We start from the raw sequence: 69,400 nt of genomic DNA, 5'->3' as shown, positions 1-69,400 counted from the left end.
CTTTCTCTTTTTATAATTTTTTTTCAACTATTAGTTTGAAATTTAATTTCTATTAAATTTAGACATTAGGTTATGTTTGTGTTATCAAAAATTAGTAAAAATAAGTTTTCGTTTTCGAATCGTGTCAAATCTCTTTTGAGAGTTTCTGAGGCTCCCTAAAATGTGTATTATATTTTTTTAATGAGCAGTACATAATAAAACACTGTTATTGGTTCAATTTGAGGGAATGAACTTTTCTACCAAATGTTCTTCTCTTTTCTGGAGATTCTGTTGAATATACCAGAGACAAACAAAGATATATTTTCATTTCATTGGATGGGGGATGTGGTTTATGCCTCATCGCTTTTCCAATGAAGATGTAAACAGATAACGTGAAAAAGTGTGTGTCTTATTCGCAATTCCTAAACACCTAAGACGTTTTACGGTTTCCTATTGATCGAGAGCCCATCCGGTTTTAAACGGTTGATAAGGCCAAAAAAAGTCTCCGGTTTCTGGTATGGAGCTTGCCAAAAAAGTGATGCGGCGACGCGGCCTTTTTTTTTTTAACCCGACTTTTTTGCTTCAAATGTGTGCTGATGACTGCAAATGGTGCCCGACTAAACTTAGTGCAAATATATGGGAGTCCAGAGAGGCCACACAAAGCTTATTCTCGACCATAACCCAATCTAAAAACACGTTAAAATTGTGCAGCAGCAGTATTCCAGTGAAACCAGTGAGTTTGGCGGTTTTGGGACATCATCTTTCATTGAAAAAAAAACTTTTTCATTTTGCCGACGCGCATGGCTACGGCGACGCGCGCGCATACCAGAAACCGGAGACTTTTTTTGTTGGCCTAAAGAACGGCTGGATGATCTAAAACACTTTCCAGTGTCACATAAAATCTGGACTCCTATGAAATCCGGGCCAGTACCATTTTTATTGGCTGAATGTTCACAATCCTCACGTAGGCATGCGCAACAACTCCAATGAGTCCGTACCGTGTTTGATAGTCCGAAATTCACACTACGCCAGCACAGCGTTCTGCGCCACACCGCGCAGTACGCACGACATGCGGGCCAGTCTCCATAAAAGGAGCTGTTTTTGACATACACACGAGAAGAAAATAAATTTACAATAAAAATAGCTAGAGGGGTGTTTCGAGAAACATGAAGTACAATTGTTTAAGAAAATCTTTGGAAATTTATTTTTGACTTGGTTTTACTTTTGGACGGAAAAGTTACGATTTTTTTGATCATCTAGATTCCAACCGGCCGGTCTAAAACATAGTTTTTAAAACCGGCCAAGCAAACATGTAGTCACTAATTAGAAAACATGCAGACATTTTGGAAAGTTACATTAATACCTTGATTTTGTGCAAAAGAAAATCAGGAAAAAATTTCACGTGCTTTTCAGGAAATAGTTTGAAGAAAAGAGGGAAGATGTTCGTGCGAGGAAATATAATGGAGGTTGGGATGGGATGGTCAGTAAGATGAAATCACTAATGCTTTTGCTCTCTTGAGACGGATGTTTACTGCACAAGACAGCAAGTGGGATATGCTTTGATATTTTGACAGTTTTATGTTTTATATGTTTGCAAATGGTGTCCATTACGTTTAAACACATGTTGTCGATAGCGCCCTCCACCATGTGACTTTGCTGCATAGCGTGAAATTAGGTTTTATGAAATATGGACTCTTTGGTGGTATTGCGCATGTTCATAGATAACTAGGAGAGGAACCAGTCACGTGAGAGGGTTTTACCAATATATGGAAAAATGAGTCCAGTTTTCATAAGAGTCTGATTTTCACATGACGCCGGCTGTGCATTAGGGTATCGTAATCCAAATCCAGTCTTTGGACCAAGACTACAGTCGAGGCAATGGTTTTTGAAAAGAAAAGGCCTTTTGAAAAAAAGAGGCCATGTCGTGAATATCGGCGTCAATATTGGCGTCAACATTTGCGACTTGGGTCCATGTCATGAATATTGGCGTCAATATTGGCGCAAATATTTGCGACATGGAGGCCATGTCGTGAATATTGGCGTGAATATTGGCGTCAATATATATATGTGTGATGTCCCTTAAAAGCCACCATACCTTTGTTATGCGCAATGGCGTCATGCAGTGGGAAATTCCCTCGTTGACGCAAGTGTGTCTTGCAACATCGTACATGTGTAACCGTGAATTTTTCGCTGCGCGGCAACCTGTTGTCCGATTTTTATGTTTTTGGTATCACAAGATGCGGCCCGGCCCTTTCAGGGTTAAGCGGAAAAGCCAAACAACCAGAGGAATGCAGAAGTCATGAAAAAGAGAGACAAAATAATAAAAAAAACCACAAACACCAGGTGTTGTGCTCGGAGAAAAACATGTCGAGTTGAAATGTATCAATAAAAAAAATCGAATGGTTAGCACAACGAACACAATTTTATATTTCCCTGACCCCTTTTCTCTGGCGCAAGGATGAAAGTCGTGTGTACGTGTGGATTTGAATAGTACGGTTTTCAATCTCTGCTCACAAATACGTGTAGTTCCAATACGTCTCGGAACCATCTGTAAAGATATACGAGGCAATCGTAAAGACATCGTTGTCGAAACCGTAAGTATCTGATATACACTTATGGCTGGTCAGTTTCTCAGGGCTTAGTATGACAGAGTAGCTGTTCAATAACATCGCCCGTGACACGATCACTGTTGAGCGATACGAACAGCAGGTTTACATTTGTCTTTGTTACAAAATGCATGGGGTGCGTTCCACAGTGTTGCGCCAATGATGTTGGCAAACGTTAGTGAAAACGGCGAACGACGTCAAGGGGCTGTTGGCTGGTGATGTATTTCTAAAGATGGCAGAAGGTAAGCAGACAACAGTTTTGTTGTCAGTAACATTTAGGGCCTACTTTTCGTAGAGAAAGCTTAATCACGGGCAATTTGTTTTCAAAAAAGCGATGAGTTGGACAATAATGAAAAAAGGAAGCACGTACCGAGTGTCGTCAATTTTAGTTATTATGAGAGAGAATTAAGGAAACTGTGTGAGCTGTCGTGACTGTCGACATCACCATGATCACTGTCATTCGTGTTACTGACTGTCACTTTCACAGTGTCCTGTGCTTTCCCTCAAAACTATGTGAAAGACTGACCTTCTGAGGTTATTTCTGTCGTACTCAACATATTGCATGAAATATGTTTTTCATTTGGCAGTGGATATTTAGTTGGCAATTTTGCATGCGGGCAAAATGTTCTGAAATTAATGAAGTATTTTTATTTTCTTTGGGGGGTGTTTTTGTGGTTTTTACTTTTTTTTTAAATGTTTGTTAGTGGTCCACAAACGCTTATTTTTTCCCGAGGCAAAACAATATTAGGGATAGAAAAAAGAAAACGCAGCACTGGCTATCGTTACGGCAGCCGTAACGCGACTTGATGCTATCCCATCGTTACGGAACCGTCTGGTTCCCTGAAAATAGTATTCAATGTCACGATGTTCGGCTTTTGAATAACCTTTGAATTTCTCAAAGAGAACCCTCGGCATTAACTGGCGGATCATTCTTTAGACATGGCGGTGACCTTACGTTGCTTTTTAGGGATCCCCATCCACATATTTTGTATACATTTAACTCTGTTGTGTCTTTTTTTATGTGGAAAATAAAGTGAATTGAATTGAAACATTGAATTGTAGGCAATTTGGTAAAATGTGGACGTACGGCATGAAATACATCTTTGAAACTGATCTTTGCCAGAAATTGGAAATGCGACGCCGAAAAATGCGACGCCGATGACACATTATGGAACACCATACTTTTGGTCAGTTTTCGGGACAGACAGACCAACCAACCGACCACCAAGTGACACGTAGAAGCTCCTGCCCCCCCCCCCCGAGCTTAAAAATCCACTACGGGTTATTTAGTTACGTAATTTTTTCGTCCCAAAATTACAATTATTGTTTGGCAGACGGCCAGACAATAGTTGGTCCAGCGTAGGGTGGGCTAATCTAAGCGCAAAATGAAAACATTTTTTTTTTCTGCAGAGTGCTGCAAACACCTAAAATCAGATGTAATAGTTGTTTTGTCGGGAGCACGGGGTATTCAACTTTCTATAAATGAAGAGAAAACAAAATCATGGTCTTTGGAACTTTGATGAACATACTCAGTGAAACAAAACCAGGTTATTATGTAAAGATTTGTTCGAAGAGTTTATACAAGACCAAAATGGGAGATTTTCCCAAACTGTTTGTTTGTGAGTCACATCCTGGATAATCCCCCAAAAACATGTTTACAAAGAAGTGCATCAAAGCAATCTGGAAAATCCCAGGCTATAAAAGAAACCTGAATGCTCGGGCCACAGGTCGTTGGTTTTCATGAAAAGGTGTTCTGGCAAACAACAATAATGACGTGTTTCGATATAACATTGCTAGTACATTCGCACGTAGGGTGATGTAGGATAACTGGAGACTCAGACATTTAATTTAATAGGTTGCATTATAGGTTTCCTGGCCAATTTCGAACAGTGTTCATACACTTCTAGGTCGTTCATTCATTTTCGTCTGAATTGATCGATTGTCTTCAATCCCGTTTTAATTCAACGAAAATTCAGTCTTTTTTTTTATTATGGATGCCTTCGAATCTGAACAAGTGCGAGTGCAAAATTAGTCTGAGTATCACCCGTTCTCCACGGAGCCCCATCTATCTCCGGTCGAACATCTGCCATCTCCTGGCATTCAAATTTATGCAAGCCGCGCGCCAGCCAATCGGAGTTGACTTTGCTAAATCGTGACGTCATTTCATTCAAAATCAGGACTAACGCTTTGATTAGTCAATTCGAATGCAGTGTTTTGTAATGCAACAACAGCCGGGAGTGCATTCGCGTATAACATGATACCGATCGTTTCGCCATGTCTATGACGCGCAACGCATCGGGTGAATGACCGAAGACCCGATAAGCCTATAGAAAGCGCCTGCTGATTTGTCAAAATCTAGGAAGTCAAGAGGCGGGGTCTTGCCTAATTAATCAGCGAATCTGTTCGCGCATAATATACCATTTTACTAGTGTATTGTAACGGGCCGAGCAGGCCGGGGCGTGGCGGGGTTACTAATTAAAACAACAACCAAAGAAAACACACAGTGAGCACGACAGAATTCGGGGGCGCCTCCCAGATTTTAGTTTGATAATATACGCAATAACTATTTACAAAGATAAACCAAGAGTAAATTAATAAAAGCAGATAAATATAATATCGGGTGAAACTTACAACTATAAGACCAGTGCAGTGGCGTGGCTGGAGGAGAGCGCACAGCAAACGGAACCTCAACGTAACAGTGTGATAACAAAAAGAAAAGAATGACCAACGCCCAATTGCGCGCACCGGTCTTATATACCCGTAAGGTGCACCCGACCAGAAAAGGTATTAAAGGAATGCAAGATATGTTTGGAGCTTAACCGCTGTGTTGCACGTGGCGAACAGAGTCTTTGTTACACCACCTCCTGCTCCAAAAAGACACGTCCCGTGTCTGTGCAACAAAAATTTAGTAATTATTACAAAAAGTGGGACCTAAAGAACTTGTATTAATTTTATAATTTCAAATATATAATTCTTCAATAATCATTAAACATCTTTGATTATCAAGTAAAAGTCCATAAACTGCTTTTAAAGTTTCTTTGTTTATAAATGAAACTCAATTTTCCAATTCTTAACTTTTAGCAATGTCATAAAAACGTCGTAAATCTTTCATCAATTCCATAATTAAATTACCTATAAACGTTAAAATATTTTTTAGGAACTTTATAGTTTTCCCCTAAAATTCCATTATCAAACGTTTTATGGGTTTTTTTTTTCTTCTTCAATTAAATCTTTCACGTAAAAAAAACCTATCAATATCGGCATATTTTGAAAACATTTGTTCAACTTGTTTTTTTTTTTTCCAAAAGTTTAACGAAAATATACTAGAAAACAATTACATGGGTCAACTAAAATTTACTCAGTAATAACACAAAAATCTCATGGTGTGCTCTACAGATGTTAACATTCCAAATTCACCGTAATGTTGCTTTTTTTTCTTTTTTTTTTTTTAAACACAATGATTACTGGTACGGTTTTACACAGAATCTCTAATGACTTGGGACAGTTAAACAAGATTTATCACAATAAAAGATACAGAGAACAGGGAATTTAAGTTACAAAGTCTCTCATCCAGTTGGGAGGTCGCGTTACTCGTCCAGCTCGGGTCCGACGATGACAGAAGGTGTTGTCCTCTTGAGTTGGATCCCCGGTTGTAATGTCCCCAACGACTTGGCCAAAATCGTCAGAGTCAGTCCAGCTTGCGAATTCTCCATCGGTAGTTGCGGACCAACCGGTTGGCTGTCTGTCAGCCCGACTTTCGCCCTGGATCACGGGATTGTCGCCTTCCCTCAGAGTACACGGCTTCAGTCTGTCAAAGTGGACGACTTGACGCTGGCGAGTAGTACTCGGTACTTGGACTAGGTAGTTCGCATCAGAAAACTTCTTGAGAACTTTGCAAGGTCCCTTCCACTGACTTCTGAGCTTTGGAGAGAGTCCGATGTATCTCGCCGGGCAGAACAGCCACACGCTATCTCCAGGCTTGTATGGACTTCCATACAAACGACTGTCATACAGTTTCTTGTGTCGTTTCTGCTGCCCGTCAACATGCTGTCTCGCCACCTCAAAGGCCTCCTCTAACCTTGTCTTGACCTCCATAGCGTAGGACTCGGGTCGCTGTACTTTTGCGTCTGGTACTGGACCTGCAAGTATATCTACAGGCAAATTAATCTCCCTCCCAAATACTAAACTATTCGGGGTAGCTCCTGTGGTTTCTTGTTGAGATGCCCTGTATGCCATTAATACATATGGTAAATGCTGATCCCAGTCACTTTGATCCTTGCTACAATACATGCTAAGCATTATTTGTAATGTTCGATTAAAACGTTCCACTAGACCATCTGACTGAGGGTGGTAAGCAATGGTTCGAGTTTTATCAATTTCCAGTAACTGGCATAGTGTACTGAATAATTTCGACTCAAAGTTTGTACCTTGATCGCTATGAATTTGATTTGGTACGCCATATCTACAAATAAACTGTGTAACCAACACAATCGCTACAGTTTCAGCTTGTTGGTTTGGTAACGCATAGGCCTCAGCCCATTTGGTGAAGTAATCCATTATTACGAGTACATATGTATTACCCTCTCTAGTAGCAGGAAAAGGACCCATGATATCTAGGGCTATGCGCTCGAATGGCGCGCCAGCTGGTGCTAACTGCAGAGGTGCTTTGTACTTTTGTTTGGGAGTTTTCCGCGCTTGACATGCAAGACAACTTCTGACCCACATTTCGACTGACTGGCGATAACCTACCCAATAGTAATTCTTCTGAACCTTTATTATGGTGCGTTTTTGACCAAGATGACCACCTGTACGGGTGTCATGACTTTGTTTCAAGACCTCTTTTTGCAGACTTGACGGAACAACCAACTGAACATTGACTGACCTGTCTTTGAACTGACCTCGACGATAGAGAAGACCATCTTTCAACAGAAGTTGGTCCCACTGGAACCACAAAGACTTTGTTTCTCGTGACAGACCTGTGACTTCTTTACCAGAGGGTCGTTGCCTGTTGTCATCGCTAAGCCAACGCATTACTGGTGCCAGGATGGGGTCCTCACACTGTGCTTTACGGACAGTCGTATGGTTCCAACCTGTAGTAAGAAAAACTCCACAACAAACACCGTGAGTAACATTGGAATTACAATCAGGTTCATCGCTCGGGCGTCTGGACAAAGCATCTGCATTACGATGCTTACGTCCTGGGCGATGTTGGATCTCAAAATCAAATGTACTAAGTATCTCCAACCATCGTGCCATCTGTCCTTCTATTTGCTTACTATTGAAAAGCCATTGCAATGAAGCATGGTCAGTGCGCACTGTGAATCTTCTACCATAAAGATAATGTCGAAAGTACTTGACATAGGTTACTACAGCTAGTAGTTCTTTTCTAGTAACACTGTATCGGCGTTCAGCTTTGGTCAACTTACGACTGGCATAGCTAACTACATGCTCACTCCCATCTACCTGCTGAGAGAGGACGGCCCCAAATACCACCATTACTGGCATCAGTGTCCAAAATAAATGGACGACTGCAATCTGGGTACTTAAGTATGGGAGCAGATATTAAAGCTGATCTTAACTGGTAAAATGCTTTCTCACACTTATCATTCCAAACGAACTCAGTGTTTTTCTCAGTTAAGCAATGAAGAGGTGCGGCTATCTGGGAAAGTTATCCACAAAACGTCTGTAATAAGAGCAAAGTCCTAAAAAGCCTCTGAGTTCTTTTACGTTAGATGGTATTGGCCAATCTCTTACTCTTTGGATTTTCTCAGGATTGGTAGAAATTCCATTTCTAGATACAACATAACCAAGGTACAACACTTCAGTTTGCATCAGTGTACATTTCTTTGGCTTTAGTTTTAAACCTGCCTGTTCTAATGTGTGCAGAACAGTGCTAAGCCTAGCGAGATGTTCATCAAAAGAGTTTGCAAATACAATTACATCATCAAGATATACTAGACATGTTTTCCAATGAAGACCTGTTAGAATGCGCTCCATCAAACGCTCAAAAGTGGCTGGAGCGTTGCATAAGCCAAATGGCATTACGTTAAACTCAAAGAGGCCTGTGCCAGCTGAAGAGGCCGTTTTTGGACGATCAATGGGATCTACCTCCACTTGCCAGTACCCACTAGCTAAATCTAGAGTACTAAACCACTGAGCACCATGGAGAGCATCTAAGCTGTCATCGATTCTTGGAAGAGGATATGCATCTTTCTTCGTAATGTTATTGAGTTTACGGTAATCAATACAGAATCTTAGACTACCATCCTTTTTACGTACTAGTACTACAGGGGATAGCCATGGGCTTTGTGATGGACTGATAACTCCTTTGTCTAACATATCATCTATCTGATCCTGAACCTCTGATCTTTGATGGTAAGGTACTCTCCTAATAGCTTGTCGGATAGGAGGGTGGCTGTCACAATAAATCTTATGTTGTTCCTGATTAGTACGACCAAGTTCGTTTTTTCTTGCAAACACAGATTTATGGCTACGCAGTAACTCACAAACTTTTTGTTCTTGATCTTTTTCAAGTTTGGCACATGAACGGTCTAGTAAATCTTCGAAGTCTTCATCTTTACAATCACTTAATACCTCATTGGTCTCGATGTAGTCTGACAATTGTGAAACATCGTGAGCAGGCTGAAGTAAAGCTAGATTGGTTTCTTTGTAGAGTACAATTGGTTCTGGCTGTACATTAAATACTCTCACTGGGACATACTTCTTGTCTGTATGAACCAAGGACCGGGCTACACAAATGCCTCTGTCTCTAGTCACATTACAGGTTGGTTCAACAATGCCCGATTTACTAAGTGCATTTCTTGTCCTTACTCTGCCGGGGATAATAACCTCTTGCCCGGGTTGTACAGTTACAGTGTGATCTACAACAATGCGACAACAATGAGAGGAATTAGCCTCTTTAACTGTATGTACTGTTACACCGTCTACTGTTAGGTAATTCTTACTCGCATGGATCATACATTCATGGAGGTCTAGGAAATCCATTCCAAGAATACCTGCTGGATTTATGTCGGCCACTACAATATCGTGCGTGGTTTCTAGCTTCCCTATTTGCAAGCTTACTGAAATCTGCCCATTTATTCTAATTGACGTTCCATCTGCAGTAACCATTGACAAATTGCATGGTTGAATTTGGTTTTTGACTTCATCTGGGAAAAGTTGTAAAACCCGTGGATGAATGACTGAATAAGACGAACCAGTGTCAATAAGCATTTTTACGGCAACTCCATACATAACAGTGAATACATATAGACTGGTATTGGGTTGAGTCTTTTGCATACTGGGTGGTTGAGCGTCGACTCCACGAACAACCTGATCTAGTTTAACGCTTGACTGTTAGTTGGTTCAGCAATGTTTCTATCTGTGGGCATGACATTCGATTCAGATTCCCTTTGTTGTGGAGGCAACTTACAAAACCTACGAATGTGACCTGGCTTTCCACAATTGAAACACCTCCTATCTTTACGTTTCAGAGTTTCTACCAAACCTTGAACAATTTTGATATTCTCTTCAAGTTTTTGCTCTAATCTACTGATCTTTTCCTCAACACTCACTGATGCTGGTGAATTTGGCTCTTGTAAGCTTGCAACGCGCTGCTGCTGCAGAGCAGATGTTGTCATGCCTGTCGCGCTAGCTTCAGCTTGTAAAATGTCTTCTTCGCGTTGTGCTGCATGAAGAGCGTCTTTAAGTGTGTGTGGGTTTACGCGCCGCACTTCTGCCCTAATGGTTGAGGGACGCAGTGCATCAATGAAGTAGCTAACTGCTAAATGATCAGTGCTCGTTGTCTCCATTTGCGGGTATGCATGAGAAATAAGACTGCGTATATCTTGAGCGAGCGCTGCTAGCTTTTCACCTTGTTTGCGTTCACGCTGCTTGAGTTGTGATCTATATGTATCTACGCTATGTGCTGGGCTAAAGCGAGAGCGCAGTTCACCAACAACAAAATCATAATCATGTTTATGTACATCTGGGATATTTCGATACAGTCAAAGTGCTTCACCTCTTAAACTGACAGCAAGTTGGGTAATTTTATCACCACCTTTCCAATCATTGACTTCACAACACAAATGAAAATGTACAATCCAATCTTTAAAATTTGTTGTCCCGTCAAAATTGCCAGGAAGACGCTGTTTGGATTTATCCACATACACTACACTAGCATTACGACTGTGATTTGTCTGTTCTGTTGGGGGGTCATTCGTTGAACAATTTTTTTCTCCAACATCACGGGAATTGGAACGGTGCTGTCCTCGAGCCACGCCCTGCCCTCGAGCCACGCCCTGCCCAACTTCACAATGAATGGTACTTATTTCGGCTTCTAATTGAGCGATTTCATCTTGAATGGATTTTACATGAGTTGGTGTGGATCGTTCTAAACGAGGACGATCCATATCTGAAAGGTTCACCCCAGAAGTCTGCCTGCTATCCATAATTTTAATATATGTGCTTAAAACATAAGTTTCAACTCGGATATGAGATCCGGGCCACCGCTGCCACCAAAATTTGTAACGGGCCGAGCAGGCCGGGGCGTGGCGGGGCTACTAATTAAAACAACAACCAAAGAAAACACACAGTGAGCAAGACAGAATTCGGGGGCGCCTCCCAGATTTTAGTTTGATAATATACGCAATAACTATTTACAAAGATAAACCAAGAGTAAATTAATAAAAGCAGATAAATATAATATCGGGTGAAACTTACAACTATAAGACCAGTGCAGTGGCGTGGCTGGAGGAGAGCGCACAGCAAACGGAACCTCAACGTAACAGTGTGATAACAAAAAGAAAAGAATGACCAACGCCCAATTGCGCGCACCGGTCTTATATACCCGTAAGGTGCACCCGACCAGAAAAGTACGAAAGCCCATTAGCGCCACTGCAAGTATATATAATGCGGATTATTTAATTCGTTATTACGGATTATTAATTCGTTATTACGGATTACTAATTCGTTATTACGGATTATTAATTCGTTATTACGGATTATTTAATTCGTTATTACGGATTACTAATTCGTTATAACGGATTACTTAATTCGTTATTACGGATTATTAATTCGTTATTACGGATTATTAATTCGTTATAACGGATTATTTAATTCGTTATTACGGATTATTAATTCGTTATTGCGGATTATTTAATTCGTTATTACGGATTACTAATTCGTTATAACGGATTACTTAATTCGTTATTACGGATTATTAATTCGTTATTACGGATTACTAATTCGTTATTACGGATTATTAATTCGTTATTACGGATTATTTAATTCGTTATTACGGATTACTAATTCGTTATAACTGATAACTTTATTCGTTATTACGGATTATTAATTCGTTATTACGGATTATTAATTCGTTATAACGGATTATTTAATTCGTTATTACGGATTATTAATTCGTTATTACGGATTATTTAATTCGTTATTACGGATTACTAATTCGTTATAACGGATTATTTAATTCGTTATTACGGATTATTTAATTCGTTATTACGGATTATTTAATTCGTTATTACGGATTACTCATACGTTCTGAGTCATTACTCGGCAAGTATGGCGCAGGAGTGCGAGCGTTTCATTCGATGCTACTTCCATCTTGGTTTAACTTACGAGGAAATTCTGAACATCCTCCTATTTAATCACAATATATTAATAAGTAAGCGAACACTGAGTCGAAAATTGAGAAACCTGGGTCTGTTTCGTCGAAAATATCACACAGACGTGATAGATATTGCCTGCTTTCTGCAACAAGAGCTGCAACAGTCTGGAAACCTACACGGCTACCGATGGATGCATCTAAAGTGCATCCAAAATGGCATCAACACAGATAAAGAAACGGTCCGCCTGTTGCTTGGAATTTTGGATCCAGATGGAGTCGAAATAAGGGCAAGAAAAAAGTTGCAAAGACGGCTGTATCAAGTTCGAGGACCAAATTATATGTGGCATGTTGACTCGTATGATAAACTGAAACCTTACGGGATCTGCATTAATGGATGTATTGATGGTTTCTCTAGGCGTGTTTTGTGGCTTGACGCATATACAACAAGTAGTGACCCTGCTGTCATTGCGGGATATTACATGAACACGGTTCGTTCTCAGATGGGATGCCCAAGAATCATTAGAGCTGATCATGGAACAGAAAACACACACATCCGACAGATGCAGCAGTTTCTTCGAAGGAGTCAGGATGACGCATTTGCTAAAGACAAGAGTTTCATGCAAGGAACCAGTCAAAATAATCAAAGAATTGAGTGTTGGTGGGGCATGCTTAGAAAACACTTCACTCAGTTTTGGATGGACCTCTTCGCCCAAATAAAAGAAGAAGGCCACTTCAGTGGGGATCATCTGGATAAGTCACTGCTGCAGTTTTGCTTTTTGAATATGATCCAGGTAAGCTGTTAATTAGCTGGTCTAATAAAGTATGATTCGTGCACATTAAAGGATATCCCGCTGTATGAAGTTGTTTCAATCAATCTTTAAGTCTAATTGTTTGTTATTTCAATTTCGCACATCACAGGGCGAACTAGACACTGTTGTAAAGGAATGGAACGCCCATCGCATCGCTCCCTCCAGAAACCGCCATGGCCCATTTGGTCGCCCTCTTGTAATGCATACCATGCCACAGCTTTATGGAGCAGAGAACTTCCTGGTAGAGGTGCAACAAGATGAAATTGATGTATGCAGCAGTGAGTGCATCTTTAAAGGCCGATACCCATGCGACAAAGATGTGTTCGACCTTTGTTCAATCATGATGGAAGAACGACTGATGTCTGTGCCAAGTACAGTGGAAGAAGGAATAAACTTGTACAATAGTCTCAGAAGGATGATTCTAGATGAGATAGACCTGTAGGCCACCTATGTGTCCCAAAACTGTGTCTTCCAGTAATTATATAACAATTAATCCCTGGTTGCCTTGAAATCTGTAACTTATGTTTTCCTGCAGCAAACATGATTTAATTAAGAGACATGTGATTTCAATTCTTCACTTTCGGTTTGTCCTCTTCTACAGCACAAACTTCGTGGGAAAGTAGGGTATAGGGTCCAACTTCAAGGGTGAACAGATAAATAAACTAAAAAAACCCAGAGAGATACCGAGATGTACTCAAGATAACGCTCTTTATTGTTAACATGCAACACTTTGAAACATTAGGAGGTATAACTGGAAAATTTAACACAATTCTCAGGATTTTGATCAACATACATGTAATTTGACATGCAGATAAAAAATAATTTTTAATCATAATACATGGGCCATTAAACTAAAAATGTGAGCAATCTTACTTTCAAAGTCCGTTTCATTTCGTACTAAATCAACAAGGGTCATTTTTAAAGTGTACCAGCTATGAGGTTGTCCAACAAATTGGCAGCTGTTATTAATAAGAACTATGATTTTAATCTTGTTGTATTTAAGTGTTTCATTTTTTATGCATAATATTTGTCAACAGTTATAATAATCCAATTCAAGCTCAATTTTATGAAAGTTTTTTTTTGGCAATTTTCCTTTTAATCCTTAAAAATTGAGTAAACATCTTGGAGATTATCTAATTATATTTCTGCATTTTGTTTATGATGGAGAAATAAACGAGATTTGAACACATCATTGTACATCATTTGCACATTACTGCACCAATTATGAATCATGATTTGTATACAAAAGTCTTGGAGAATTTAATTACACTGCCCTTTTGTGAATCTCCTATAAAAGATGGTTTAAACTTATGCAACCTGATTGTAATGAATGGTACTTCAAAAAGTTTGGCATTAAATTATACCACACCATTTACGTTACAAAGTCATAAATTGGGCTGAAAGGTCTCTTGTAAAACCAACATTGTCTATGTAAGATATGGAGCTTATTGTAATTTTAGATTGAAATGCAAACCTTTAATATTGCCTATTTTTTTACAAACAAGTTTGTTCGATGACAAAAACATAAATAGGCACACCCTTGGTTGAGCTAATGTGATGATTAAAAGTGTGATTTACAAAAAAACACAGATTTGGTCATCCAAACTTTGCTAATCATGCCGTAAAATTTTAAAATCAAATTAAGTGGAAATAAGTATGTTTGCTTTTATATATATATAAAAAACATGTAGTAACACTTTTTTTAATTAACACCACACAAATTTGGAAAAACAAAGATTATCAATAGCACATATAGGCTTACATACTTTCCTCTTTTCACATGGACCTAAATAGTTTGAATGCCAATAGTTATCTGGTTATCTGTTGATTAGCATACAATTAGAGTCATTAAGACATTTTCCAAAAACGAAAATCACTATTTGGGGCTAGAAAGAGGGTGGTCTCCCTTTCCTAATTGTATGTGATGCATGTAGTTAACAAAGCACCAGTAGGTAGATACAGGTTAATGGCAAAAAGAAAGTCTTTAAAAGAAGACATTTCCATTTGTGGGAATTTTGAGATCGTCCAATTGAAAGACATTTTTTAAATCACAGATTTGTAATGGTAAGAATTTCAGATTGTCAAGATGAAATTCAATCCATTTATCACTTATTTGTAATCATGCTCACACGTGTTCGGTTTTTCCCACCCATGCATTCAAAATAAGACTGCTCCTTAACTGAGCTGTTCATCTGAGATCATTGCTTTTGTGTGTGCAACAGAAACAAAGAAGGAAATATGAAACTTCCTATGGGTGCAAATTAAATCAGCCCTTTATACATTTTAGGTTATACATGTAACATGAACAATAAGCAACTATTACAAGCATGCACAAACTTGAACACTGTGTGAAAAATAGTAGTCTCTTTATCAACATACAGTCTACATGACAAATATATATTATTTAAATGCTGTATAAAAATAAACAAGTAAAAAAATGCCATCTTTCTTGTAACGTCCTTGATAGGTAAGCTTGGCAATCTAGATAACATCCATCACCCACACTCCACTTTGTAAGATTTCATTAAATTCATGTCGCAAATCAACAAAACTTTCGTATGTTGAGGGCACCTCCAACACATTTCCGCATGTATGACCAATTGGCCTTCTTTCAAAACCGGTCAGCTGAGTAAATATCACGTTGATGACATTCACTGAAAGGACATCGGACCCTGTACAAAACCGCAAAAATCTCTTCAGCATGTGCTCGTTAAGGGATCTCACATATCTCTTGAGATATGTTCCAACAGTTTGTTCATTTGCTGTACATTCTGGAGGAAACTGCAACATAGCAATAACCTTCTTGGGTGAAGGCTGCATTTCCTCATAGAGATTGAGAAATTCAGATTTGGTCAGGCTACCATGAAGTGATTTCAGCACTGGCTGCATGCAATCAGCTATGAATCTTGGCTTCTGAATGATCTCTTTGTGCCCCATTTCAGAAATGATGTGGGAAAGGTTGGTTTCTGATGGCAATTTCTTGCAGTCATATTCCCCCAATATTTCAACAAGTTCCTCATTGTCAGAGGGGAATTCCTGCAGTGCAGCTTCCAAGATGTTTCTCTCACTCTCAGGAATGTACTGCAGGAATGCTGATTTTGTGTCAGCATGACTAGATCCAAACAGTGCTGTTTCCATGAATACTGGGGACAGTGAAATGGGAAAATACCTAAGATCAACCCATCCCTTAACAAGTATTCTTGCAACAGCTTCCCACTCTCTCTCCCCAAAGTCATGCCTAATCACAGGTACTTTGTAAGTGTCCCCGGTGGTCATCTCTTCGTAAAATTCCTGCCAGAATTGAGTGACTGCATCCTTGTAAACCCCACTACCCAGGCCCGCCTCCATCTGCCCACTAGGAAGTATCATATGCACAGAAATGTTTGCATCCATAATACCAGGATTCGAAAATGAGTTGATCATGTCTCGCACAACTGCTCCCCTTCTGATCAGAAGAACCTCTGTTTGTGGCAAGGGGATAGTATCATCTAGCTGATTCTGAGTATCTGGGGTATGTGTTGGTCCAAATGTGATTGTAGGAGTGTCTGGGGGAGGACTGGGTGAGCGAGGAGCTTCATTGTCAAATTGAGAAGTTGGGCTTGAACATTCCTGTCCAATTTCAACTTCATTACCTACATTCTCAAAAGGCAAGGGCATGGCTTGCTCTTCGCCTGAGTCAGACGACTCAATGATAATTGCCTTTTTTTTGTTATGGTTGGAGTTTTCATTCGCACTTTCAAGGGGTTCGATCTTTTCTTTTGTCCTTAGGTAAAACCTCAAAATTGGCATTTTGGATTCTTCATACAGCTGGCCGACTGTGAATTCATCACACATTGATTTCTGCCGAAAGTCGCAAATATCAAATTCATAATTGGACTGGTCACCTTTAGATGACACTCCATCTTTAAAAAACAAACCTTGAGCAAGATCCAATAACTCAGCCCGCCCGGTCGTTTTCAGCACAGATAGCTGTCTTGTACCCCCACCTTTCTGTTTCCGAACTTGTTTGTAGGTTTGTGATGTACAGTCAAAGTCCAGCCAGCCAATGTCTATCTTTCTCTTGTCACTTGTGGCATTTCTGTTGCCTTTCAGCAGAGATGACTTGCAGCTGTGGCTAGAGCTAGCTCCTGATGAACTCTCTTCATTTTCATCACTGCCAGATTCTCCTTCATTTCTTCTAAGTCTCAACTTTTTCCGCAGTTTCTGCAACAGTGCTTGTTTCCTTGGGTGCTTATCAGTGGGCGCTTGTGGGGGTTTAGTACAGAAACTCCGCACTGCGATTCGGTCTCCTAGTAACGGGATGAAGTCTGCCAATGCAGTGTCTTCCATCATAACAACAACAGCTGCATCAATCTAAAACATAATGGTCACAAAAGTAAAATTAGTTGATATGTGTTCAAGAATTTCAATAGTGTCACTAAAACTTTGGAAAGATATGTCTGACAAACTGACCAGGGGCAGATCCAGGAATTTTCGCAGGGTGGTTTTTTTATCGGCAAAAAATTCTGAAATGTAGACACGTGTTTTTTTCTCCGGGCACTTGGCACTCCGTAAATAAAAAAAAAAGGGGGGGGGGGGGCTCGTAGCATACTTTCAATGGGGGCGCTGTTCATCACAGAATAATGTACATATACCCCCTAACCAAGCTGGCTCAGGACGTATTTCGTGCAAGGCAGACATTATTACTAGCAAAAGAATTTTAGGTGTCGGAGAGGGGGGGGGGGGGGTTTCGATTTTTTCCCCAGGAATTTCTATGGGGGAGAGCTGTTTTTTTTTAACACCCCCCCCCCCCCTGGATCTGGGCCTGCTGATAACACACTTGGCCAACAGATTATCAGGGATCACGGGGTCACATGATGTATTAATCAATAGTGAGAAATATTTCTACACCGTTGCACTAAACAATGAACTCACACATGACCTGATGAACTTATTCAACCAAAGTCAACAACTTTTCACTTTGTAGGTTCTGCAGGCAATGAAACAACCAAAACTGACTCAATTTTAGCAGTTACCCTTTGCAGACATCATGTAAATAAAACAGATAAAAAAAGCAAAACCAACTTTGAAAAATACAAACATTGTTTTTGAAATCATAATGAGAATTCTCACCTTTTCTGTCTTCATTCTTTCTATGATATCAGGTCCCACTCCTCGTGACTCCAAGAATTCATAAAGGTTGGGAGTTGCCATTTTGTTTCTTCTGTCAGATTAGAAAATTATAAAGCATAAACAATCATTACAAATTCAGTGACCATCTTTGATATGATAATTGTTAGATGTGGATATTTTGCCTGAGGTAATGACGGCAAACTAACGATTACTAAAGGTTTGCCCGCGGCAATCCATATCAACAGAGGGCGCTGTACTCTTTAAAATAGGGCTGAATTATAAGATGTATTAAAATTCCCACCAGTAGTCGTGTAGCACGTTTGGTGTAGTGGTTAAGCAAAGGCTCTAGTAAGCGGGAGGATAAATAAGAATATTCTTCTTTTATTATTTTAACATGTCTCAAACATTTTTTGCAGAGTATTACATTTTCTTTGTCAGATTTGTGGCTCTGGAGGATTTTTTTTAAAAGGGAAATAAAGTCCGAAATTATAAAATGGTCTGAATCCCATCTTGTGAATACGAGGTAACAACGATAATTTTGGCATGGAACCAGACTAAAACTTATAACCGGAAAAAGTTAGAGTACAAAAAAACATCAACTGCGCATGTTCAGTGCATATCCGGCAAACTAACGTTTACTAAAGGTTTGCCGTCTCCGGCAAAATATACACTGCCTAATTGTTATGCCCAGGGAATTAGTGGGCCGGGGTGTGCAGCAGTTCCTCTTTATGGCTTCATATATCGTCAGTCCACCTAAACCGACGAGGATATGTTTTGACGCACTTGCATCAGGGGCCTATTATAGCGCCAATTATGATGACTCGAGGATATAGGCCCTAACATTCTAATAAATGACGAAAAATTCCAGTTGTGTCTTCACATGTAATCGCCATCAAAAGAGCAAAAATGTGCAAACAGGGTGACGAAGGGTGGAAAGACAATCAGAAATTTACCTTAACAATACCTTCTTCAACGGTCACGTAGCGGTTTGTCTTGAAAAACGGGAGGGGGTTCAGCACGGTGCCGGTTAAAACTTAAAAGCAAACGTTGAATGCAAAGATAGCGCCACCTAGTGGCGCTATAATAGGCCCCTGATCACGTGCTCGATCACGTGTGAGAATAATCCGTTATAACGAATTAATAATCCGTAATAACGAATTAATAATCCGTAATAACGAATTAAATAATCCGTTATAACGAATTAGTAATCCGTAATAACGAATTAAATAATCCGTAATAACGAATTAAATAATCCGTTATAACGAATTAATAATCCGTAATAACGAATTAATAATCCGTAATAACGAATTAAATAATCCGTTATAACGAATTAGTAATCCGTTATAACGAATTAATAATCCGTAATAACGAATTAAATAATCCGTAATAACGAATTAATAATCCGTTATAACGAATTAATAATCCGTTATAACGAATTAATAATCCGTAATAACGAATTAATAATCCGTAATAACGAATTAAATAATCCGTTATAACGAATTAGTAATCCGTAATAACGAATTAGTAATCCGTAATAACGAATTAAATAATCCGCAACATATATACTTGCAGTGGCGCTAATGGGCTTTCGTAGAAAAGGTATTAAAGGAATGCAAGATATGTTTGGAGCTTAACCGCTGTGATGCACGTGGCGAACAGAGTCTTTGTTACAGTATGGTGGCCGTTCATTGCCGTTCCCCATTTTCAGTAAATATTTCAAAATTTACCGCTCTACATAGTTTTCTTTTCAAAATGTTTTAAAAAACTATTTAAGTTAATTTTAAAAAAATAAAATTATTATAAAAATAATTTCAAAATTAAAATTCTTATAAAAAATATTTCAAATTTAAAATGCTTATAAAAATAATTTCAAATTTAAATTTCTTATAAAAATATTTTCAAATTTAAATTGCTTTTAAAAATAATTTCAAATTTAAATTTCTTATTAAAATTTTTCAAATTTAAATTGCTTATAAAAATAATTTCAAGTTCATGTTTAAAATGAAAGTAGATTTTACACAAAATGAAAGCGATTTCAAAGTGAACTTCATATTCGTGACGGCCTATGGTTGCCACAGTATCCCACAGTGCTTTGCCGATGGGGGTGCATAGAGTTAAACAATTCTAGGTGGGGGTGATGGGCCGCGCGCTGTATCCAATATCGCGCAGTCTAGTACAGGGTAAGGACTAGTAGCAACTCTAGCTTTACAGTACCGTGAGATCGGTGTCATGGCGGAACCGAAGGACACGAACGCGGGGCCTAGTGCTGACGGTTTTTACGGTAATCCTTACTTTCAGGACCCCGTTCCTATATAAGAAGGGAAAGACTCACCAAAACAGTTGACTAAATGACACTCAAAATTGACATTCTGATATTTCTTGACACATCTGAACAATTGGCACCTTCTTGAATATCAGCAGGTTTAATTTTGTGGAAAGAGGGTAGGTCTTTGATTTGAGGGAAATTTGGGGGTAAAGGGCGACGATGACAACCAGAAAACAGACTCAAAAACCAAGATGGCAAACGTGAAAGCTCGATGTGATGAAAGCTCGATGCTGATTGGCTGATAAAAAATAAACATATTATTATTTTTTTTAGCAGCCTATCAGCATCGGGCTTTCATTATGTAAGGCTTTCACTTGTGTTGTGAGAACTACAATCATGACAATATGACGTCTGACTGCGAAAAAAGGTAGGAAAGTAACATTTTCTTTGAAAGTGCTTTCAAAATTACAACTAACACGAGTTTATATGAAGAAAAAAGTCTGCTTTAGCCTGCAAAAGTCACTTTGGTACTGGAAAGTCATCTGCAAAAGTCAGTTTTGAACAGAACTCGTAAAAAAATAGAGGTGTCCTAAAAGTAAGGATAACAGTTTTACTCTCGAAATCACGCTTGGAAGGAGGATAATGACCTGAAAGAAGAGATGGACAAGTATGTAAAGCAACTGCTTAAACGAAAGGAGATTCTCAGTTTCTAGCCCCATAAATGTGGCCAATTTACTGGACTACCTCCGTAATGGAATGTTTATCTGGACTACCTCCGTAATGGAATGTTTATCATATCTTTTTTTTTTGCGTTTTTTGTCAGCTATTTTGGCGGCCGTCTTGTATACACCTATTTTAATTCCCCCAAAGATGCCGAGGTGGCATAGTGTTGTTTTACTAGATCAGCAGGTCGCAAAGGCCAAGTACAGCATTAACAAATCATTATAATGAAGGCTGTCATCACGGTTGCCACCTGGGTTATCTCAGTGATGGCAAGTTGAAACCATGCATTCAGGAGTCAGGAGGTGCTAAAAGCATAGAAACTATAAAAAAAAAAGAGACTTTGACGGTAAAACTTGGTCAAGATCGGATCCGGCACCTGACAAAAATTACTTGCTCATACACCTCTCAGCGACCAGCTAAGAAGCCATTTTGGAAGCCATCTTAAAAGGAGGGCTTTGAGAGGGTTATTGGTAAATATTTGTTCACTGATTAATAAATCTACATCTTTGTACTCTACACTACTTATCATGTAACTGTAAGACTTATGTGTGAGCAGTGTTGTAGGTCTCGAGACCGGTCTCGGTCTTGGTCTCGAGACCACTTTTTGCCGGTCTCGGTCTCGGTCTCGGGAGCTGTGGTCTCAGTCTTGGTCTCGGTCTCGGTCCTTTGGTCTCGATATTTTGGTTGGTCTTGAGTCGAGACCAGCCAAAAAGCGAGGGGGGCGGATTCCGCCTTGCCCTTTTAGGGTTAAGTAAAGAATCAGTTTAGGGCAAATGTGACTGCAGTGTGATTCTAATAGACATGTCTCTCTTCACTTTCTAGTGAGTGAGGAATAATCCAATAACCATTGCTCCTCTTCTTATTTCTCGTTTTCATTGTGGGATGGTCTGTTGAAACAAGCACTTTATAGCCATCCTCATTGATTCCAAATACAACTGAGATTTAATTCTTCTGAATCAAGACTGAAACATTATTTTTACCGTCGGATTTTGTATTTTGAATATGGGGAAAAATTCAACTCTTTTTCCCTAGAAATGTTGGTGATTTTTTTTCTATTTTCCTTTTCAATTTTTCCTTTTGTCGTGGAGGCGGGAAAACGTTTTTTTTTTCATAATATTTATTAATGGATATTCATCAATTCGTAGACCGGTAACTAGGTATTAGTGGTGGACAGCTGAATTATGTGATCTCTTTATTAAAATAGACACGACTTGGGAATAGAGTATGCAAATTACGTGAAATGTTCACAGTTACTACTCAATAACATGTTCTTCATCCCAATTATATTTTTTACAAAATGGAGCGTGCCATTTTTTTTTTATCGTACGGTCACTTTCTTTTTGACTCGATATGTATTCATCTTTTCATCTGTGATGAACACAGATTGAGCTACTGCCATGGTCACACAAAAATAGAGTCTAATTGCCTGCCTCGTCTCCTTCCTAAATGTCAATTGCATTTGCATGAGTGGAGAAGAATTGTGTTCCATTAATCGCTATATGCTGTTTACGGCCATTACAATAAACTATTAATATATTGGCAATATGTCGTACTTGTTAATCACTGTAATATTCAAGTAAATTGCCCAGCAAAGTAGCCGATGCGGGCGATACGATGGCACGGTACAAAACACAGAGAGGCGTCCGCACTGAGCCATGAATCCTAAAAGTACATCTCGCCCACCACATTCAGTTTGTGACAGCGCCCTTCTATTGTGTCGGCCATATTCTAGCTAATGACGATGATGACGGCGGGCAGATTAACAGAAGATAGATCAGGCAAATATGGTTCATCAATCTTCTATAGTATATGTAACGTTGTGACAGCGCCCTTCTATTGTGTCTGCCATATTCTCAAATAGGCTAATGACGATGATGACGGCGGGCAGATTAACAGAAGATTGATCAGGCAAATATGGTTCATCAATCTTCTATAGTATATGTAACGTTATTGACATTAAACAAAAATAAAGTGGCATTACATTTCAGCCTTAGCCAGGCCTTCTTCAGAGGTAAATGACAGAGGAACAAGAAACAAACATGTAGGGGATCCACAAACATGCAGGGTTGGAAGGAGAATCAGAAAGAGGGATGGGGGGGGGGGGGAGGAGGCAGACCAATCCATATCTGGCTATCTGGCTATTTTTTTGGTCTACATATACAAATCTATATTCCATGACTGACATTTTAAAAAATAAATCAATATTTTCTTGCTCCAAATTTTTTTTCGAATCAGGTGTACAAGGAGGTCCAATGTAGCATTAACGTTGCATTTAAATATCCGTTAGTGGTCATTGCTGAAACCAAGGGGTGGCTGTGGAGTTTAGGGTCCGAGTTCCTATAACAGATGAAACATCCACCTTTAACTTTTTACTTTTGTCAAGTTTCAACATGTTCAAATTTTGCAAAAACTAGTACAAATTGTCGTACTCCTAAGTTAGAGTTAAAAGTGGCAAAAATATATGGAGATCATCAAATAAGGTTTTCCCCTTCTTTAAATTAGGTTGTTTCTAATGTTTTTAATTGATTGTGAAAATAACAAATTCTTGCCATGTTGTAATTTATGGCATGAAGCAAACCCGAAGAGCACTCACATGACACAATTAAGCAGGTACAAGTGATTCCTAACTTTCAATCACTTCCTTCACATCCCCATGAACATCAACATCTCAAGGACAGACTGTTCAGCTGTAATTAGAATCTTCTTGTTTATTTAGATTATTGTTATTTACTATCCGCAGTCTCGGTCTCGGTCTCGGTCTCGGACCATTTTGGTCTCGGTCTCGGTCCGCCTTGAAGGGGTTGGTTTCGGTCTCGGTCTCGGTCTCGGTCCGCCTTGAAGGGGCTGGTTTCGGTCTCGGTCTCGGTCTCGGTCCGCCTTGAAGGGGCTGGTTTCGGTCTCGGTCTCGGTCTCGCAACTTCAGGTCTCGGTCTTGGTCTCGGTCTCGGACTATCCGGTCTCGACTACAACACTGTGTGTGAGCATATTATGTATGTTATTATTCATTATGTTAAATACTGACAGCCATCTTGATGGCTATGTTGGATATCTACATTTTTCCACAGATGCCGAGGTGGCATCATTTATATTTTCGATTAGCAGGTCTCAAATGCCAAGAAACCAACCAAATATTGCTTGAACTAAGAAAATCTGGCCCCAAACACATAAAAAATAGTAAAAAATGAGTTATACCCTGTAACATTTATCATCCAAATACTACTATTTCTTTACATATTTCCTCTTTAACTTTTGTTTTGCAGTTTTACCCCCACAGACTTCATCAATTGGTGCTTGGGCAACACAGATCCCATCTTAACGCCATTCATACCACAGCTGTTCAAGAACATCACACAAACAGCAACAATGAGTACAAGAGCCACGACATCTACAAGCCCAAGAATTACATCACCATCTGGTGCTGCAACACCTACAACTAAATGTGCATCCACTAGTACAGCAAAAGCGCGTACAAAATCAGCATCGAGCGATAGAGCAATAGCAGTATCGAGTACCGGAGAAGCACTGGAACGTAAATCAACATCGAGTGCTAGAAGATCACTGAGACCCACACCGGCATCCAGTATCGGAGCAAATGAAACATCAACATCATATGAAACATCAACATCGAGTAGTAGAGCAAAACAGAGACCAATGTCAGCATCGAGTGCTATAGCAACTCAGAGACCAACATCAACATCGGGAACTACAACAACGCGGAGACCCACACCAGCATGCAGTACCGGTGCATCTCCCAAACAAAGAGTAACATCAACAACGACCACCAGAGCAGTACCGAGACCAACGTCAGCATCGAGTACTCGAGCAGCCTCAAAGCAAACTCCAACAACGAGTTTTCGAGCAACACAAAGACCAACTTCAGCATCGAGTACCAGAGCTGCAGCACCAAGACAAACAGCAACATCTAGTACTCGAGCAACACAGCAATCGAAATCTGCATCTGGTACTGGAGCAGCCTCAAAGCAAACTCCAACAACGAGTTCTAGAGCAACACAAAGACCAACTTCAGCATCGAGTACCAGAGCTGCAGCACCAAGACAAACAGCAACATCTAGTACTCGAGCAACACAGCAATCGAAATCTGCATCTGGTACTGGAGCAGCCTCAAAGCAAACTCCAACAATGAGTTCTAGAGCAACACAAAGACCAACTTCAGCATCGAGTACCAGAGCTGCAGCACCAAGACAAACAGCAACATCTAGTACTCAAGCAACACAGAAACCGAAATTTGCATCTGGTACTGGAGCAGCCTCAAAGCAAACTCCAACAACGAGTTCTAGAGCAACACAAAGACCAACTTCAGCATCGAGTACCAGAGCTGCAGCACCAAGACAAACAGCAGCATCTAGTATTCGAGCAACACAGAAACCCAAATCTGCATCTGGTACTGGAGCAGTCTCAAAGCAAACTTCAACAATGAGTTCTAGAGCAACACAAAGACCAACTTCTGCATCGAGTACCAGAGCTGCAGCACCAAGACAAACAGCAGCATCTAGTACTCGAGCAACACAGCAATCGAAATCTGCATCTGGTACTGGAGCAGCCTCAAAGCAAACTCCAACAAAGAGTTCTAGAGCAACACAAAGACCAACTTCAGCATCGAGTACCAGAGCTGCAGCACCAAGACAAACAGCAGCATCTAGTACTCGAGCAACACAGAAACCCAAATCTGCATCTGGTACTGGACCAGCCTCAAAGCAAACTCCAACAATGAGTTCTAGAGCAACACAAAGACCAACTTCAGCATCGAGTACCAGAGCTGCAGCACCAAGACAAACAGCAGCATCTAGTACTCGAGCAACACAGAAACCCAAATCTGCATCTGGTACTGGAGCAGTCTCAAAGCAAACTTCAACAATGAGTTCTAGAGCAACACAAAGACCAACTTCAGCATCGAGTACCAGAGCTGCAGCACTAAGACAAGCAGCAGCATCTAGTACTCGAGCAACACAGCAATCGAAATCTTCCCCTGGTACTGGAGCAGCCTGAAAGCAAACTCCAACAACTAGTTCTAGAGCAACACAAAGACCAACTTCAGCATCGAGTACCAGAGCTGCAGCACCAAGACAAAAAGCAGCATCTAGTACTCGAGCAACACAGCAATCGAAATCTGCATCTGGTACTGGAGCAGCCTCAAAGCAAACTCCAACAATGAGTTCTAGAGCATCACAAAGACCAACTTCATCATCGAGTACCAGAGCTGCAGTACCAAGACAGGCAGCGACATCGAGTACTACTGGGCGAGTCTAAAAAGAAAAATACCTCGATTAATGATTTTTTTCAAAAAAACAATCCAATTTAATATACCAATGCAATATGTCTTAAAAGAAAAGTTCGTCCACTTTATCTGAAAAACCCAAACAACCCACATTACTGAAATTGATCTATGGTATCAGAAGTTGTGCATGTTTTACTTAAAGAACCTTTTTTTTATAGCTTTGCATGAAATGCCAATGAAAGCTATTGATGAGCTAAGAAATAATTACAGTTTACACACAGGAATACAAATACAATGAGATTTTGACCATTTAAGTCAAGACTGAAACATTATTTTTACTGTCAGATTTTGTGTATTGAATATATTTGTAGTGATTTTTGTTCGCTTTCCTTTGCAAGTGTTCGTGCGTTTATGGAGGTGGGAAAATGTCTATGTTACATTGTATTTCATGAGTATTAGCCAGTACGTAGAAAGGTAAATTATCAGTGGTGGAATGCCTGATTTGTTTTCTTTTTAGTGAAATAACTTGGCAATAGAGTATGCAAATTACAGGAAATATTCACCGTTATTAGTAAATAAAGTGCACTTTGTCCCTATGTTATTCTTCATGAAATGGAACGAGTCACATAGAATTTGTTGTCTTCTAATTCAGTCACTTTCTTTTTGCCTCATCATGTAGACCAACACAAAGACTCACAGCAGCATCGAGTACAAAAACAGCTCCGAAACAAATGTCAACATCGACTACTGGAGCAGCAGGTGGACCAACATTTGCACGGACTACCAATGCAGCGCTAAAACAAACACCAACGTCAAGTACCGGAGCGACACAGAGACCGACACTAGCATCGAGTACAAGAGCAGAACTAAAACGAACGTCAGTGTCAACGACTGGAACAACACCCGAACCCACGTCAGCATCAATATCAGCACCAAGCGGATCTTCGGAAGCGTTGCCTGCAGTACCTAATGTAACATCGGCACATAGCCCGTCAGGAAGTGCAACGCCTGAACCGGTTGAGGCGGCAGCTTTAAAATGGGCACACAAAGCAGGTGTCGAGTTGTTATCCGTTGGAGCTAAGAAAGTGTCAGAGGTAGCCGCACAGTCTAACACGACACTCGGAAAATTGGCCGCCGATGTCGTCGCTGAAGCTATACCGCATGATAATGAAGGTGGAGCCCGTGGAATAGATCTTGCAAAAACTGCGAAAACTGCTGGTAGAGAGCTCTGCAAAGTTGCTGGTTATGCTTATATACCAGGAATCGGAGGATTAGCTGCTGGATTAACTTGGGATTGGTTATTCGGTGACGAGGTAACTGAGGTGTTCAAATAAAGCAGTCGATACCAGTGTTGTAGTCGAGTACTTTTATCCAAAACTACTGTGGATTACAAAGTTATGGAGTTATACCACTCAAATTCAAGTACTTTGACCTTTGCGAACGAGTACAGGTATCAGAATCCAGTCACTTACACCTTCGAGTATAAGCTTTGTGAGGCCGAGCCTGAGTATTTGCACATCCGAGTACAAGTACGAGTACTTGGACCTTCGTGTAAAAGTGCCAGTACTTGAACCTCTGTGTACGAACATAGAGCTAGGACCCAAGGAGTCAGAACTCTTGGGCGATTTCCATTTCGACCATTAACACTCCAATCCCTCGGGAACGTCTATAGCTAAAGCACTGTGACTGCAAATCTGGAACATACATGGCGTGACTGCAAGCGGCCTTTGAACACGATGATCGTCGCCGCCTCTTTAGTTGGTAACCAACAACCTCCCTATATTTCGCATGATAAGTCATGTCACGTCGTTGCTCATTTTGAAAAGTATACAGGGTGAGTAAAAAAAACCCGAAACCCAAATGTCAGAACCATTGTGTTTAAGTGAAGTTCTGCATGTAGCACTTTCAAAATCTAAGATGTGAAAGCCCAATTCATAAGCGTTCTTTAAGTACAAGAATCATTCAAATTACTCATGTACTTTTTACGTTAAGGAATTTTAAACACAACCACCGTTTTATAGTTCTGTCCACGGATCACAAAAAAGGTGCGTTCTTTCAGCACAACGAGAACCATTCTCATATATCCCTATGTGATTAGTTTTCGTTTTGCTGAAAGAACACTTACCTTTTTTGTGATCCGTGGACAGAACTTTAAAACGGTGGTTGTGTTTAAAATTTCGTAACTTGAAAAGTACGTAAGTGATTTGAATGATTCTTGTACTAAAGGAAAGCTTGTGAATTAGGCTTTCATATCTGAGATTTTTTAAAGTGCTACATGTAGAACTTCGCTCAAACAATAGTCCCGGCATTTGAATGTCGAATTTTTGTTACTCACCCTGCATAGGCCTTAGGTTCGTAACTCGAAAGTTAGCTCCGACGCATAATACTAGTACATTAGTCAAGGGCAAGCAATATGATGCGAAATATGCTTCAACAGGAATATAGTCAAGCTCATCATAAGTCCAGTTGCAGGAAACAACTGATAACCAATAACAAAAATGCCTTTGTGAAAGCTCATGTTCGGTTTAACTTGGGACTGGAGGACTTGTGATAGACTTGCAGAGACACGTGATAGCCTCAACTGTATTCCTGCGTTCCACTGGCCGATAGAGGTCGTATAGTTTTATATATGGTGGAATTATAATTATTATAAGATGGAATTTTGCGTCGGGGTGATATAAATCAAATTAGGTTTTGCCCTTCACCGACGTTTTTTAAACACTGTATACTCAGTGTGTTACCTCCCGAGTGATATTTGGAAAAAATCACTCGGGTGGGACTCGAACCCACGACCTCCTGCTTTCTAGTGCAGATGTCTTACCACTCGACCACCGAGCTAACGGGATCAGTTGGCTGGTTCGAATCTGATGTACATAGCAACGGGTACCGCATAAACTATTATCAGATGGAATTTTGCGTTGGGGTGATATAAACAATTACAATTATTATCTGCTGTTATAGATTTTTTTTACACTCCCTGTCATTACAGTCTGTGCGTACTCTATCGTTGTCATTCTTAGTGTATAAATGCATATTTTAGTGTCGTATAGTTTGTAGCTTTTTATGATTGTATAACGTTATGGTTTTTGCTGGACCCGGATAACCATTCTCGTGTCACTTTTGTACCTGATTGAATGACTCACAGTCTGACTGCCTGTCACTTTTAGCCGGGCAGTATACGACAGTAAAAGGGTGATCCCGGAACGCCAACGAATGGTTTAAATCCGTCCTGCTCAGTAGAGCAAATAAAAAAGATTTCCAGAGAGAAAAACACATGGATCTTATTCACGAGGAAGGCATTTTGGTCGTGTTCCCTGAATGTATGTATAAAATGTGAACTGTTGAATGGGATGGCACCAGACAATTTATGTATTATAGCCTCACTTTCAAGCTTTAGTTAAATGTGGCTTAAAACATTAGGTATGTTTAATCACAAGTTACAAATTATTCATCGGAGCAGACTGCTATAAATATGTAATTAAGCTTATGTCATTTCTTTCATTTCTTTTTGCAATACAATTCCAAACATGAAGATTTTACCTTGCTTTCATCTTAATATGGCCGACTCGTGAATAATGTCCATTCGGAATCAGGTGGATAGAATCTGTGTGTGCTCTGGGACCAGCTTTACTAATTGCTTTGTCTTGTTTATCATTTATTAATGCACTGCGATCAGATTTTAGTGAAAAAACACCCAAAAATTGGGTGGTGGAACTATTATTGAAGGTAAACAGAAAGTCTACTTCACTTCATTCAATTATGTAATCGTTAGGTATTTTTCTGACAACATATGCCAGCTTTGGTATGTATTTGTGTAATGGATCTTTTCTAAAGACGCAGATTATCGGCACATTTCAACCTCTGTTTTGTCGTGGATAAAATGTTTTTGTGTATCCGCATTGCAATTTGAATCTGCATTTTAGACGTCGAAATTGGACACAATCCCTCTGTACGACCTCTGAGTCTCGGTTTTGGCGACATAGGTGCCAGTTTTTGTTTAAATGCTGCATTGTAGTCTCATTCGTTGCCTGTTGTAATTATTTAGAATATCATACATGTAGCAGTAGTACAAGGTTTGAAACTTAGACCGTAGACCCGTAATATCTTCAATATAGGTTTTCCCGGCTATTTTAATTCATTTTTTGTTCAAATTCACCAACTCTGACATTCAGTTTTGTCCGAGAACAAAAATCACATGCTTTACCAAAATCAATTTAGTCACTTACCATTCAATGTCAAAGTCAAGTCACCCTCTTTAGTCATCGTGTCGAGAATTTTCGTTATTACAGATCAATCAATTTAAAACTTGTTTGAAGTATATTAGGCTATTCAGGTGTGTTCTAGAGAATTTCCTTGTGTCGCGAGGCAAAATTTGGCACATTCGCTGGCATGATTTTTCGGACCAAAGCAGAGTACTGATATCAAATAAGAGTTGCCAAAAGTAATATTTACCTAGATCAACAATACAACATTGTTTAAAATAAACAAAAGGAAAGAAAAAGTCTTGCAATGCAAAAAAGAAAAAGGTAAAATGCCACGAATCGATAATCTAAAATCCCTGTGTAATATGCCTAAAAATATTGAGTCAACATATTTTAAGAAGATAAATTAAAAGAAATAACACATTTATGAAGAAATTAGGCAATAAAAAGTAAAGACTTATTCTTATTAGAGGTATGTATATGCCTTTAAAGACATCGCTATGAAGCTTGACGGCATTGAACAAAATTGTGTTTAAGTTGTGTGGCATTAGACGAATTTGATTTCTCAATAACACGATTCGGCGTAGACGAGACAAAATAGAATACACCGGGTCGAAAACGTGTGCCCATGGTTTGAATTTGTTTGGACTAAATTTGACACAGTCTGACAAAAGACGTAATTAAACATGGGACGTGCACTAAATCGATATTGCCGGATGAATTTGAACATACGAATCGGTGTATTCGAACGAAAAATGTTTTAATTTGGCTGGGCAAACCTACATTAATTTGCATGTGTTAAACATATGATAATTTTCATGATCGGTTTCTTTCATTTTCTAGTCATATGGCTATCCACAGCCACCTTATTTTGAATGGTTGTAGGTGTATATATCTATCTCTTCGTAACCAGCTCCATTATACAGCGCACTCATTTATTTCATTTCATCGTCTGAAATAAGCTGTTCTGTTTAAATAATTGAAAAGTCTTAAAAATCACCCCTTGACAGTGATTGACGAAATGAGTTACAAGTTCGGGCATGGCAACTGTCAAACCAATTTTGTTTTGTTCTGGGAGTCTATGACATCTTCGACATTCTTACAAATGAACTTCTATAAAAGCATCCGCCCCAGATGTGAATGCTCACAACAAATTTCCGGTTTCTGATGTCGCGTCTGTCGCGGGTCACAACTATGCATTTGATTTGACCTGGCTGTTCAGGTGGCAAATGCACACAGCCGTTCTTCGCTGTAAACAACGCCCGAAACAGCGGTGGGCTAGAATGGTACTCCGGAGGTTGATATTACCGCTGTGTAGAAATTATTGTCACCCTTAAACTACGAGTGTCACTTTTATACGTAAGTGATAAACTGCATTTGTTTTATCGAGTACCGCTATCCGAGTAAGAGTACTTTGTTTATCGAGTACTGTTTTTCGAGCACGAGTACTTTGATGATCGAGTACAATTTTGACATGTGCGAGTACGAGTACTTTGCTGCTCGAGTACGAGTACCGTCATATCGAGTACGAGTACTTTGACATTCGAGTACGAGTACGAGTACTCCAAAAAAGTACTCGAGTAGTACTTGAGTACGAGTACCGAGTACGAGTACTACAACACTGGAGTGACGATAACTTTCAAAACTTGTCAAATTCTTAAAATGGTAGCTCGGGATTTTCCGAGATTTGTTCAAGTGCGCCATGGGCTCCATTTCAGAACGCTACCGTTTTTGAATTTCAACTTGCACTGTCCTTGTGATTGTGTGCATGAAAATATTATCCGCCTAAACTTGAGTGTCACATTTATTGTGTAATTAATTTTATTTCAGGTTCTTTTAAAGATGCTCAGTGCGTTCACATTTTCTTAATTATCGGAATGTTCATTGAACCGCAGTTTGGCCTTTGACGGTACCACCCTATTGTAGGAGTTTTGACAGTTATAAATTAATGAACAAATTAATAGGTGATATAGTAAGGAATTCCAGGAAGACTATTTTTGGCTTAGACTGTGCTCCAAATTCCACCCTAGTCTATGTACATATAAACAGATTAGCTGATTAATGAGGCAAGACAACCGCATCTTGACCTTTAGATTTGACCAATCAGCGGGCGCTTTCTTTGCCGGGTCTTCGGTCCTTCTTTTTTGTCGGTCGAGTCTAGACAGGGATACCAAATAACCCCACGCTATAGACACAGCAACAAAGGCTTTGGTCACACTATTTATTTACGCGTCACGTACGCGCCCGGCTGTAATTGTATTACAAAAAAATCATTCGAATTGACCAATCAAACAATTAGTCCTGATTTGGGAATGAAATGACGTCACGATTTAAAAGTGACTACGATTGGCTGCCACACGCGGCTTGCATATATCTGCAAGTTTAGACATCTCAGACGTCATACAGGAAATTTAGTTCCGTGGATAACGGGTGATACTCAGACTAATTCCACCCTGGACCAACTACGATTTGTTCTGTTCAGAGTGCCGCAAAGTTGCTGTAAGTTACCTTGCCGAGCAGGTGTTTACACAGCTAGCTAGGACGGAGATCATTTATTTCATCATGAAGTCGTTGTTGCTTCTGATATTTTCTGTCGTGCTTTCATGTAAGTAGCGTTTGAATAATTTTTGCATCAGTGTCTCTTCATGAGATTCACAAACAAACCAGTAGGTGACATTACTATACATAGACAGGAGTGAGCCCCTTTAACTCTAAAAGGGCTTTCGGCGAAATCCGCCCCCAAACTTTTTCCGCGATAGCTTTGAAAAAAAAGGAAACTTTTCGCGAACCAAGCTGTTATGACTTTTTAGCCTCGAGCCTTGCCAAAAACATATGCGCCGTGAAAAGTGAATTTTCCCATATATTACGTCGTGTACACAAAGCAGAATTACCATTCGAACATATGAATAATCAATTACCTATAATTCCAAAACCCTTTAACCTATAGTCATGCAATTACTTGGGTTTGTTTATGATGAGTTGCTCATATTTTAAATTGGGAGCGCTGATAAAGTCCTACATTCAGGCACACTATATATTAACTAAAAGTGTGCAAATGCACCCTTCTCACGACTATTTATTTAGGGAAAGCCGTTCGCATGGACGTCACATTCTTACATTTGGCTAGTGTTTTTTTTATGGATTTTTTTTTTGGGGGGGGGCAAGAACCGCCACTGACCTTGGGACATACAAAAATGCTGCTCTTAAGTTGCACAGCCGGTACTTTGCTTCCAGCTGAACGGGGGGGGGGGGGGGGGGGGGGTACGGGGTATATTGCTTTGTGGACACCCCCCCCCCCAAATCATGTGAACTTGACAGAAATGAGGCTTATTCAAAAGATACACACTTTCCTTGTAATTAAAACACTGCCTGAGACCAAAAACTTTAATTTGAGTGGTAGATAAGATTTCTGGGCTCACTATGGCCATTTTGCGTACCCTACCCCCAAATCACACTAATCGGCTGTATAGTGGGTGCTTGGGTGGCATAGCAAACCGTTTATGCAGTTTTTGACAACAGCGCCAAATGCATAATGCGGCACAGCGATAGACCAATATTGGAGAATCGCAGATCTGGCCCATGACCGAGCTGAATATTGCTGAGTCAGCACTATTTTGTTATGATTTTCTTGCGCAGTGTCGAGGCCAAAATATTTTGTGCCCTTTTTTTTAAATGCTCGGATGCAAAATAGGCAAAAACGAAGAATTTTCTATCAATGCCAGATTGAAATAAAGATAATAATCCTGACATAAAATTGTGCGATTAAATGGCCTTATCCCAGGGATCGAGACTCTCCATATCACAGGCATTTTCAGTGTTTTGCTGCCTATCGTTATATAGTCACATATAGGCCATCAGCTTGGGGGTTTGGTCAGTATCAAATCAGGGCATAAATGATTATAGTGCACATGCGTAAGGTATACTGCCCCTAGAGTGGTAACAGGCATTTTGATGAACATTTAAAAAAAAGGGTGATAACATCTAAAAAGCTGCCACTGCTGCAATGCTATCACATATTTTCTAACTCTGGAGGTGTGTACCTCGTCAAAAATCGCTATGACGATTATTCCCCTCATTTGATACCGGTGGCCAAGATTTTCGACCGAGGCTGATGGCCAAATAATACGATTTCAATTAAAACCATGAAACGAATGCAAATGGAATCAATATGACTCCATGGTAATGGAAACAAGCTTAATATTGCCGTATTTGTTTGATTGAGTGTGTTCCCCGAAGTTTTTTCAATCATTGCTATTTTTGGCGGTGTGTATTGTTATACCTTTGAATAACCCGGTGTAGGTCCATGAGTAGAAGTCACTTCGGTTTTAAAGTCCTTGTAGTTTAACTTAATTTACCGGTACTTCTTTCTCTCTGATTTAGATATTGTAGGAAGAGCCAATGTATTCCGTTCCAACGTTAGTTTGAAAGCCTAATCAATTGAATTCTCCCACTCCACATTTCATCCTCAATACTCTAATTGTTTACTTTAAAATATTGGTACCAACAATAATAATGACTAGAAAGCCAATTTCATAAGCTACTTTTCGATGAAAAAAATACTGAAAGTGTTCGATATTAAAGGTCTCAGTATTTTTTTCATCTGAAAGTAGCTTATGAAATTTGCTTTCCAGTCATTATTATTTTTGACGCCACATATTTGTTGAAATATGAACCTTAGTTTTTGGAGTTTGGGGTCCGCTTTTGTTTGACTCACCCTGTATTCCAATTTTGCAGCGGGGGCTGATGTAACCGTCCATCCACCCCTGGGAGGTAAATGGACTGTCAATGATGAAGAAGGAAACCCGTGTATGAAGATGTCCCTCTCTGCGGCGTTAGAAGTCCTTCACGGAGATAAGCCTGTAAGCAAATACCTTTTTCTTCCAACACCTTTCATATCATCGATTTTTTTTCTGACAGATAACTGACGAAACTTTACCTACTCTCTTTACTCACTGATGAAATTTAAACTGTAAGGATTAAAGCCTGTTTTAATGCCTATACCCTTGCGTAGGCCTATAGTATAGTAGCCAATCTCGTCCCCATGACGTTTGAGCCGTAGCGCCTACGCTATCATTTAAAACATGAAGAGTTACATTTTTGCAAATTAAGTGGGAACATAAAAAAGGGTCTATTTCTGCTAAATGTATTGTCTATGTAATAGACCATGGCTTTTTATGCAAGAAAACCGTATCTTTATCTCTACATTTTGACCAATCAGAGGGCGCTTTCTTTATCTGGTCTTTGGTCATTCACCTGTTGTGGCCTCATAGACATGGATAAGAATAAATCTAGACACAGGGAAAAAAGGCTGTGGTCACGCGCTCCGTATTATGTTACGCGATACGCGCCCGGCTGTTGTAGTATTACAAAACACATCATTCGAATAGACCAATCAAAGTTTTTTCTCTGAATTGGGAATGAAATGACGTCACGATTGAGTAAAGTCGACTCCGACTGGCTGAGGCGTGAGCTCGCATAAATCTGCATGCTTTGATATATCAGACGTTAGGCAGAAGACTGGGCTCCATGGATAACGGGTGATATTCAAACTACTAACTACGGTGCTCTCAGAACAATTTAATAGTTTCTTCAGTTTTGCTAAAAACCTTCTGAGAATTTGAGGCATGCTGCGGCTTTTTATTCCGAAATGAAAATTAATGTAGCTAAGTGCACGCGTACATCGTTGAAATACCAAACTGACATTTTTTCCAATCTGAAGTATTGAGCTTACGGGCTGTTTTTATGCACTGTATTATTTCCAGACACAATACAATGTTGACCAGTCGTTTGCTGCAACTGGCATATGCGCGAAGCCATTTCGCCAGTTCACGCTGACGTCTCCAGATCCTACAAGAACCACCTTAAAGGAGCTACAGCTGACTTTTCTCTTCGATTACACTCGTGCCATTTATACGTTGTCCCAAATCATGGCAGTCTGGTTCGACACAATTCATAGAGGTGAAACACGACTTCATAGATTTTGTTTTCTTATATCTGAAATTAACAACGTAATTTACTGTAGTTTATTCTTTAGACATGTGATGTCTTATAAACCACATCCCAAATTAGTCATGTCCATTATGTAATTACGTTTGAATTTTTTTGGGATTAGCAAAGATACACATTTTTTTTGGAAACTGTATACCTGGTAAGAAAACCAACAATTCCATTTTCACAAAGCTTGAATGGCGGCCATCTTTGATTTTCAAAACGGCCGCCAAAAATAGTATCAACTTCTTTGGACATATTGTGGCCATGCTGCTCTACCATAAGGTATAATGTATTTCCAGGCCAAACGCTATACTGGATGCCTAGCTTGCCACTGAAAATGCAGAATTAGTAACATAAATCAAATTCTAGGTCGTCTAGAAGCCAATTAAAGATATAGAGAAATACCTGTTTTATGGCGGCCATTTTGACAAATCCAAGATAGCCGCCACACATGCATCTTGGGAAATGAAAACATTAGTTTTGTGGTTGAATATAAAATGCAGTTTCCAAAAATGTGTACGAAATAAAAAATAATTGCACTTGTTGGACCTGACTAAATCCTACTTTTTGATGGACTAACGGTTGACAATTGAAACACAGTAGACGAACATTAAGAAACAAAATACCCTTCTCCGAATGACCTTGGTTATCAAGTGGAGGCAACAATGGCATTCATTATGAGAGTAGGGGTAAAAAGTGGGTAAAAGAGTAACGACGATTGAGGGCTTATTTATTTTTATTTAGAGGATTGGGAGAAAGATTTAAAACAGGGCGATAACCTCCTGAACAATGCAGTCGAGCAAAGCAAGTCCTATCAATGCAACCTTGAATTGCGATTTGACCTGGAGGGAGGGTATGGCAGGGTGTTCCTGTGGAATATTGAACTGGTACCCTTCGTAGAAGACTTCCACTCGCAAGGTAAGAAAACACCAGTGTCTTCACCATAGGGGGCGAGTGGGGGGTCACTGGATGTTACAGTGTTACATTAATTTGTAAGAAACGTGCTAAAAAGGTAGACACTTTTTTCATCAGTCACCTGGCCTCCGTAAATTAAGGGGGGGGGGGGCGGACACCATCTTTCGATGCCCCTCCAATCGGAAAATATCGGACAACAGGTGGCGCTCTTCATGACGTCACGACAAGCCTGTGAGTCCGCCATTTTGTCTTTGAGTTTCCGGACCCCTCCGCGCCCTTTTTATAGGAATTTTGTACGGGATTGCGCTTTTTCTTGCTATAATGTTTGTCAAAATAATTTCTGACCATCATCACCCCGAGAAACTTTCGTGCTGGAATTTGTATCTTGGAATTCCACAAGAAAAAAAACATGATGGAAAATCAGTTGGAAATTGGTAAAAACGAGTTTTACTTACAAGCTTCACATGCGGATGTTTGTATACACCTCGATCTCTTTGTTGGATCACTTTGTATTCACATCGCTTGTGAGAACGAAAATGATAACGACGCGGAGATTTGCCTACCTAAATCCGATGAATTTTATATCGTTTGAAACATGTTGTAATACAGCTCTTATTTATGGTCAATTTTTTTGTGAATGATAATTAGCCCTTCAAATTTATTGAACAATTGTGTGTCCTCAAAAACATTTGAGTTTTCTATATCTATTTTAGATTTCACCCATGGCTGCCATTTCATCTTTGTACGAGTGCTCCGAGTTCCACTAGTCTTCGTGTATTTTACATTTTCGGAAGTCAGAGGACAACTTTTGGCAACATAACTCTCTTTCACATCATGCGATTTTCTCAGTTTCAATATTTAGGTGCTACCAATCATTTTACAAACGCCTTTTCCTAGGGTGATTTTTTTAAGAAAAGGGGTTATTCGAGGTGTTGGGAAACGCACCATCAGGGGCCAACTTTAATACAGACTCTATTAACGCATGTTCACGCACTGTCAAAGAGGGGCACTCTTACAAAAAAAAATAACAACGCTCGGGGAAAAAAGGACACATTTTCAGTGGGGCGGGAGAACGAATGTTTGTGGGCGTAATAGCTCATGGGTGTGCATAATGTACAAAACAACGATGAAGATTGTTTTACCTTCTGTTTTATTGTGTTGCATTAACAGCTCAGGAGTGTAGTGGTGTGACCAAAACAGTTAAGCAGTGTGGATGTTCAGCGGGTGAATTTGCCTGGCATGTCTGTGTCGGATTTTTCCCTGGCATCTTTCTAGCAGGAGCTGTAGCAGCTGTTTTTGTGCACCGCAAAAAGATAAAAGAGAAGATATGCAATTGCTGTTGCAGAAAAGGCGAGGAAAGAGAACCTCTCGATCCCAATGGGTCAGAAGGTCTTTTTGAAAATTCTTTAAATATTGGCTATACAATAATAAGTCATTAGTTGCGTTGTTAAAAAGAAAATGCATAACTGACCCAAGATTGTTTTAAAATTGCTTAGAGCTCAACAGATGCCTAACAAAATCCAGAAAACTAATTTGAGTTGTGAATTATGTAATTTCAGAAGGGTTCCTGAGCGTCCCCCAAAGAGACTCGTGAAATAGTTATTGTAAACAACTTAATCACCATCTGAGGGTTAAAGATCCGATATCCTTTCAGCATCCGATAATATAGGCCTACTTCGGAATCTCCATTTTGATATGTTTGAGGAATTAATTATAATGATCTAATGACAGATCTGAGGGTTCACAACACCATATTTCGAGATATAATTCAGTGGAGTTAAAAACCGACAGTTTGGTAAAGGGTAACACTACGTAGAGTTGGTGGTGAGGATCACATACACGTTTCATAATGAAGCGTTCAATATGAAGATCTATGTACAAACCTCCATTTTATAGAAATAGCTGAGTGTGAAAACAAATTAGAAAACAAAAATTAAGATTGTTTATTTCTACTTTGTAGTGTTCAACAAGCAGTAGCAAACCAGGGGTGATGAAGTGAAGCAACAGTCGTCCGTGCATCAGTCATCGGTGAGTACCTGTTTGTCACTTTGGTCGTAGGTGCCAACGCAAGAGGCGTGACGCACAAGCAACAGCCAAACCGATGCTCTTCACGGCAACTATGTTGTATACAATAATTGCATTCATCAAGTCATGAGCTAATTAGTTCCTTATTTCAAAACCTGAAATTGACCAAAGGTTGTTTACAAATTGCTAAGAACTCAGCCGATGCATACAAACGAAAATCAGAAAAAGTTATTAACAATGTTAGTTAATTATTTAATTACGGATGGATTGCAAAGTGACCCCCATCAAGAGACTCATGAAATAGTGTAAACAACTTCAACATTATATGTTTTTTTAGCATCTTATAATAAACTGGAATTTGATTTTGAAATTTGTTGAGGAAGCTATTATGATACAAAGGCAAAATGAACATTTTGACGGCAAATCGTGTGAACTACTGGTTAATGTATAGAGCAAAATTAGAAATATTTTGTTTTTAATCTCGATATAAAGCTTCATCATTCTTCATAAAACTGCGCCTGTCGGGTGATTGGCTTTTTGTTTATTATGCTTGTTATGTTAAAGAAATACTCAGATTTTGTAATAATTATTATTTTGAAGTGTCTCAGTTGAAGTCATAAAGTAACGTCTTTAATCTTATGTATGAAGTTTCATGATGTGAAGTTGCATTCGAACTAATGACATGATAAACGAATTAGCAGAATCTTGTAGCATTAGCATATAAATGTGGATAGTGGCGCGGATTTATTGTGTATCAAATATAGGTATTGACAAAAAAATCACCTTTGAATATTCATTTAGTAACTTGTGGTCCGTATATTCTGTGTTAATTGCGATCAGGAACTTTATATTTTCCTTTATACTTTATATGCTTACAAGCACGTGCACAATGTTAAATCCCCTGAGAAGAAGCTACAAAAGGAAAACAGAACTATCTCTCAAATTACGTGAACTTATTGACACAAAACATCAAGGCCTATATAACTGGATCATTTGATAAATGTAGCCTGCGATATCATGTACAATTTGTAAGGCATTCTGGCGAAATGAGACAGAACAGGGCACGGGCCGATTGAGAAAAAAAGGGGGAAAATGCAGGTGATTTGTTTTTCGTGATTTTCAGATTTATTGATAGTTTGTGATCCTTTATAAGTATAAAATATAAATATTACACATGTTTTGAAGCAAGAATATGAACAGTGCATAATAAAAAAAAAAAGCTTTTAAGGAAAAACATTTGGTATCTTTCATTTTTGTGACAAGAAAACAGTCGAAACTTTGCAGGCTTTTTTTCTTAGTATTTTACTTTTTTTGACACGTCAATCAATTCAAACTTTACCCGGCCATATCCTGTCAAAAGAATGTCAGATTGAAGTCAGCGGCGTAGCCAGGGTTCTCATCCTAGGGGTGTGTGTGGGTGTGTGGGTGGGGTGGGAGGGGGGGGGGGGCTTGAGCTTACAATGTTCTTTATGTTCTTCCAGCTAATCATGGTAACTCATATGGCTGTGTTTTTCTCCGGATGTCAAATTTTTCAGTGAGGGGGGGGGGCGAACTTTTTATGAGAAGGCCCAACACCCCCCCCCCCCCCATCCATAGCTACGCCGCTGATTGAGGTAAAACAGATCGTGCTGTTTATAAATAAAGAGCATATTATTATCTTCCCTAATACCCGCAAATCAGCATTTCGACCTCTACCCGGTTTTATCCCATTTTGCCAGAACGCAACCAATTTCATTAATTGTCTTGGCCCAGACTGGGGTTCAGACTTTATTCTCCTACTCACTGATGTCCCTGAGAAGTGATTTCAAGAGAAAGGAAAAGAATGCTGTGAACAAGATCAATCAAATCAGCTTCAGAACTGTAGCCTATAAAATTCCAAACCCAATCCACGCATTTGAAGGGTGGCAGTATTAGGGTGAGGTGGAGGGAGGGAGAGTAGTCTTGCCCTGCCAATCCGGCGTAATGCATCATTCGTTAATTTGAACCTAAGAATCATCCTCAAATTTGGATATCATTGTGTGCAAACCTTAGGTCGAGCGTATAATTAATTAATTATCGATATTATTTCCACACATTTGTATTTACAATTCGACCGCCAACAAGACAGTTACGCTGAATGTTTTTCTTAAAGAGGAAGACAAAAATAAAGTTCTTACTTGTTTTAATTTGTCACGACAAAATTGACATATTGTATCTCAGAACCACACTGTTTATTTCTAGTTTCGCATCACTTGATCAGAAGGATAAGTGCTTCGGAAACTCCCGACTTTAGATTCACTTTCGTAACGGTCATTTTACCCTTTGGAAGTAATGAGAGTACTGAAAATGACTGCTTGGTTAACTTATCAGAGGTTTACTGTGCCGATCTGCCCCCCCCCCCCCCCCTATTTGGTAGCCTCTTTCACAAATGCAAGTTTCGGTCCGTGTTTCTTATTACGGCAGTCACAATATCAGTCGCCGTGGACATAATGAAAAAGTGGTACTTGTTTTCATTTGGCCATAACTCAATAAATGTTGACCAGATTGAAAAGAACTTTTCGTTGTTGAAAAGCTAATAGACTTTACTCTCTGAATATGTATAGACATTTGTTAAGTATTACAAAAAAAAACCGTGACAAAAGAGGATGCTTTGACGTTTACTTTTTGTGTATGGGTGTGTGTGTGTGTAAGATCCTGTATTTGTTCTTGGTGAACTTGTATATATAATTGTTTGGCACATTTTGTGTTGAGTCATAGCATGAGGTCAAGATATTCTCGTTTGTGTTTGCAAAAGCACTTCAGTCGCCAGTAGTACTAAGTAATTTAGGGCAATTCCTTTGTGATTCGATAATAAAGTATCTCAGTAAAGGGTAAATCCGGGCAATTATTTTGGCTTACACTTTGCCCTGATTCAACCGCCGTAGACCTGTAGCCTAACATGTTTACTGAAGAAAAGATACCATTGAATTGTTGTTTTCCTTTCTTGCTTGACATAACAACTTTGTACCCTGTTTGTGGTCCCAGACTCTTACAAGTTTCTTTACACTGCGAGATTGGTTCAAAGATAAGTCAAAATACCCGAAACAGTTTACCCAGACTTATTAGTCGAGAGCCCGTCGTGTGAATGGTTTTAAACAGCTGAGTAAACACTGACTGATTTTAAACACTTTACGTAATGGGGGGGGGGGGGGTGTTGCTCAGGGGGCTTGAGCTCCCCCCTCCATGTTATTATTATTATTATTTTTTTTTTTTGGGGGGGGGGTATTTCGTTTTAAGGTCTCGCGATTTGACCGTGGACATGAATTGTATGTTGCCTATTTTCAAATTCGGGGTAAATGGCGCCACCAACGTCCAAAAAGTAGCCCCCCCCCCAAAAAAAAAAGCCCCCCCCCCCACAAATCTTGGATGTGCCACTGCAAACGTGGCCCCTGAACGATGACAACAAATTGCGTCTTTCTAAAAATAGACTATGATGATACTCCACACTGCAAAGCCTAAAATCTAATATTCCATAACAGGTTTCTATATTCTCTATACGTACCCTTATCCCTGCACAACAACACATTCGTTTGTTTCATTTGTGAGTCTACAGTCAATGGTTCCATTTTAATAGTTTTAAAGGAAGAAAAAAAACCTCTCACCTTGTTTCCTTGATAATTGTATAGCTGTTTGGCCTATGTACTTTGCTTGAAACAAAACATAATTCTACACTTTCAAAAAAAAAAAAGTCCAGACAGCCATGTGGTTGCGAAGGGCCATTTCTTAAGGTTACGTAACATTTTATTTTGAATGAAACTATATGTACACATACATGTTTACGTTGGCGAGCGAAATCTGCGACTTTCAGGGTTTATTTCGCTTAAATGATCCAAGTATGTGCTAAAAATCGATGCAATGTGTTCTTTACCTTTCGTTCAAATTGGAAAAACAGGCCTGGCTACGTGCATATTTGAAAGTTGTAAGACGTTAGCAATGTCTGTCAATCTTTCCAAGCCTCACAAATATTAATAAGGTTCCTATCCATAATGGTGTGCAGTAAAACATTTGCATAAAAGCCTCATTCACGAGTTATTAATTGATAAATATCATCCTTTTGCCGGCTTCCATTGGTCGATACCGAGAACCACGCCAAGTCACGCCGAGTAACGGTAATGAATATGCTAATATACCCGTCGTCTCGTGTTGCCGGGCCAAAATCGGTCAACCGTAGCGCATACGGCGCTTAGCTGAACAATGCAAGTGGTTGGGTCAGCAAAAAATCCTTGTCGAAATTTTTCTTAGAGATGGTTCAAGGTGAAACGTAAGCGTTAGCAACAACAAATTAAGCTGAAATTCGGAGTAAACTTAGATGGTATTAGTGTCTATCTACTCGTGTAATAACAACTTGAGTAGCTTCCTAGAAATCGATATAAATATACAGATTTGGGGAAGTTTTTGGACGATTTCTTCAAGATTTGAAGGCAGCTTTACCAGTAACCAGTATTCACGTTTCGGCATCAATGACGGCGATTTTTCACTGACATGAAGTTTAGAATTTCTTCTTCCGTTTTATTTAACATTTTAATTATACGGAGCATATTTTCTGAGAAACACATCGTTTAAAATGCCATGTTTTAAGGGGTGCATGAATTTCACTGCTCTGTTATAGCGTCTAAGTACGTAATCGGATTAGCTTTTGCCTAAAAACGGCAGACACTTTGCGTTAGCAACCATATGGCTGCAGAAGGCCTGACACGGACTCCCCATATGTGCTGTAATGGGGGTAAGTGTTGGCTATTGTTTAGATTAATCTTTCAAGGGGCAATTGCTCTGAAGAACAGCTAGCACATTACTGGCATATTAGTGTCCGTCTGACTATTTTTCAAAATAACTTCAAAGCCATGAGGTCAATTTTGAAAATGTTGGTTGTGCAGATACTCCCTAGCCGTGGTTTGAGATCGGAATTATTTGCTTTTGAGCATTAAACTGGTGTCTTGCCATGATGTATGATAGCCAGGTACATTATTCCAATCCCAACTGCAGCCCTTTCCACAACATGGAGGATTTTACACAGCTCACTTAACACAGTACTTTAATTTAAAAAAAGGCAAGAAACTGGGTTACAGTCACTGTGTCCAAAAATGTTGTTGTGATCAATGTAGAAATTATGTCGCGATGCTTGACTGAAATTAAATGAAACTTTTAGGGTTTGAGGCCAAGGCTTTGGAGTACTTTCCCACCAACACATTGTCAAAATTAACCTCGCGGTATTTTAAAAAATAGTCTGACAGACTTTTTGGGACATGCTGTATTGTATTTCATGAGACCGCCAACAAAATAGACTCATGCTTGATAATAGTTCAAAAACATACGCACCAACGAGTGGGATGACATCGTTATTTCTGACTCTGTGTTAGGTCATTTCTTTTCACAACTGACAACAACGAATATCAGATCAGACTCTCATCAAATGGTTATGATGACATTTACGATAACAACGATGAAAGAGTGGAACGAAATTTAACGAAACTTTGTACCGACCGTCAGTTGGCATTCTGAAAAAAAAAATATAAATACCACCTGTACTTGCTTGTTTGTTTGTTTGTTTGTTTGTTTGGGTTTGTTTTGGTGAGAGGATTGGAAATGGTCTAAGTTTTATGGTGCAGTTGGTTTTGTGCTGCTTAACAACTGCGTAATGAAATAAAACCCACCACTCTGACCAATTACTGCTGAGCAGTGGCTGTCTTGGAGGGGAAGTTTAAAGAAACGGGAAACCGTAGGTCGCAAATACATGTATGCTAAAAAACTGTACACTCACGCTGCAATCAGGGACGGCGCTCGGGGGTGGGGTCGGGGGGTTTGCACGGGGAAATGTGCCCTCACCCCCGAGTTATTTCCTTACCTCCTCCCGGTTTCTTTATCTACAACTATAATGATTATGTCTTTTTTCTTAGCTGTTAAAATTCATATTTTCAAGATAGAGAATGAATCATCGGTTCTGTGTTTTTTTTTAGTAAAACATTGTGTTTGGATGGTACCACAGAAATTCCACTGAACTTCAAATTGTTTCAATAATTGTTAGCTAGTTAACTGTTGTGTATGCCAGCGTTTGTATTTGTGTAATAGGTCTTATTCTAGCGAATTCACGCAGATAACCGGCAAAGTTCAATCTGCGCCGACCACCCGCGGGTGCATACCTCTGTTCCCCAATTCCCATGTTCCCCAGATTCTACGTTCCAAAATCCTTATGTTCACCAGTCCATATGTTCCAAAATCCCTTTGTTGACCGGTCGTAAGTATTAGTGTTAGTACCCCAACCCTAACCCTCACTCTAACACTAAGGACTGGGGAACATAGGAAAATGAGGGAACATAGAGACTGAGAAAGATCGGATGGACCCGCACCCGCGAGGTATTTTGTGATAGTAAGGGTTGGCGGGGTTGAATTATTTCCAGGTATCTGCGTTGCTATTCGAATCTACGTTTCAGACATTGAATGGAAACAGGGGCGGATCCGGGGGGTCATCAGCAAGTCAATACTGAGATTTAGACCGGACACCTGGCTCCGTTAAATCAACGGGGGGGGGGGGGGGGTATATTGAAACCAGTTTCATTATTTTGGGTGTCAGAACCGGGGTAGGGGGGGGGGGCGTTGTATTATTTTTATGAAATGTGGACACAAAAATGACAAGGAGGGGGGGGGGGGGTAAACACCCCCCAGGATCCGCACCTGGGAAACTAGCCACAAACCCTCCTTCCGACTTCCAACAATTTTGAAGATTAATAAGTCTTAGTATCTAAAAAGGTATCTAAAATGTGTTTCGGCAGAAGACTCTCCTGTTTTCTTAGTAATTCATTGCTTGTTGTAATCAATGAAAAAGTACCATCAATGTAAAGTAAAACAAGGAACAGTTTTGAAGGTAGGACCGTGGACGAGTTATTTATTGAATATAACTTATATAGAGGTATCATGTAAGAATTACCATAATAGGTTTCTTTCACTCTGTTTTCATGCCCCTTACAGTCAGCTTAGGCTATTTCACCTTATTTCACAATATGTGCATGTAAGTTTATCCCTACACAACAACGTATTCGTTGTTGAATTCATTTATGAGTTTTGCAATCAACAGTTCTGGTTAAATATGTGTAAAAAGAAGATGAAAACCTCCTCATCTCTTTTTTGTGTTTTGTCTACGAAAGTATCAATGTTAATACTGTTTTATCGGCCCTAAATGTGTCCACATATCCGGTGATTCACTCTCTATCTTGAACTTGTTATGAATATTAGCAGCGAAGAAAATAAACATAATTAATATATTTGTAGATAAAGTGTTTGGGGAAACCTGGGGCAAAATGGGGGGGGGGGGGGGACACCTGGGGGATGCTCCCATGCCCCCCCCCCCGCCTCCTCGTTCCCCCGCCAGTGATTGCAGCGTGAGTGTATAGTTTTCATTTCATTACGCAGTTGCGAAGCAGCACAAAACCAAATGCGTCATAAAACTTGGCACGTTTCCAGTCATCCTCCGCCATTAAACAGACAAATGACATACTACAGTAAATATAAGGTTGTATTGATATCTTGTTTCCAAGGGACGGTCAGTACAAAGTTAAATTTCGTTCCACCCTGGCATCATTGTTATCCTAAATGTCAACTGAACCGTTTCAGAGTCTGATCTGATATTGGTTGTTGCCCTCACAGTCATGTACCATTTTACTCCTGGGAGGGAACAAGCAATTATTGAAGCAAACAATATAGTATCTTCCCAAAGGAGAGAGGCACAGGTCTGTTATCTTGCTGCGGCGCGTGCGCGTGTGGAGGCTTTACTGATATTGGTCTATCCCTGTGCCACATTTGGCACTGTTATTATTAAATGCACGATAGGTTTCATATGCTACCCACTATACAGCTGATCATTTGAGCGATTTAGGGCTAGGGTAAGCAAAAATGGCCATAGCGAGCCCAATTGTTAAGACAGAAAGCGTACCTACCACTCAAATTAAAGCTTGTGGTCTTAGGCAGTTTTGTAATTACAAAGATACCGTGTATCCTAAGAATAAGTATGAGTTTCAAGCTAATTTCTGTCCCCAAATAGGGCGAAGTCACAGGATTTTTTTTGGGGGGGGGGTGTCCGCAAAGCAATATACCCCCTGGGAACACGAATGCGGATAAAGTTGGGATCAACCATGCTTTTTCTTGTTTACCCATCCTATCAGGATGTACAAAATTGCATCAGGTCTCGGATGGGACCATTTTTGAGAGAGCAGTGGCCCAAAATATGATATTAGCTGTTTCTCAAAATGTAAGCCCAAAAAATATCAGGTTTTTTGGAGCTGGAAGTCAAAAGTACTGGCTTTGCAACTTAAGAGCTGCATTTTCGGATGTCCCAAGGTACCCTACAACACAAAATAATATTAAGTTGAATTATACAATTATTTTGTGATTCATGGCCTTATCCCAGGGACTAAGGTTTGTTTTGAAGTAAGCAAATAGTTCTCCCAAATTGGATTACACAATGTGTTTTGGGTACTGAAAGCCAAGGTACGTTCGGGGCTACCAGAAGATTACGATTAGTTGAATTCAAAGCTTTTTTTTTTTTTTACGTTTGATAACTTCTACATGTTCATGTCTATAACAATTAGAACGTTTGCGGAGCCGGAGTATTAGGTTGAGTAGCGTTGTTGCTATTTTACAGATACAGTCGTCATCACAAACCATCTACTTGTTCATATTTAGATGCAGTGACAACTTATCTCTATGCACGCAGATAACCGGCAAAGTTCAATCTGCACCAACCACCCGCGGGTGCATACCTATGTTCCTCAATTCCCATGTTCCCCAAATTCTACGTTCTAAAATCCCTATGGTCACCAATCCCTGGTGAACACCAGTCCCTATGTTCCAAAATCCCTTTGTTCACCAGTCGTAAGTATCAGTGTTAGTACCCCAACCCTAACCCTCACTCTAACACTAAGGACTGGAAACTATAGGGACCGGGGAACATAGAGACTTGGGAAGATCGGATGGACCCGCACCCGCGAGGTGTTTGACGATAGTGTTATGGCCGTGTGGCAGCGCGGTATGACATGGCCGCCACACCCCATAGGGGATCGACACCACGAACAGATAGACAGTTGAAGACAGGTTTGCAGAACATAACCAGCTATCTTTAATGAAAACAACTCAAGCAATTTAACAACTTGTTCGAAAACAGCTTCGTGGGCCCGAGCAACCCGACGGCACATTGAGGGACACAGACACCGCCAGAGCCCAGCCCTTTTATAACACAAATAGTAATACAAGTTATATAACAAAGTATTTTAAGAACTGCATTATGCGAAGCTCGTAGCAAATTAACAAAAGGACAAAAATGTGGGCCGGTTCAGATAGCTTCATAACAATAGTAAGGGTTGGCGGGGTTGAAATATTTCCAGGTGTCTGCGTTGCTATTCGAATCTACGTTTCAGACATTGTATGGAAACAGGGGCGGATGCCGGAAGTGTTGCAGGGGAGGGGGGGGGATCATCAGCAAGTCAATACTGAAATTTAGACAGTTTTTTTTGTCCCGGACACCTGCTCCGTAAAATCAATGGAGGGGGGGGGGGGGTATATTAAAACCAGTATTATTATTATTTTTGGTGTCAGTAACGGGAAGGGGGGGGGGGGGCGTTGTATTATTTTTATGAATTGATGTGGACACACCGACTTCCAACAATTTTGAAGATTAAAGGGAATATACATCATTTGCTTTTGCTGTAATTTTCAGAAATGGATGGAATTGGGGGTTGGAAATATACAGCAAATATAGTTACACTGACTGTTTTGAGGTTTTGGGTTCGAAAATGCTATAAAAACCAAGAAAACAGTCATTTTCCTGTAGTCTGGTTCCCTGACTCCATATAAGAAGAAACAGAGCAGTTGGGGGATTGTAAGGTCAGGGAACCAGTCTAGCTGGCTTGTACCCGTTCATAGGTGTGTAATCGATTGCAAACAAGTGCGATGGTCAATTGGGGCCAGTATTTGAAAAAAAGCCAGTTTTTTCCAACGCTGATCGGCCGATCAGCGTTGGAAATAGATACAAAAATAGCACTTTTCTTGAAAATGACAGTATACCAGGTGCCATGATTTTACAGGATGCTTTACACTGTCATTCACTAACAGTCCAGCAAGGTATTTCAAAATGATTTGGTAGTTTTATTTTTTGATGTTTGCAAATGTTGTATTTTCTCTTTAATAAGTCTTATTTCAGCTTATTTCAGCTTATTTCAGCTTATGTTCATGTATATTTATCCCTGCACAACAACGTATTCTTTGGCTTCATCTATGAGTTTTGCAATCAACGGTTCTGGTTAAATATGTGTAAAAAGAAGATAAAAACCTCCTCATCTCGTTTTCGTGTTTTGTCTACGATTTTAATAATGTTTTATAAAATGTGTCCACAGATCCGCTGATTCACTCTCTATCTTGAACGTGTTATGAATGTTAGCAGCGAATAAAAAAAATATAATTAATATATTTGTAGATAAAGTGTTTGCGGAAACCTGGGGCAAAATGTGTGTGGGGGGGGGGGGGGGCACACAAGGAAACACCTGGGGGTGCCCCATGCCCCCGCCCCCCTCCCCTTGTTGCGCCGCCAGTGATTGCAGCGTGAGCGTATAGTTTTCAGGATATATGTAACCTACTGTTTCTTATCGCACCCTTCCCCTCCAAGAATGCCACTGCTCAGCAGTAATTGTTCTGAGTGGTGGATTTCATTTCATTACGCTGTTGCGTAGCAACACAAAACCAAATGCGTCATAAAACTTTGCACATTTCCAATCATCCTCCCCCATTAAACCAAGGGCGGAAATCGCTCCTTGAACATGGGGGGGACAAGTTTTTTTCCCCCCGAAATTATATTACTCACTAAAAGTCACAGGCTGAACGGACAGCTATCCACTCGTAATATTGCCATGGGGTATGGCAGCCATAGCGACAGACTTGAAATCAAGTCTGTAATGAGTGGTTTTAATCGCGTCCACCGCAAGGGCGGATCCAGAACATAATTTTTTTAGGGGGGCCCAAAAAAAGGTTGGTGGGCCAAAAAAAAATTTGGTCCCCCAAAAAAGTGTGTCCAAAAAATTACGGCGTGGGGCCCGCTTAAGGGCCCCGAAAAAAATTTGGATTCTAGATGCTCAGTGATGCGATCTGACGCAATTTCTGACCACTTTTACCAATTTTATTTTGAGGAAAAGATGGGGTGTACTCATTGCCTGCCTTTTTGCGATGTCACATAAAAAAATAAAAATTAGTTCCGTTTTTTTTTTTGGGAGGGGGGTCATGGCCCCCTTGATAATGCAACAATATATTTCTAAACCTCATTGTGTGCATCGGGCATTTTGTCATTGCAGTTCTGTAACCTTAAAAATGGGCACAAGCCGCAAACGCGTTCGTTTTCAGGGTGATTAGTTAAACTACAACAAACACATTGGCCAAAAGGAGCTTACGTTTACAATCGGCGCGCACTTCATTTTTTGAAGGGGACTTACAATTATTCGTAACAGTTTCAACTTCCATGATTACTTAAATATTACTCATTTCATTCAAAACAGTTGCAAAAGTACTATAGGTTTTCTCTGTCAATTACGGCAAATGAGCAGCCAATTTAACCACTACGCTATTCTATTTCGCGCGAAATCAAATGCTACTGAAAAGGGTCATTTGATTTCGTTTTATGACCAGTCAAATGTACTGTTGCGTAATTCGATTTAAAGGGAATATACATCATTTGCTTTTGCTGTAATTTTCAGAAACAGATGGAATTAGGGGGTTGGAAATATATAGCAAATATAGTTACACTTACTTTTTTGAGGTTTTGGGTTCAAAAATGCTATAAAAACCAAGAAAAACGATCATTTTCCTGTAGTCTGGTTCCCTGACTTCATATAAGAAGAAACAGAGCAGTTTACATACACTGGGGAATTGTAAGGTCAGGGAACCAGTCTAGCTGGCTCGTACCCGTTAATAGGTTTGTAATCGATTGCAAACAAGTGCGATGGTCAACTGGGGCCAGTATTTGAAAAAAAAGCAAGTTGTTTCCAACGCTGATCGGCCGATCAGCGTTGGAAATTGATACAAAAATACCACTTTTCTTGAAAATGACAGTATACCAGGTACCATGATTTTACAGGATGCTTTACACTGTCATTCACTAACAGTCCAGCAAGGTATTTCAAAATGATTTGGTAGTTTTATTTTTTGATGTTTGTAAATGTTGTATTTTCCTTTAACAAAATAATCATGCAATTTAACAATTCAACAAAGCAGCATTCAAATTCGCAGGAGCTTTTTGAGGCGTGTGTTTAGTCATTCAAATTCATTTTTGGGCAGTCATTTCTGGAATTTGTGCAATCTAAAAAACGTTTTGTTAAATTTTTGTTTCCTTAAGAATGTTGAAGGCATATACGGTTCACTTTTTGGCACTTGAGTCACTTTGCCGATGTACTTCGAAGACGAGCTTTCGCTACAGTTTTACACGCATATTTCTAGAAATGGCAGCTCGTGGTCGCTACGCTAGAGTGGACCAGGTATATCGAGAAAGGTTGATTGAGGCCTTCGAGGGAAACGAGCAAGACTACCTTGAGCTTGCGGTCAATTTGAACATCAACAAGTCCACAGCCAGATCAATTGTTGCAACATATTTGAGGACTGGAAGGCAAGAGACGCTGGCAAGAGGAGGAGCAACCCACAGCAAGATGAATGATGACATGCGAAACCATCTGCAAGAAATCCTTGACGCTAATCCCGTCTTGACACTTCAACAAATGAAGGCTAGTTTGAGTGAGCATCTGCCAGAGAAGCCCCAGGTTTCTACTGCCACCATAGCCAGGGCCTTGGATGGGATGATGATTACACTGAAACTAGTGGAGGACATCCCTGATGCAAGAAATTCCCCTGAAGTTCTTGATCAACGCGTCCAGTATGGTGAGTGGTTCCTGCAGCATGGTGTTCTGGCGCATCTAGTCTTCATTGACGAGACAGGTTATAACGTCTGGACTCGACGCTCCCAGGGTAGAGCTCCACGTGGGATCGCTGCAAGACGAGTCGTCGACAGACAACGAGGGAGAAATTGCAATGTCACCTTCGCTGATTCTAGTGAAGTAGGCTTGGTGCACCACCGATTCGCATTCAAAACTGTGACGCGAGAGAGATTCGAGGAGTTTCTTGCGGACACAATTCAAGAGTGTGATGCAGTTTTCCCAGACGACGAACCCATTTACCTCATATACGACAATGCGAGGCCTCACGTGCGAGCCCAACTCCCTGAAGGTGCCAACCCAATGATCCAGCTGAAGCGCCTCCCTCCCTACTCCTCATTCCTGAACAGCACGGAGATGGCACACTCTGCATTCAAGGCTGCAGTTAAACGCATCCTTGGGTTACCTGAGTGGCAACAACGTGTCGGAGACAGACAGGCTGCCCAGCAAGCAGGAATGAACATGCAGCAGTGGAGGTGCGATCTCCTTCAACAAGCAGCCATCCAGAGCGTTGATGTCATCACCCAAGTGAAGTGCATGCAGTGGTACAACCATACCCAAACATATATGCCAAGATGTCTGGCAAGCCAACAGATTGATGGTTGAGGAAGAAACAACATAAGCAATAAAAAAACAGGAAAAACATAAAGAAATACCCCATTCAAACACAATACAAAATAAGGTCTTGGTCAGTTAACCAATAAAGATCCCCCCCCCCAAAAAAAAAAGAATGAAGAAGAAAACAAAGAAGAAGAAAAAACCTCATTGGCCCCATGTAAAGTCTACTGGAAGCATAAATAAAGAAAACAAGGTTTGCCTGAATTAAAGTGAAGATACGAAACAGTTGCCTAGTACAGTTTATCTGTTTATTCGTATTTCTTTAGTCGTACTTATTTGAATTCTTTTTAAGTGAAATTGATTGCCTCTTTACGAAATTAAAAAAAAAATAAATCAGTAAAATATCCAGTCGAACCAGCTTTGCTAAATTGAATGATTGTGTGTCACGAAAAAGAATGACGATATGCTAAATTGAACACAGTGCTAAAGGAATTTGAATGCCTCAAAACGAAACTGAATGGCCGAATTCTAAATTTGAAACGCAGTAACAACTAGAGAGGCAAAATTGCTTCAATTCGAACGCACGAAAATTAAATTGGCTGCTCATTTGCCGAAATTGACCGAGAAAACCTATAATATTATCTACAATGTGATACGCTTTTTTACTGTAATTTTTAAAACAGGACTGCCAAATAAAATGGAAACTTGAAAATGATCGTGTAATAATTACCCCCATATTTATAATGGTGTTTCTTCGTAAGCCAGATGGGCTACTATTGGCCCTCGCTATGGAAACATCATGCATATGCATTGCAGTGGCTGCATATATGAATATTCGCTTGAAAACGTCTTAGTCAAGTCGTTAGACACAGACTGACCATGCCGCGCGTTAGTACATGACTTTTGCATGAATGGTTGTAGCGCTGACGTTGCATGAACGGCGGTGGTATGCGGATTTTGGCGCTGATCGATGACGGACATAAACCACTATAGTCTAACGACTTGTCATCAAGTCTACCATAGCGATTGCGGGCTGGAGTGGGGCCGAATTTGGTATAGGAGTAGCAAATTATATGACGTACGCAGGCAACATTGTGTATAACGTATACCGCATGAACCAACACGCACGTACAGTACATGTACGTGGGTAGGCTAGGCGTACAAGAGCCGTGGTCGAACCGACAAGAAAACCAAATTGGTTCTCAGCCACAAAGCGACATATCAAAGAGGCTTTTCCCTAAGACTCTGCCATGGTTGGTCACCCACCCATACCTACACATGAAAACATGGAGGGGACATTCGACATTGTGTCCCCCCTTACCAAATTCATGGGGGGGGGGGGGGACGTGTCCCCCCTGTCCCCCCCCCCCCGGATTTCCGCCCATTTGTCTGTTTAATGATTAAACAGACAAATGACATGCTAAAATAAAAATAAGGTTGTATTTATATCTTGTTTCCAAGAATGAAGGGACCGTCGGTACAAAGTTAAATTTCGTTCCACCCTGGCATCGTTGTTATCGTAAATGTCAACTGAACCGTTTCAGAGTCTGATCTGATATGAGTTGTTGCCCTCACAATCATGTACCATTTTACCCATGGGCAGTGAGAATAATTATTGAAGGAAACAAAATAGTCTACCTAAAGGAGAGGTACCCCTGTTAAGAGTCACTGATAATCAAGATCTGTAATCCTGCTGCGGCGCGTGCGCATGTGGAGGTTTTACTGTTTTCCCTTCCAAGATATAAAACAACTCTCGGTATGCGCCATACTCGTGCAAAATATTGGCTGATACCCATGTTTAAAAGTAAGCAAATAATTCTCTCAGGGGGATTACACAACGTCTTACCGTATTTTGGGCACTGAAGACTAAAGTTCGTTCCGAGCTACCAGAAGTTTAAGATTAGTTGAATTAAAATCTTGGATAGAATTTCTTTTTTGTATGTTTTTTGTTTGTTTTAAAGTTTGAACAACTTCTGCATACTCATGTTTATTACAATCAGGGGTAATTTTGTGGAGTCGTAAATTAAGTTAAGTAGCGTTGTTGCTATTTACACATACAGTCGCCATAATAAACCATCTATTAGTTCATATTATTTAGATGCAGTGATAACTAATCTCTATTTTTATATATCAGTAAGGAAATTCCAGAGAATACATTTGGCCTGTACTTTAGTGGCGGTTCTAAGGGGGGGGGGAGATGGGGGGGAGGGGGGCTAGGGGGAGGTTTCTAGGCCCCCCTAAAAAAAATGCATACAAAAAATGCACTAGGAAATTTGAGACTGTGACGTACTAGACTTGGCCAAGTCTGGGATGCGCTCGGTCAGTGCCTATATAGTAAATCCACTCACAGCGCATATCGCATACTTACAGTATATAACGCGCGCCCTCATGCGTCGAATCCGGACCATCATGTTAAAAACGTACATGTTCATGTTATTTTCAAGTGATGCAGCAACCCATTGCTAACTTTTGCACCACATGTATGCACATGCTCTGAAATACATGCACACACATGCAGTGACATGTACGTGTAATACGCGTGTTGTACAATGTACATACAGTGTGTGCGCATTGTTATACGGCACTGAAGTGGAATGCGCGCTGAAGTGTACCTTGTCGGGCAACTGGAAAGACGTAAACTAAGTGAATTTTGCTACTTTTTTAAAAATTAAGATACCGAATTAAAGTAATTCCGACTTGAGTCAAGTCTAGTGACGTACATGCATACGGTCTCGGACTAAATAAATAGTCGTGGGAAAGGTGCATTTGGACACTTTTAGTTTGCCTGATTGTAGGATTTTTATCAGCGCTCCCCAATGAAAGTATGGCACGAGCCCCCTCCTCCCCCACCTATTGATTTTCGGAGACCTAAGTGTCCGGAGAAAATAACCGGTCTACATTTCAGCACACCTACCTGAAACAAGTTCTGGATCCACCCTGCTACCCCCCCCCCTCAAAAAAGGTCTAGAACCGCGCCTGCTGTACTTGTCGAATTGGACCATATAGACAATTATTAAACATGTTTAACAAAAACACACACACACAAACACACACAACGTCGGTGCTACCTACATTATGTGGACGTCTTTTGTTCGGAAGTCCACACTGCGTATGTAAGACAAACTCACGCTTACATAGGCAAAGAAGTGGGGTACTTCCTTTGTTCTCCTGTACTAAAATTTTGCAACGTCGCACACTTATATCAAATGCTCTTATTTTAACCATAGTTTATTTCCTGGGCTGAAATTCGGACCTAATATCCCTTTTCTAAAACTCTTCCATTTGCGACATGGAAACCCACCTTGGAAATTCCTAGTTTTTGAGTAAAATCCATACATCTATATATTTCGTGAAAAACTTGTGGGCGTTCCTTGTGGGGTACCTCCCATTGTTCCGGTACCCCACAAGACAGTGTTTGTACACGCAAGAGAACACAAGGATTAGTTTTCTGTTGTGTGTGATATACACTGTAGGCCTACGCAGTGGCGTGGCCGGGGGGGGGGGGGGGGGGCTGGGGGGGGGACAGCCCCCCATGAAACCTTGTCGCCCCCACTGAGATTTTGAGTTTCTAAAAAAAATATCACTGATCTACATGACGCCCCCCATGAAATGTTTCAGCCCCCCCCCCCCCCGGCCGCCCCCCCCCCCCACCCCCACTACGCCACTGGGCCTACACCCTTATCATCACTAGGATGTCGAGGATGTGATTGGATAGCGCATCGTTTAAGTCAACAAGGTGTAAGCAGACGCATTGACAGTTTTATTTAGCGCAGAGCAGCCACTTCAGTTGGTGGCCTGACCTGCACCGTACCCGTGAGCGAGCGTAAACGGAGTAAGCAAGAACCGAAACGAATCTGTGAAACGTTTGACTATCTCTGAGTCATAATCAAGGTAAGTTGAGTCAAAAGTATAGAATGAAGGGACCTATGGGGTTACTCTTTTTTTATAAACTGCTTGCCCAGAATACATTTGATACCTTATTGATCCCACACTGTAAACCCCTTGGGCAAAATGGGTTAATATGTAGACCAGCGTTGGTCAACATATCAACAGGTTAATCTCTTGGGCAAATTTTCCCCAATTTTTTACCCAAATTGGGTAATTTCCAAACAATGTTGGGTTAAATTATATTGCCTAACACTAACAGTGTTTTATCCGTTATTTTTTACAGTGCAATCAAAGTTAGGAAAAGCCATCATATTTCATTTCAACATTTACAAAGAGCATAGGCTGTAATTTGGGGAGTGCACATCGTGCCTCGGCCCTTACTGCGTTAATCAACTCGCAAACAAAATTAAGCTTACTGTACAAACAAAAACACAAATCGAATTACTAAAAAATGGCGAATTTGAATTCACATTTAATAGACACGGATCCTTGGAATAACTGTTAGTCTTTTTGTACATGCCTTACATCCAACTGGCGAGCCTGTGCGGGTTGCGTGTCCTTTCGGAAAAAAAATGTACAGAACATACAGGGGACGAAGTTGGAAATGAAACACGCATCGCAATATCGGAACGCTTGCGCGTGGTTCAGGCAAGTCAAAATATCAATTTTTTTTTGGCTCTTTGTTTTCCATGAAAAGTGAATTTCGATTTTCAATTATTTAGCTTGACCCACCCACCCACAATTTGGAAAAGTAGTCGAAATTTTAAAACATTGAAAATTATGAATGGCCCCTTAGAGCATAAAACTTTGGTTACAGATTCCACGCAGAAGGTGAAACTATTAACATGTAACTTTTTTAATTGCAGGATTCAAATCAAGGAAAGACTCCGTCGGATCTGAAGCCGATGAACGAAGCTCGTCCATCTTTATTTGGTAAGCGATAGCAAGGTGCATAAACCATTTTTTCTTTTATATTTAAAAACAGACTGGGTTTAGCTGTCAATATTGATATGTTCTTCCATTGCACTTTTTTTGGATCCGGACTACATAATGCCCGCAATAGGCATTATTAAAGCCAAGACTTGGATTTGGATATGAAGTTGGATTTAGTCTGAGAGGCTTGTCACACAAAATGGAGTGTAATATTGTAAGATAGGGATATGAAGGCCCACATATTCTTGATCATATAACACCTGAATAAATCCCCGTCATTTGATTGGTGGATCGTTGATCACATGTCATTGAACTATTCGTACCAATACACAGCGCGCGCGTGGCGCGCTGCGCACAGTGCAATGGAAGTTCTATTGCACTGTGAATAGAATTTGCATTGCACGGTGTCACTGCTGCTGGTGGTAGCGCTGTTTTAAATCGAGATAAATTGAAAATGATTTTTCTTAACCTGTCGAACAGTTTGCATTAATATAAACATTTATATTTATACAATTTAAATAGTTTTTAACCTGAATAATTGGCAATTAAAAGTCTACCAATCAGATGACATTATTCAGGTGTTATATAAAACAAATAATAGAAACGTGCAATAGAAAGAATAATCGGTGACAGATGAAATGTCCATTCCACTCGGCTTCGCCTCGTGGAATGGAACATTTCATCTGTCACCTCATGAAATTATTCTTACCATTGCACTCACAAACATTCATTATTTGCAAATCATACAACACCTGAATAAATCCCCGTCATCTTATTGGTGGATCGTTGATCACATGTCATTGAATTATTCCTCCCAACGCACGGCGCGCATAGTGCAATGGATGCTCTACTGCAGGTTGAATAGAGCTCCATTGCACGATGTCACTGCTGCTGGTGGTTTGCTGTTTGAAATCGACATTATTTGAATGTGATGGTTCTCAACCTGTTAAACACTTTGCATAAATTTAATATGATAAACGTGTCGAACTTTTAAACAGTTTTCAACCTGAATAAATTGGCTATTAAAAGTCAACCAACCAGATGACAGGGTTTTAGTCAGGTGTTATATAAAACAAATATTACGCTTTGCCTCGTGGAATGGAACATTTCATCTGTCACCTCATGAATTTATTCTGATCATTGCACTCACAAACATTCATTATTTGTTTAGTCTCCATGGCCAAGCTGTCGAACGAATTGTAATTTGGCTAACTCCCAATGGTTATTAGAATTATTTTGAAGATAACTAAACTAAAGCTTGAGTCGGCTTTCTTACATGAAGTTTAAAACTAAATGATTTTTTACACAGGGTGTCTAAAAAAAAGCCCGAACCTTCAGAGCGTCCTAATTTTTACAGATTCTAAAAAACAAAAAAAGAAATTCAAAAATAGCTATGCATATTAAAAAAATATAGCTTATTAGCTTTTCAACAACGTGACGGTCTTTCCAATCGGGTAAATATTTATTGAGTTTCTGCCAATTACAAACAAGTACCACTTTTTCATTCTGATGTTTTGACCGAAACGGACCGAAACTTGCCTACCGTAACAAATAGTCTACCGAGTTGAGGGCAGAGACAGAAACGCTAGATAGACATCCAAGAAGTTAACCGAAATGTTCTTTTCAGGAATATCATTACTTCCTTAAGGATAATTGACCATTGTTGCAAAAAAAAAACCCACCCACATCAGGCAAAAAAAAAAGTCTCCGGTTTCTGGTATGCGCGTGCGTCGCCGTAGCCATGCGCGTCGGCAAAATGAAAAAGTTTTTTTTTCAATGAAAGATGATGTCTCAAAACCGCCAAACTCACTGTTTTGACTGGAATCCTGCTGCTGCACAATTTTAACGTGTTTTTTTTAATGGGGTTATGATCGAGAATAAGCTTTATGTGGCCTCTCTGGACTCCCATATATTTGCACTAAGTTTAGTCGGGCAACATTTGCAGTCATCAGCCGACATTTGAGGCAAAAAAATCAGGTAAATAAAAAAAAAGCCGCGTCGCTGCACTACTTTTTGGACAAGCTCCATACCAGAAACTGGAGACTTTTTGGGGGCCTAAACGAACAAAATAAAGAAAGAAAGATTGAAACATAAAAAAGCAAAACTACCCTCACCCCAAAACCACTTACATTCCTTACAAATGACAGTTGAAACCGTAGACAGATCGTAGACAGGTCGGGAAAAAGAAGACGCTTTTGTGGTTGGTTTTTTTAGACACTCTGTATTAAAGTTTAAGCAAGCGGAGGTACAAACTACAACTGACACAAACAATGGGCTGGAATCTTTGGGTAAATTTAACCAAAACTTTGGTTACTACAAAGTCTACCAATGTGGTTCCACCAACTTAAATATGGGGTCACAAATTTATTCCTATATACAGCTGCCTTGAATCAGAGTCTAGCACTAGTGCGGAACCTACTGACGAGAAAGCTCCAATAAAGACCAAGAGTTCAACGGGATAGACTATGGCACAGGGGGGAGCTCGCATACACGAAAAAAGGGAGATTCACTACCCGGACGGTACCCGCGTATGCTGGGAAAGAACGGAAGAAATATTTGGAGCGCCCGCAGGCAATCTACCGGTCGATAGTTCTGACGTCCTTGCACTCGAGGACGGAAGCCAGGTGGATTTGGAAAGTACTGTGCAAGAAGTGCTGAAGGAAATGCCTGAAATTAAAGGGAAAGCCAAGAAAACTGTCATGGCTAAATTAAAAAACGCATTTCATTCTTTAAAAAAGAACAAACATAAATTTAAAACGTTTTGGGATATTGTGAAAGAATTATTGCCTGTTGCCAGCATGGTGACACAATTAGCAATTAAAGACAAATAAAAGAGTGCTGTCTCCGGAAATGCGTATAACTGACAAACTCAGTCAAGCGGCTATTTCCCTCGCTTCTTGCACCTATACTTCGGGCCGGCTTTGCATTTGTATTGAAATAAAAGATGAGATTGGTAAAGCTAACCCTCATTTGAAAATCAGTTACCGAATGTATTTTAGTTTACGCTGACCATGTGATGTAATCACACGGTTTAGTTTGAATATCTGTTTTAATTGTATAAAGTGAGGAAGATATAAAAAGTAATTTGCAACGTTTCAACTAGGTCTACTCGTCACCTTTCTATGTGCTAAGTTTTATCCTAGAAGGCATACAGGCGCAGTTCTGGATAAAATTCTAAAAATATTATAGATTTCTGTAGCCTGCAGAAAAACTTTTGAATTATGTTTTTGAAACTGGTTGAGGAAAACAATTAGGGTGTTCCATAGGCAAAGTGGAAATATTAATGTAACAATCTCCGGACATGTTACTAAATTTATACAAGAAAACGTCAAGTGTAAGGCAGGGGCCTAAATCGGGGGATGGGTGTTGATACCCCCCCACACACACTTTTGACAAGGGGGTTGGGCTGTTGAATCATCCCCCCCCCCACACACACACCCAAATGTGTATTTGCCTGTAATTTGGGACCCCCTATTGTCCCTGTTTTGTTTGTACTTAACTTTTTAGGAAGATGTTTTGTACACGAATCCAAATTGGGGACCTCTTGTAAATTGGGGACCCTATTGTCCTCTATCATGCAGATACGAAATCATACGCATCCAGATTTTTCGAGGTATTTTTCGAACATCCCCCCAAATATTAATTAGCACTAAATAATAGATTGCTCACCTTTTAAAATACTCCGTCTTTTTGTAAGTGCGAGTATACAAATTGATCTATTGATCTATATTGTAATGTGGTGTCCGCCCCCACTGCTTTTTGAATGTCAACGGCTGGGCAATTTTCGGATTTACATCATTCCCCATCCCCCACTCGGCGGCACAGATTTAAGCCACTGTTGAAAGGAGTTAAAAACAATTTGTTTTCTAGTTTTTAATTTGTGACAAATTATATCCAGATTTCGCTTTCTCAAAGTATTCCACTGAGGTCACCAAGTAACGTCTTTAATTTTTATTGGCGTTTTCATGATGTGGAGTTGTTTTGTAATATCTCACGTTGTCGTAAGTTGAAACTAAAAAAAATTGAACAACATTTCAAAACATCAGCTTAGAGGTAGGGCTGTGGAAAGCAACAATGTGATGAAATAAAATAAGTGGAACATTGTAGTAACATTAACTCGTCAATAAAGTTGCTTTATTAAAATAAACAGAAGACAATTGTACATACATGTTATCTATCATATAAGACTGAATATGTGCATAATTTACGGGTTAAGTAAAAGGAATTCCAATTATGTACATTACAAGAAAGTGCAACCAGACAAAGAAGTACCCTTTTTAAAATGGCAACATTTATTTGTTTGATACCTTACCCATAACGCACAGTTCTGGGAAAAAAATATTATATACGAATATAATTGTATTTCAAAAATAGTGCGACGGTCATTTTTTGGGACATTACTGTATAGCTTGTATTTTATGAAACTGTACACGAAATATACTAATAAATTAGTGTTATGATGGTTTATAAACACATGCAAAGACCTTTGCAACCAACAAGTGGGTTTTAATCGTGATTTCTGACTCTGTGATAAGTTATTTCTTTGCACAAGTGGCAACAACGATTATCAGATCAGACTCTGAGACGGTTCTGTTGACATTTACGATAACAACGATGCCAGGGTGAAACTAAATTTAACTAAGTTTCGATCGTCTCTTCATTCTTGGAAACATGCTATAAATACATCCTGTATTATTATTTTTTTTGGTGGGGAGGATTGGAAACGTGCAAAGCTTTATTGCGCGTTGGTTGTGTGCTGCATCACAACTGCGTAGTGAATGAAACCCACCACCTAGATCAATTAGCTGAGCAGTTGCTTTCTTGGAGGGGATTGGTGAGATGATAAACAGTAATTTTCCTCGAAGCTTAAAGTAACGGGAAAAGGCATGTGGGAAACTTCACTCAGGCTGTAATCAGTGGCAGTGCTACAGAGAGAGAGACAGACAGACAGACAGAGGGGAGGGGGGGGGTGAGGGAATGTGACCCCCCCCCCCAAGTTGTTTCTTTACATATATAATGCACGGTTCTGCAAACAAAAACATCTATCGGAAGTCTTTTCAATTTTGCTTTACACTTTTGATCATGATTTTTGTTGAGGAAATATGGTGAATGATCCAAAGACAGAATGAAAATGTTGACAACATCTTTGTAACACAATGAGTACACAGTGTTAAACGTCGATAAAGGGCAAAACCTAATTTGATCTTTGTAGTATAATGTTATAAATTGCGTATTTATGTTAAAGGCATACTCGAATTCTATTATTCTAAGCTACTCCGTTATAACGTCTTTAATCTGGTTAAATTAAAATGTATTGAAAGGATTTGGAGTTGCATTCGAACATTAAGTAATTATCACAAATGGGCAGTAGTACGTAGGATTAGCTTAGGCAAACGGGTGCGGATGGTAGCTTTACGTTTATTGAAAAATATAAAGATCAATAACCTTTGAATATATTCATTGTAAAGCTGAATTGTGTGGTTCGTCATTCTGTGTTACCCTATCAACCCCAAGACAAATTTGATGACTCAGGCATTGGTTCTCACGATTTTGTACATGTAAGTTCACTATTGCACCAGAGACATTTTAAGCAAAGTTTCAGTGTATAGCGCCCTCACTAGACAATATCGTGAAAGGCCACTCTGGCAATGACACACTGCAATTTTAATGAACTACATACAATAAAGTAATAAAGTCAAGCTCTTTTCGGAACGTAAACTATTGAGTCTAAGGCAACTAGGCTGGACCAAATAAAATCAAGAAAAGGTATCCTTTGTTCAGGAGTGGTGGTGGTTCCTGATCGCTTACTTACTACGTTTGTTTTGTTTGCAAAAGGAATGAATTGCACAAATTTGAGGACATGAGTTTAGGCCCATAGTGAGTCGCCCAGCAGCGAGACGGTAATCACATAGTCCACATTTTCCAAATATGGTCATATTCGGTCAATATGGTCAATTATCGTTGATATAATTATATTTTAAGGGGAAAACGAGAACCTAAGTGTCTTGCAACGATTCACAGGAAAAACTGAACAATTATGGATGACTTTGGAACATCCCGCCTACGTAAAAAAAACCTTCGCGTACAGTAATGGGAGATCTTAGTGGCCGACCCCTTTGTGCCGCTGATCTCTTTGTGTCAACCTCTCGTGCCTCCCAGGGCTCAGACAGGTTTTAAACAATCCTGGACCATGTGAATGACCTATATCTTGTGCATGTCCAGGCATGCAAGGGTTATTGACCTATAAACAGTGTGGTAAAATAAAAACCTTCTTGTGGTTCCACCGCGTGATTTTTTTTGATAGTCTGCTCCGAGGTTTAAAGTTTAAATGAAGGCTTCCCCGTTTAATGTTGGGTTGCTGGTGTGTGCATTAGTCACTTCAACATTGAAAAGGTGGTGGGGGCCCGGGGGGGGGGGCTGCACCACAATCCAAACTACTCAGGTAAATGTTTATCACACACGGTGAAACTTCTCAAAACGTGGCATTACACACATTATTGCCCGAACAATACAGTGTTTTTACCGCAAAAAAATACAATCCAAATGACAGTCCACTTTTATGGAGAACAAAAAACAATACACTCGTTTTCCGAACGATAAACCTGAGAAATTATTGATGTCAAACAACATTGGCTTTTGACATTTCTTACAAATCATACGAGTCCTTTTTGTTGATGCCCACGCACAAAAGCAAAGCCACAAATGCCATCATTCCATGAACATTCATCGGAATCCAGGCAGGCTGAGGATTGGCTGCATCTGCATACAGCGGCGGCGGAACGGGTTTGAAACGGGGGGGGGGGGGGGGGGGGCATCACCAAAAAGGGGCACTTGCACACCTGTGCTGAAATGTCGACACGTTTTTTTCACCAGACACTTGGCCTCTGTAAAATTAAATAGGGGGGGGGGGGGGGGGGGGCTGGTCAAGGGCGGATCCAGAACACAATTTTTTTGGGGGGCCAAACAAATTTTTGGTCCCCCCAAAAAGTGGGTCAAAAAAATAACGGCATGGGGTTTCGGGGCCCGCTTAAGGACCCGAACAAAATTTGGATTCTAGATGCTCTGTGGTGCAATCTGAGGCAATTTCTGACCACTCTAACCAATGTTTTTTTAGGAAAAGATGGTGGTGTACTCATTGCCTGCCTTTATTGCGACGTCACATAAAAAATAAAAATAAATTGTTTTGTTGGGGTTTTTTTTTTGGGGGGGGGGGGGGCATGGCCCCCTTTGCCCTCCCCCCCCCCGGATCCGCCCTTGGGGCTGGTACCATCTTCCTACATAGGGGGCGCTCTTCAAACCAATGATAATATGCTAACTATACAAAATGTTTTTTTTTTCAATACAAGATGATGTCTCAAAACCGCCAAACTCACTGGTTTGACTGGAATCCTGCTGCTGCACAATTTTAACGTGTTTTTAGATGGGGTTATGACCAGGAATAAGCTTTATGTGGCCTGTTGAGACTCCCATATATTTGCACTAAGTTTAGTCGGGCACCATTTGCAGTGTACCTGTTTATTGGGATCAAGAGATGATTGTGACCTGAAGGAGAGACTACCGTGTTGGAGCGTTCCGCATGATTAATTATATTGTTACGTTTCTGCTTTCCTTACGATGTGACTCCCTGTTTTTTTTTAATTCATTGGGCGTTAGCCCTGCACCCATATCTTGTCCTTGATGAGCGAAGCGAACTCGGCACGCAACACACTATTTTGAATCTGACGACGTCGTGGTTACCAAGAAGTATTCCAAAACTCGGCGTCGTATCCATTTCGGCTTCACCTGCTATTTTGAAGATGCCTGCTAGATTAACATGAGTCAATGTTTTCTTATTGAAATATCAAACTGTATGATATTTGTAGTAAAAAGGTTTTTTTTAAAACTTGATCGTAACATTAAGAGCTTTTTATAATAAAACCAAACTGGAAACAAAGCCGATCTTTGAAAAGGAGCCATCATGTTTATTTTTAGTCCAATGACGGCTTCCAGACCTACAATATAGACACCATGGGTCGGAGAAATGTCAGAAATAGGAACCGTACTATACTGTTGCCAACAGCTATGTATGTCATGTAATATCGTATTTATAGCGACGTCAGGTGGTATATTCTGACCAATCAGAACAACGTAAAGCCCAGTTCATACTTCACGGGAAAGCAAGTGCGAAGCGAAATTCGTGTCGTCAACAATGGCGGACGCGCTTCGAACGTACTGTTGACGTCAGGAATTTTGCTTCGCTTTCGCGTGAAGTATGAACCGGGCTTTAGATCACACCCAAACGGCTGTGTACACGAATAGCAAGAACCATCTAGACAAAGCAGCTACATATAAAGAGATGGAGAGACAAAATTAAAAGGAAGTTAGACCGAAGCCTGTTTTTTAGCTGGGTTCTGTCAAATTGTAAATAAAACAGAAGGCGCACGCGACGAGGCAGAGGGCGCCTGCCACTAGACAAAACAAGGCAGCGACGAGCGAGAGTAGACCTATGCTGTAACATATTGTTGCGTTCCCGCAAATTGCGTAGTTTACTTCTTTCCCAACCAATCCATTCCACTCCGTGCACAGCGTAATGCTTGCAGCGATCCTGTGTGCCCTCACACAGCGCGAAGCTTTACCACGAAGTCTTAGACACACGTAGAAGTGTGCGGCACATTGTACAGTACGCTATTGTATAGCGCGCAATGCGTGTAGCACTCACTGCTATTGAACATGTACCGCCATGGGACATGTACTTAGGACTTAGCCATTTTCCGTCTTCCCTTCCCCGGAGTCGATGCGAATTCCCCTCACACACCTTACCTCGCATCCGACCCACATTGACCCCAAGCATTTAGCGAATGTGGCTCGCTAAAACCTACCCGTGTATTCACCCCTTAGTGACCCCGTACACCCCAGCGAGTGTGTCCCGCTAACCCACTGGCCGAGACCTACGGTAGCTAGAGGTCAGGTTACGTCCTTCATCTCATAGTTTTACTCCATAGCATTAGTGTGTAGATTCCTACGAAAGCCCATTAGCGCCACTGCAAGTATATATGTTGCGGATTATTTAATTCGTTATTACGGATTATTAATTCGTTATTACGGATTACTAATTCGTTATAACGGATTATTAATTCGTTATTACGGATTATTTAATTCGTTATTACGGATTACTAATTCGTTATAACGGATTATTTAATTCGTTATTACGGATTATTAATTCGTTATTACGGATTACTAATTCGTTATAACGGATTAGTAATTCGTTATTACGGATTATTTAATTCGTTATTACGGATTACTAATTCGTTATAACGGATTATTTAATTCGTTATTACGGATTATTAATTCGTTATTACGGATTACTAATTCGTTATTACGGATTACTAATTCGTTATAACGGATTACTAATTCGTTATTACGGATTATTTAATTCGTTATTACGGATTATTAATTCGTTATTACGAATTACTCATACGTTCTGAGTCATACTCGGCAAGTATGGCACAGGAGTGCAAACGTTGTATGCAAAGATAGCGCCGCCTAGCGGCCCTATATACACAGGCCCCTGGTCACGTGCTCTCCACGTTTGAGAACATCAGACCTAATTCGTAATAACGAATTAATAATCCGTAATAACGAATTAAATAATCCGTTATAACGAATTAGTAATCCGTAATAACGAATTAAATAATCCGTAATAACGAATTAATAATCCGTTATAACGAATTAATAATCCGTAATAACGAATAAATAATCCGTAATAACGAATTAATAATCCGTAATAACGAATTAAATAATCCGTTATAACGAATTAGTAATCCGTAATAACGAATTAATAATCCGTAATAACGAATTACACAATCTGTAACATATATACTTGCAGTGGCGCTAATGGGCTTTCGTAGATTCCTACCTAGTCTAGAGACTAAGTCTTGTACACAAACCTATGTACCGAGAAGTTATTCCCTTTCCCTTTTCCTTGAGGATCAGTTCCCCGTAAGGTACCCACGAGTGATCCTACTTCGCCCGCTAACCACTGCTCTCGGACTTTCTCCCACTAGAATGTCTGTCAGTCGTGTACAAATCTCCCATAGAGAACTTTCCCCATGCCTTTGTACACGGATGCATTATTCATAACTACCAGAATCCAATGCCCCCATTGGCTAAGACGCGCACCCAAAAGTCTATATAAAGCGCGCAGAAATGGCAGTTCTGGTCATTGTTGTACTGGGCTCTCACCCAGTAGATTCTTGAGCTGAGCTACACAGAGCTCCCGCACGTATGATGCATTAGATTGTTGATCTGGGCTCTGACCCCGACAGAGTGCCTGACATGTACACGTAGATTATCGAGCTGTCCGCTCACTGGCCATAGACCCTAGTCTGTACCAGATAATCATGTACGCCTTAACTTTACATTGTATATAGTGCGCCCTCTATTGACCTGAGATGTAAATAATCCCGAATAAAGTACTAGTGTGTGTGTGTAAGATATTTGTATCTGACTCTTTATTTGATAATGACTCTCAACCCAGAGAGACGTTACAATATGTTATATACTACAGGGACATGCACACAGATCCCGGTATAGCAGGGTTGTCTGAGTATTACCCGTTTTCCACGGATCGAGCCCTATCTCCGATCCTCCTAAATAGACTACTAGCAGTGCGGGCGGGCACGCCTTCGGCATGGGCGTCAATCAGTGGGGGCGGGGGAAAATTGCCCCCACACACTTTTTAATGTGTGGGTGGGTGTATGGGTGTGTGTGTGTGGGGGGGGGGGGGGGGGGGGCGGTGCCCCCCCCCCCCCCAATTTTGGGGTCACCGAAAATATAACTCAGCCTACAGTTGGGTTTTATAGCTCAGGAAAGCTGATTCAATGACTCCAAACTCTAAAAATGATGATCTTTTGCTTTTGAGGAACCCGCATCCCACGCCGTCAGGGCTTCGCGATACGCACTCGCAGTACTTTTAATCATATGTCCCCCTTCTCTTGGACTTTGGCGTAAGCACTACAACTTGCCTTCACAATTGCTGCTTGTTACATTTCACCACCACCCACTATATATTTTGCAAAAATCCTGGATCCGCCCCTGGTCGTCTATTAATTATCAGAAAGAAACTTTTGTAAGTTTTCTTTTGTACTTACAGTCGCTGGCGAAGTTGTTTGTGTCTTCACTCATGCCTGTCAACCTACACAGTATTTGCACACGGGGGCTACAACTAGACAGGTCATGGTTGCATGAGCGGGTCCCTTTCCAAATCCGATGTACGTACTTCCATAGTTCAAATGCTTTTTGATATCAGGAAAGCAGGAATAAAAGGTCCCTTTGTAATTGTACACTAAAGAGGAGGTCACGGATTTTGGGTTATTTCGTAACGTGGGGGATACATCGTACTGTGTAAACAAGCAGATCTGAGTCGCCCGTCCAGAACTTCAGAGCTTTGTTCAAAATCTAATGGAGCAAAGAGGGGAACTAGTGTAAGCCCAGAATTAGAATCGCAATGAACTTTAGACCTGGCACAACGTCATGGATCAGAAGCCATCACACAGTTCCCAGCTGGTGTGGACGGCTTAGTCGATAGA

General features: G+C 40.1%; 4 protein-coding genes and 1 long non-coding RNA gene across 6 annotated transcripts; 4 read left to right on the top strand and 1 right to left on the bottom strand.

Annotated features, from left to right (window-relative positions):
• Positions 1-12,137: 12,137 nt before the first annotated feature.
• Positions 12,138-14,602, top strand: LOC119735752. Its single transcript, XM_038209668.1, has 2 exons — positions 12,138-12,995; positions 13,123-14,602. The coding sequence occupies exons 1-2, from the start codon at positions 12,159-12,161 to the stop codon at positions 13,453-13,455; spliced, it is 1,170 nt and encodes a 389-aa protein (XP_038065596.1). The 5' UTR covers positions 12,138-12,158; the 3' UTR covers positions 13,456-14,602.
• On the bottom strand, positions 13,705-19,190 carry LOC119735750. Of its 2 annotated transcripts, none has more exons than XM_038209666.1 (3): positions 19,079-19,190; positions 18,126-18,216; positions 13,705-17,366 (listed from the first exon to the last, which is right to left on the bottom strand). In XM_038209666.1, the coding sequence occupies exons 2-3, from the start codon at positions 18,204-18,206 to the stop codon at positions 15,495-15,497; spliced, it is 1,953 nt and encodes a 650-aa protein (XP_038065594.1). In that variant the 5' UTR covers positions 18,207-18,216; positions 19,079-19,190; the 3' UTR covers positions 13,705-15,494. The 2 variants fall into 2 exon arrangements, with proteins under 2 accessions (XP_038065594.1, XP_038065595.1); XM_038209667.1 differs by having other exon boundaries at positions 19,090-19,190.
• A 1,860-nt stretch (positions 19,191-21,050) lies between these two features.
• On the top strand, positions 21,051-26,121 carry LOC119735906 (flocculation protein FLO11-like). Its single transcript, XM_038209852.1, has 2 exons — positions 21,051-21,058; positions 24,375-26,121. Exons 1-2 carry the CDS (start codon positions 21,051-21,053, stop codon positions 26,119-26,121), a joined length of 1,755 nt encoding a protein of 584 aa, XP_038065780.1.
• Positions 26,122-26,283: 162 nt separating this feature from the next.
• LOC119735905 lies at positions 26,284-39,435 on the top strand. Its single transcript, XM_038209851.1, has 7 exons — positions 26,284-26,337; positions 27,030-27,312; positions 35,287-35,411; positions 36,315-36,510; positions 37,288-37,461; positions 38,629-38,682; positions 39,419-39,435. Exons 1-7 carry the CDS (start codon positions 26,284-26,286, stop codon positions 39,433-39,435), a joined length of 903 nt encoding a protein of 300 aa, XP_038065779.1.
• Positions 39,436-56,789: 17,354 nt separating this feature from the next.
• On the top strand, positions 56,790-61,173 carry LOC119736229. Its single transcript, XR_005272290.1, has 3 exons — positions 56,790-56,903; positions 57,767-57,833; positions 60,214-61,173. It is a non-coding gene; the product is annotated as an uncharacterized LOC119736229 (long non-coding RNA).
• Positions 61,174-69,400: the final 8,227 nt, after the last annotated feature.

Source organism: Patiria miniata, unplaced genomic scaffold, assembly GCF_015706575.1.
Source record: "Patiria miniata isolate m_02_andy unplaced genomic scaffold, ASM1570657v1 HiC_scaffold_29, whole genome shotgun sequence".
In the NCBI taxonomy this organism is placed as follows: domain Eukaryota; kingdom Metazoa; phylum Echinodermata; class Asteroidea; order Valvatida; family Asterinidae; genus Patiria; species Patiria miniata.
The sequence above is the reverse complement of the archived record's forward strand: the minus strand, read 5'-3'. Positions and strand labels throughout refer to the sequence as shown.

Coding starts and splice junctions, on each gene's coding strand:
- LOC119735750 (XM_038209666.1), bottom strand. CDS start 18,206: ATGGCAACTCCCAACCTTTATGAATTCTTGGAGTCACGAGGAGTGGGA. Junction 17,367..18,125: donor AAAGAATGAAGACAGAAAAG/GTGAGAATTCTC, acceptor ATTATGTTTTAG/ATTGATGCAGCTGTTGTTGT.
- LOC119735905 (XM_038209851.1), top strand. CDS start 26,284: ATGAGTTCTAGAGCATCACAAAGACCAACTTCATCATCGAGTACCAGA. Junction 27,313..35,286: donor CTTCGGAAGCGTTGCCTGCA/GTACCTAATGTA, acceptor CCAATTTTGCAG/CGGGGGCTGATGTAACCGTC. Junction 36,511..37,287: donor GTTCGACACAATTCATAGAG/GTGAAACACGAC, acceptor ATTTTTATTTAG/AGGATTGGGAGAAAGATTTA.
- LOC119735752 (XM_038209668.1), top strand. CDS start 12,159: ATGGCGCAGGAGTGCGAGCGTTTCATTCGATGCTACTTCCATCTTGGT. Junction 12,996..13,122: donor GCTTTTTGAATATGATCCAG/GTAAGCTGTTAA, acceptor CGCACATCACAG/GGCGAACTAGACACTGTTGT.